At 41.7% G+C, this 72,089-nt stretch overlaps 1 protein-coding gene across 1 annotated transcript; it reads right to left on the bottom strand.

Annotated features, from left to right (window-relative positions):
- Positions 1-22,965: 22,965 nt before the first annotated feature.
- On the bottom strand, positions 22,966-39,163 carry tmem161b (transmembrane protein 161B). Its single transcript, XM_053421135.1, has 12 exons — positions 38,899-39,163; positions 34,448-34,551; positions 33,290-33,370; positions 31,622-31,719; positions 31,353-31,509; positions 29,763-29,914; positions 29,581-29,641; positions 29,328-29,468; positions 28,100-28,213; positions 27,026-27,200; positions 25,890-25,986; positions 22,966-25,794 (listed from the first exon to the last, which is right to left on the bottom strand). The coding sequence occupies exons 1-12, from the start codon at positions 38,899-38,901 to the stop codon at positions 25,499-25,501; spliced, it is 1,479 nt and encodes a 492-aa protein (XP_053277110.1). The 5' UTR covers positions 38,902-39,163; the 3' UTR covers positions 22,966-25,498.
- Positions 39,164-72,089: the final 32,926 nt, after the last annotated feature.

A 72,089-nucleotide genomic window follows, 5' to 3' on the forward strand; every position in this document is an offset into this window, starting at 1 on the left:
TGGGAAACGGGCGTAACCAGGCGGGGCCAAGGCGAGCGGGGGACAGCATGGGGTCATTTTCCGGCTTGCTGCCCCTCTAAAGGGCTTTGGAGCACGGTATTGGCCCCTGGAGGAGTGCTGGTGTGGAAGACGGCACAAAGGCCTTTGTGTGTGAGTGTGTGTGTCAGACAGAGAGAGAGGCAGTGAGAGAGACAGATGAGGAAAGAGAGATGTGTGACTGACTACACACCTCATCAGGTTTGTGGAGGTATCAAAATGATTATTTTGCAGGCTATAAATTCTGATCTCTGATTTTATTGATAAATAATTGTGATAATGGGCAAGAAGTTGCATATCGCCATGGCGATCTTAGTAGTTTAAAGACACTGACAAAGATGTGTGATCACAAAACCAATTAGTCACTCTGCAGTTGAAGACTTGTCAGGAATGTCACATATGTGTTTAGTTCATTTCCAAATAAGGATCAACATAAATCCTATTGGCCCTATTGTATTTCAAAGGATTTCTAAGTACTATGAGTGTATAGTCTTTGATGAATCTTACCTCCTAAAAAACGATTGAATGTTTGCAAAACTTTCTGTATCTCATGCTTCAAATGTGCATTGACTTGATAATAATTCAAAAGCCATGAGGCCATTTTTTATTGTATAATTAAATAAAAAAATTGAGTTAAGTAAAACAAAATGACTGAGGACATATTGACACAAGGAGCTGTTCAGGCTTGGACTCTGATCATGAGATAGACGTTTGGTGGTGATAGGACAATGCACAGTGGAGTTACGACAACATCGTCTTCTTTGGCGAAGGATGAACCTTCGCGGTACCTCAATGTTTACACGGTTTGAGGAAATGTCCCAATTCTTAGAGAGAGAGAGAGATAAAGAGACAGACATCACCTTTGCAAGACTTAAATATTCCTTCGATCTTTGACCACTGACACTGCAGGAGTGGAGTTGTTTGTTTACGGCTCAGCATTGAAGGATTCATGGTCCATGTATATCCGCGATACAGAACATTGTGTTTTAATGGCGTGTAATCAAACTTTTATCTGGTGTATGCCCTGGTACAAGTACCACGCCCATTGAAAATTCCTACTGAATAGGTAAATTTCACCACTTTCTAATTTTCTGCAAATTTTGGTAAGAATTTGAATTTGAGCCCTCAAAAAGCCACTGACCGATGATCACAGTTCTGACCTGAACAGCTCCATATATTAATATTGGTGCAGGGCTCGGCCCGTTAGTGCTACAACGTAGCCCTGGTTCTCATTGTTTCTGACTTTGTGTGATTGTTCAGAAAATAAAGTTTAATAACCAAGTGGATTATCATTCTGTGTGTTAACAGAATTAAACAGCATTAATGTTTATTTCTTGAATAAAACGTTATTCATTAACAGATTTAATTGCTCCATTTGGGGCAATTAGTCGTTTTTTATCTCTCAGAAAACAAAACTGGAACATTTTACCACAAACTCTTAAACCACGTCTTCTATTATTCTGATTAGAATTCATTTACACTCCTGTTTGTTTGTTTGCTGGATTTAGCAAATCTTCCATGTTTATTTATATCTCAGCGTGATCTCGCAATATTGACACACAAATTCCTTCTTCCTCTCACCTTTCCCCACTAAGTAGACGTGCATTTACATTTCGCCTCTTGTAGTCCTCGGATGTCATTTGAAGCTAACACACTGAGCTATTGAATAATGAATAGACATCTGCAAAATGAATAAATAAAACACATCATTCCACCATTATCACCTTTCTCTCTGTCTACATGCCAGAAAAAATAATATATATACATAACCCCCATTCCTACTTATAATAAGGTCATCCTTTTATTTTTTTAATGTAAGGCTGCTTGTATCTTCAGGGTCTCTGACAGATTTGCAGGAGTAGGTTTTTCCAGTAGAATCGGTGTGAAAAATAACGCTTGACGTCGGCTTTGTTGATCTTAGAGGGTTGTGCGCTCGCTGGGTTTGAGAGATGACGGTAGAGAGAGACCCCTCCACCCCTCCACCCCAACACACACACACACACACACACACACACCAGCACCACTACCACTGCTCCTGTGGATTGCGAAGCCAGAAGCAGCCGAGGATCTTTTGGGAGAAACGGTCTCTGGTGTACGGTGCACAGGGAGGATCTGTGCCATTTCTCTCCTCTTGTTGGTGCAGCTTGCATGTGTGGTGATGAATGGCAGCCATTTTGTTTTTATGCATTAAACATTCTCTGTGCCCCCCCCCCCTCCCTTCACATGTCTACATTTTTTTAGGCCGTCCCCATGGAGCACAATAAATAAAGATAAAAATGTACACACATTAAACAGATTTTTCATTTCTTTAAGAAATAATTCCATATTTTCATTGTTAATAATAAAGTCTTATTCAGTGACCATTATCCATATTTTATTATCTGACACAGTGTAATCACAAAGCTCCAGCCTGCTCAAGCTTGAGGGGAATGCAAGGACAAAAAACATTAGCAGGGATGTGAATTTTATACACTGGAGAAAAAACAGAGAGGCACGGTTTGTTTGTCTCCAATAGAGCATGACAGCTCCTGAGTGCCATATATAAAAGTTTCTGTATTCATCCCATTGTAAGTTTACCTGGGCTGAATGTATATTACCAGTAGCATATGCAGCTGCGAGAACTGGCCTGATAGAATCTCTCCACTCTACCAAATCGCAGACAAAACATTGCAATCTAGTGGCTGATTGCAACTCTTTCCTTGCTGCTCTCTTTAGAAGGATTGTTTTCCGGCCCCCGCGAATCGAGTTTATCAGGTGTTGAGCAACGGGATAGGGTTGGTTTATCAGGTGTTAAACAACAGAGTAGGATATTGTGGAAAGAGGTCACATCATTTTCTTTTTCTCCACTTACAAAACTCAAAACCAAACTTTGTTTCAATTTCATTTGCGGGGAGAGGGCACTAAACCTTTAGATCCGAAATGAAGGAAAAAAAAGAAGTCTTGCTTTCTTTGGATGCACTGCAGCATTTCCACAAATCTCTTGTCGCGTGGGAGGGGGGCCATTTTATTTTCAAATGTATTTATTCATGGACCTGACATTTTAAACAACCTCTGCATGCCTGCGGAGTTACAAAGCAAGCTAATTTTCCACCAGACTCCATAGGTTTAAGCCTCCATCACGTTCCATAGGCTGTTGGATCTGAGAACTATTCACCGGCTGTCTTTCTCTCCTCGCCTCCCGCACTCCTCGAGCCTGAACCTGAACTTGGGAGTGCAGGCGTAGATTTATATGCATGCCCCTCCTTTGATGACAGGGTAAATATTCACACAGACAGCCAAGGTGCCCCCGTCATTACCCATGTGCTGCATGTTTGCCCACCAGTTAAATTCTTAGGGGGATTGTTTGGTGAGATGAATGGGGCCAAAGTGCTGAAGGACATACCGGGAGTTCAGCAAACAAAACCTCCCCTGATTGGTTCAACGGCAGCTCGGTCCAGTGAGGCAAAGTTAGCAACGTGAGAGGTGGGAGAATAAAATAGCCCGGTTGTGGGCTTTCGTCTGTCATTTACGGCTGCTATGAATGGCTTTGGAGGTGGGGAGTGCCCGGTTGTGCTTGCCATCTCTCCGGTCCATGTTGGATGTGCGGAGATAGCAGAGGTGGTGTTCACCTCAAATAGGAAAAACCACCGTCAATATTCATCTATTTAATAACCCTGAATGTGCTGCTCGCAGAGCCTTTTGAAGACTGTGGGGTCTGCATTTCCCTTTGATGTCCTTTCATTGTCAGACTCTCGATCTGAAATCTTCCAAGATGACATTTTCTCTTTTTTCATTCATCCAATCCAACCTCAAAGGTTTCCAGCAGTATTTCTCTCGTCCACGATGCTTTGTTGTGTGAAGGAGGAGGGGGTGGGTGGGGGGGGGGGGGGGCATTCAAGTTGGCTGTAGTTCCCCCACTAGGATTTCTATCACTGGGTAATGGAACACCAAGAGATTTAGGCGAAGGATGTTTCTGACAAAATATATATTTTTATATGTGCCTTGCCTGCTAAAGCACGGACCGCCGAGTCAAGACTGCTCCAATTTAGTTCCTTTTTAGAGAGTCAGAAACACGGAGATGCTGTGGAGCACATTTGTAAACATGCACAGCCACCCACACACACACACACACACACACACACACACACACACACACACACACACACACACACACACACACACTGACTGATATCTGATTTGTGTAATTAACTGCATTGTAGTCACTAGCTGTCACTGTAACACTGTAACTCAATGTATATTCCTTCATCACGAGATCTTCACTCCCTATTCACTGCAACAGGTCAATTATTGGTCTAGGACCATAACAAACTGTATCTCAATAAGATAGTTAATGCCAAGAAAACATGACTGTTAATGATTTAGATCCGCACCATCAAACATTTCAGTTTAGTGTGAATCAATCTAAAAGGTATGAAAGGTTCCTAGGACCAAATTTAGTTTGCAATTTGAAAATGTATTTATTTCTTTAGTTATTATTAAGAAGAAAGCACATTGCTTGCAGTCTTCATTCATTCTCTCCATTAAAACAGAAACAATACTTTTGTCTTTGCACTTGATTTAAATAATTCACAACAGGCCTGTGTCAGCCGCAGCCCATAGGTGATGAATACAAACGTCTATAGCGTGCTCTCCATATTTCAATGTCAAACCAGGAGTAATTGGATAAAATGTAAACAATGTAACAAAGACACGATGCTTGGGTCCGACCATGACAACGCCTGAAAAGCATCAAATCCTACCAGACTCTACAACAATAACAAGATATATGAAGTGGCCTGCATTTGTTAAAAGTTCAAGAGAGGTAGAAATCTGGGTCCAGGCATTTGATTCAAAATGAGAACACAATAATGTTGTGAATTACAGAATTTAAAGCTTTAGGATTGTATCTTTCTGGACTTGAATAATTTAACAATATGTGCAGTGGTTTGGAATCCACATGCCAGTCATCATAACATATCAAAACCAGATTATCATTCTTTTACTAGATGTCATCATTATATAACCAACGTATTTTTTATATTTTTTTGGGACGGACAGACGGACGGACCCCAAATGCTGACCTATAATCAAAATCCTGACCTGAACAGCTCCATATATTAATATTAGTTCAGGGTCATAGTGCCACTTACTGATCAGTGTGATAATGAAGTTGTTGTGAGATTGTCCAATTGACACAAAATTGCTAACGATTCTTCAGAGCCCCTACTGGAACGGATATATTAGCCTGTATGTAATAATAGTGATGGCGCCACCTACACCTTCTGGCAACAGGAAGTAAGCTTCGTTTTACAACTATCATTCGATTTACATAAAATTGTCCATAATGAGCAATTAGCAGGCAAGGATCAACATCGCGTCATGGACACAGGAAGTGAAGTGTTTAACCTCGCCGCAGTGTGCAAAATGCATTCAACGCAGAGACATGTGCTTGGTCATTGATCGCTCTCTCCACTAACTGCAACAGGCTTCAAAATGCATGTGCTCGGGCCCGTTAGTGCTACAACGTAGCCCTAGTTAATCATGAAGTCACTCCTGGATACAATAAACACATGTTATAATACTGAAGAAAATACGTGTCACAGTATCATTCAATTTACAGCCAGTATTCTCAAAATTAGAAATGACACTTTAGTTGCAGCGGCTGCAGCTCCTCTGAACAATCACAAATTAAACCCCTTAGTTGTTTGAAAGCCTGACAGGAGTGTTTTTCTTTTGGTGTAACATTTGAAGACTTTGTTTGAATTAGTGGCAAACTGGCTTTTTTCAGTGTGGGAAATTACGGAGCTTACCTAAAGTGACCACAGAGGCAAACCAATTCAAACCTACGTCCCACTCTGCAGCTTTAATGATACTGAATCACTCAGTTTACTTTATTTGAACCATTTATTGTAGGCAGTGAATAAAATGTCACACTAGACCAGACAGATTTGTCAGACTTAAAAATGTAAGCAGCCGGTGAAGTGAGGAATAGATTTAGATAAAAAAGAACAAGGTGAATTTCTAAGAGCGTAGTTACACTTCACCACGACCTGTCTGTTTCAGTATAGGTTTATTAGAACCGCAGCGTAATGTACACCTGTAGGTGGATGTGTTGGATGAATAAAAATAAAGTGTAATGCTTTTGTCATGTACATTCCATAAATCCATCCATTTTCTATATGGCTTACTCTTTGAGGAACATAATGGGTGAGAGGTGGGTACACCCTGGACAGGTTGGTTTAATGATGTTGTTTCAAGTCAAATTTGAATGTCGGGGCTTACGAACACTTGGATGACACCACAGTATGGAGGAAATTTTACTTTTTTACCTCGCAAAATTTGTGAGCACACTGATTGTATACGTCGACTACACATTCACCAGCAACAATATATCCACCTCCTGGAATAGAATGTGGGAACAAGCACACATGAGTGGAACGCCACACCAACTCGGAGGCTGATCTTAATATGAATGCAACTTCGGACATGTGTGAACGGTGCCGGTATACATGTCTCAGTAGACACTGAGTGCAGAAAGAAAGTAGCCTGTGGAGGATGGGTAAAAAAAAAGAAAAACATGACACGATAGATCTGTGTTAAGTTAATCGCAATACGCATTTGGAGAGAAAATTGTAGGACAGATCAACAGACAGAGATTTCCTGATTTGATAGGATATTGATTTGGTCCTTTGGCCTTAAGGAGGTACCCAGTATAACCCAAACCACAACCCTTTCACCAAACGGCCCCACCACTTATATTTTGGGACCAAGTACAACACACTAAGTCCTTTCCATAAATTGAATTTAATGTGGCAACCATGAACACAAAGGTCCCTGCTGCTGTAGGGTACTTTTCCAGGAGACACTCTTTTGAGTCGTATCAGGGTCAGGACAAATGATCGACATGGTTGTTCAGGCTGGAGTACTTGTTACAAAGGAAGGTTAGTCACACCACTCTCTTTAACTGGATGATAACACGCCCTCCTTGACCTTAACTATGACCTTTCTAGATCCAGTAAAGATACAAAGCATGTTTATAAAACATCTAAGACGCCTGAAGAACTTGAAGCGGAGCCCTGAGCCTCGTCAGATATGATATAGAGTCTGTGCTTGTGCAAGCAGTGTCCCTGTGAAATGAATAGCATGGACTTTCCCTAGCTATAAAGTGTCTTTCAAGGTCTGTCTGGAGGAGGACATAACTATAGAGTCCGCACTCCCAGGCGTGCAGCTGTAATGTCTAACAACTTCCTCCATTTTCCCTTCTCATATTCAGCTAATTTGAGTCTTCCCGTCTCTTTGTGGTGCCATGTGCTCTATACATCTTCACCCAGCGTTCCCTCACATTTTCACTCCGTGCACTCTCACTCTAGAGGACCTATACACTGGCAGATAAGAGGAAATGAAGTCTCGTCGGCACAATTTGAAGCGCCGCTTTGAAGCTGAATGTGAAATAGCAGCCGCGCTCCTCTCCGACTGGTAAAATAAGGGCCCTCTCGTTAAAAGCACTTTACCTGTGCTCCCTCTATGGATCATTGCTCTCATTAAACAGATTTGGTGTTGCATTCAAATGACAACGCTAACTATTAATGGGCGCAAGGGTTGAAAGAGTAAGAGAAATGTTTCTGACATTTCTTTTTTATATCCCTTAAAGCGTAAACTAAGCTAAACCTGAATGGGGATTGATTTCAAAGATGTGCAATGTTGAACTGTATAGGAAATCACGGCTAAAAAGTTGAAACCTCGCGGCAGATTTTAATCTTACGGTCCGCTGGGAACAGTCGCTAACATAATGATTATATGTTTAAAATATAGAACTGAATCTTCTCTCCCGACTGAACTGTACTGTGACCTTTTAGTACTTAGTGAGTGAGTTTTTCTGCTCTTGAATATGCAACACACACATTACTGCGTGTGTATAAGCAAGTGTGTGTTTGTCTTGAGGAGTGTTGTGAGTGTGTACCAGAGTGCTGAGAACACCCCCTGGGTCTTCAGTGCACAGTGCCAAGAAGAGTGCAAGCGAGATACTTTTCATCTGCTCACCATGGAGATCCTGCTGGGCCTGTGTGTGTGTCTGTGTGTGTGTGTGTCACCTTGGGCACAGAGCAAAGAAACACACTTGTTTGTGAGCTGAAAACTATTCCTCATTTTGATTATTCAAATTTCACAATACATTACACTTACATTTACTCTCAATTATCAGATGCTTTTATCCAAAGCAACTTACAACTGAGCAACAACTCAACAGCGTCAGTACAGTAGGAGACCTTGAAGAAAGTACAAGGGGCTAAATTTGACAAAGTGTAGAGGATCAGGGGGGAGAAGTGCACCGGATGTGCACAGTAAGTGCTAGTTAGGCAATATTCAAATGACTGTTTGCACATTCTCAGATAAAGACAAACCTCTGTAAAACTCTCAGACTCGCTGCTTCCACTGAGAGTTTCTTTTTGGCTCGTAACCTGCTGACTGCCACAGGGAAAGAGAGCGGGACACTACTGGTCAAAAGTTTTAGAACGCCTCAATTTCTTCAACTAAATTTACATAAATCAGAGCCAAAATTAAACGAAAATTTATAGTCAGTTGCTCCAGAGCTTTTCCTACCAGCGCCCTTTTAAAAATGCTGGATAATGTCCATATGAACTAATGTGAGAGTACAGCAGGACCATGTCCGGAGAATTCACCCAAAGCAAGTGGACAAGCATGTCACAGCATGACGAAGAGGTCTCATTCGTGTAGAGAAAGCTAAAATGTGATCTCTGCAGCGGAATGTATACGTTATGTCCTGGAATCCCTTTCCTTAACGTTCCAAGATCATTCTGCTGTTGTGAGCGCATCTGGCCAAAAAATCGGAGGCTGCTTCCTTCACATGTGAAAGATTAACTCTGGACCCCATTGTCGGACCATCTCCAATAGGTCTGCTGTTGGATGAAGCCCTGATGAACCAGTCTGTCTTCCTTGTTACTAAGATGCCTCACCATTCTGATATATATAATATAATATACAAAACCACTTCCTGCAGCACAGTAATTTTCTATGAATACATCAGAGGCTGTAGTGACACAGTTTGCTCCGTCGTTTCCTTTGTACAGTAAATAATCAACGTAAGTTATATGTTGTCCATCACCTTTTACTTTTTATGACCTAAAACTGTTTTTGCTTGGGCATTTTTACACTTAACTTTGCAAAGTTAAAGGAAGAAAAAAAAACTAACAGGTTAAATTTTAGCAAAGAAAATATTTCTCCATTAATGACCAAAAATTAAATGTGGACACATCCTTAGTATTTCAGACAAATGGAAAATACAGCAAAGCCCCCAATAGTGCATTGTGTGTGTATTCATGAGTATGCGCATGGTTGCAGCTCGCTGCCTCTGTGTTGCACATGTTTGTGTATGCACTTTTACTGTATGTGTGAGGGCCTCTCCTGGTGACTGCCTAGGGCAATAGCACAGGACGTAATCCCATGTATGCCTCCAGTCTCTTAGCTGCCTGCATAGATGTGGAGGAACGTTTTAGCCCCTGCAGTGTGCCGTAGGGCACGAGGGCTCACCCTCCTGTTCCGCTAACAGACAGCAGCTGCCTGCTGCCGTTCCAACAGTTTCCTCCCAGCTCTCACTATTTGTGCGCGACTCCTTCCCCACTCAGTGTGGCACAGTTCAATTTGCAGCAATGAGAGATGTCTTAAGGAGGGAGAAATTGAATTTTGACAGCCATTATATTAAAGTATGCTCACTTTCACAAATTTGTATCAGTGTCTGGAGGAGAAGAGCACTCTCATGCCTGGAAATCACATCATCTACTTACTGTATAGCCTCATCTTGATTGGCACTTGGTTGTACAAAAGCTTAGAAATACTAAGTAAAACATGCTTATAGTGAAGCCAAATGTCATGCATTGATTAAAAAAAGGAGCTAAATTCTGGCTACGACAATCAAATATCATTCGACGTGGAAGCTTTGGCTGACATGTATAGCCATAATCAGTAGATTCATAGTATTAATATTACAAAAAATGGACAACAAGGGGAAATAGCTAGGATTCTTCTGTGGACTAGAACACATTTGAAGTAAAAAAAAACTAAAGCTGCAGTAATTTAATGCAAAAATATGCTGGTTAACTCCACCTAAATCCCAAAGTGTTTCTGCATCAGTGGAATACTTCCATCCTCCCTAACTGAGACTCAGCTGTGTGGTGTAGGTAATTATAAATATTAGGACATGAGCACACAATTCAGTGTCCTTGGGCAAGTTACTGAACCCCAACAATGACCCTTCTCGTAGAGAAAAGTGCCGCACATAGCTGCACTGTACAGATGTGTGTGGACGTAAAAAGTGTTTTGAGTGGTTATCAAGACAAGAAATATTCTATTTAAATACAGACCATTCACCATTTAACAAAAACTCTCTCTATATATAATTTCTGAATCACATGGAATACAGTGAAATTAGGGTGTTTGGGCTGCGGCAGGGGCGGATCCAGGGGCGGGTACAGGGGGCACTGACCCAGGCTGAAATCTGATTGGCCCCTGAGGTGACCCAGACTAGCTCTTAGTCTTTTTGTTAACCTCTTTAAATACATTACTCACATACTAACAATACTACTAACAACAAATATGACACAAATATAATAATAACACATTATTTAATGATATGTGCCTTTGCTCAAAGCAATAGAGATAACAGTGAACAAGGAATGCATTGTGCACCTTTCTGAATCAGGAATTGAGCATGGATGTTGATTTGGCTCCTCTGTTTAAAGTGAGGCCACTTTATGGCCCCTGATTTAAAAAAAAATCCTAGACTGGTTTTGTCTTTGCAGTTTGCTGCATTCTGATCTGTATCCAGAAAAATGTCTAGACTAATCTCTGACTGTGTTAACCATTTTCTTCTTTCACTGGTATTGATTGTATAGCAGAGATGCTTTTCGTTTGAATGATCAGTACTATATATTCACCCATGTATTGTTAAGGTGTACACAAATCTGCTGAATTAATAAGATGAACAAAATAACATTCTATTGTCATAAATGCTTTTATAGTTTGCTGTGAAACCTATCGTAGCCTATTTCCTCCCTGTCTGTGTCCTTCTCCTTTCAACTGGTGTATTATTACCGTGGCCTGACCTCCCGCTGGGTTTATTGAGAGTTCTGATCAGGTTGTCGAGGAAGAGGCCACAGGAGTGACGGTTTGGCTTGATGATAACCATCCGTCCCCCGCCTTCATTCCCACCATGGTGCACGTCTGTCCAGTGATCTCATCTGTGATGCGCACGGCTGCAACAGATCACAGCAGAAAGGTAGATCAATAGGTGTCATAATCAATAGGTCAGAATGAAGAATCACCGAAAGGTCAGCGCAGATCGATTCCCACACTATTTCACTGCAATCTCTCAGCTGTTGCGTGTTGGCCATTAAGTATTAGACGCGGCAGGATGCCGGGACCCCTGCCTTCTTTTAGTAACATCAACTAATCCTAATTATTAGTTCCGCTGCGGCTCGAGGGGCAGACAACGACATTTTCTTCATCTTTGTGTGATGTGCTATGTTCCGATATCTGCCCGGCCCTCACACCTCTGACTTGTCTCTCTGTGAGACGGTTCCTCGTTAGGAGAAAGTCAGGTCGCCCCCTGCTGCAAAGGGCTGCTGCCATACCATCATTAAAGTGTGACAGTGTTGTGTGTGGCTGCCACACCGCACGCTTCCCTGACCGGCATTCTTGAGCACCGGGATAGTATCCAGGAGCCGTGTGGGGTCCAAATCACAAAAAACACCACTCAGCTCAGAGCGATTCGTCCGTAGAGCTTAGCAAGACGGCACCTGAGCTCTCAGCTCTGCAGGGGAGGAGCGCAGGGGCAACTGGTCGAGCCAAATCTGATTTTCACCTCTGCCTAGACTGGTGTGAAGTTATGATGGAGTTTTGACTGGTTTGAGAAATACTGTATCGTGGGGGCGATAGAATGGCCGTCAGCTCAGTGGCATGCTGACACAAAATAAAATATATAAAAATTCAAATCTCGCGTATTTTTTTCCCCTTACACAATATTTAGACCAAAATGTGAGAATCAATAGTGAATTAGTTTGGAAATTAAAATAATCAGCAGTACAAATGGAACAAATTAAAAACCAGCTACTGACATGCATGTTCACTACTGAGCGTAATCAGGCCTGTGCCATGGCCTGGCAGCTACACAGGTTTCCTTTTTACCCCCGTAACCCATTTTGTCCAGCACTTCATTCCTGAAATGGCATTAGCATAAATCTCCAGCCCACAGAGGTAATGATGGCGTGAAATTATAGCAGCCTCAGCAGACCTTATTCCCCTCTCTGCTCTCCCTCCCTCTGGGTCCAAGGCCTCAGCCTTCGACGGAGACCGTCTCCCATGCCTTCTTTCTCTCCATCCTCTCCCTCTCTCTTCTCCTTTGCCTCCCAGTTCCATTCAAAGGGAATGTGTTACTGAATTTGAAATTGAGTGCCCTTCTTTCAAGGACCACGGCTAATGAGACGTTTTGCCTTGAAATCCAGGCCAGATGGGGGGGAGAGACCCTGATGGGCGAGGCCCGGAGATGATAGCCACCCTGTACGTCAGGTGTAAGGCTGTCCAGATTTCTCACTGCTGTGAAGGGGAAAGGTGGTCTCTATAGGAGTGAGAAATAAGTATAAGCCATTGCAGAATGAGCACCCTTCTCTGGGTCACCTGGGGCGGCTATTGTGAATCCAAGAGCCGACCTGAAATTGCAGACCTGTGTGATCTGCATCTATGTGCAAAGAGAGGGCCGACACCAGTCAGGCCTCCCCCTTTTGCATACATGGATTAGCTATATTGGGGGGAAAAAGAGAGAGAATCGCATAAGGGCCTGGTGAGAGATAGGAGGTGACAATTAGATTGAGATGGGAGAAAGTAGAGTGGAGTGGGTCAGGGTGAGCTGAGGAAGGATGGAGAGCGGTGAGATGGAGAGGACAGTCAAAGCGATGGAAAAGGGGGACGGGCCCATAGAAACAGGTACACTTGACAGTTTGCGGTCCGGGGATCATCTGAGAGACGCTGCATGGGTGCAATGATGAAAGGAAACGAGAGCTTTGCGTCCTAGGGGGTTCTCCCATTAATCAGAGGCCCTGAGGAGAGAACCTTGCAGCCCATGGGCCCCTGGCCGCTGCTAGCCACTGTCATGCTAATGAAAGAGGCTCAGGGTGTGAATGGAGAGGCTAGCTTGTTACCAGCGTGCTAATTAATGCATGCGGCAGGGGTGTGTGTGCGTGTGAGCGGGTGAGAGAGGGTTTCTTATGCATTTTAATGAGTTGTCTGTGTACGTGTGAGGGTGTGTGCGAGCGTGTCAGGATAACAGGGATTTGAGGCGTGCAGTGAGACTGATGTGCGACGAGGTTTAAAAATAGGGGCTCAAGAGTGCAGAACACAGCAGCTGCATCCAGGAATTGTGAAGACATCATTCGTCGGGAATTACCTGAAATTGGGACTCTAGCTCAAGAGCAGCTGCATTGGCAGTAAGCCCCCAAAAAACTGATTCTGTGTATTTTATCATGTTTTAAACTAATTAAAACAAATAATCAATTTGAATGTTACTAGTGTCATTTATTAATCGAAATGACGTCCTCGGTTTAAACCTCCGCCCTCACACTGACTGCTGTTTATCAGTGCTCTTGTCTTGTCATGTCCCAGACGATATGACAAAACATTATCCTTGGAGATCTGTGAAGGGTCCCATTCCCCAGACAGCCCGGTACGTCTAAGATCCACGTTCCCACGGACACATAGATCAGGATGGTTTTGGGGGGGGGGGGGCATGTGGATGGACATAACCACAGCATATGGCTCTTGGCTGCAGCATTGTCTAAGCTGTTTGGGTAAGAGGAAAAAAAAGCAGCATTGTTGCACGTGTCCCTCAGACAAGACGTAGGGGCGTGTGTCGCGGCAAAGGGAGAGCCGTCGAAGTCTGTGACCTTTTAATTTGCTCGTGGCCTCTCCCACAGACCTCTGTGTCCGCCGTCCTCGCCCTGTTCTCTTATTTAGAACTCTGTCAATCTTATCGCTATTGACAAGGGACGTGTTTGGTAGATTCAATTTAACTGATGTAACCCAGGAGGAAAATCCATAAGCAGAGGTTTTTTGTAAAACGCATTACCGACACTGACACAGTTTTTTTTTTTCTTTCCACAGAGGGGGCCGAGATAAATTAGGTTAAATGCTTGGAGGTTATGGCCTGCGAGAGAATAACTATTATGCCTGAAATGTGAAATTGTCATCTTTGAAGAATTAAAACGATTTCATGGCGCATCAACATGAATTTCTCAGTGGATGTGACCCAGTACAGATGTGAGACAATAATGAAAATGCTCCACTTTTTCCCATCAATCAGCTCATAGGCTTTTTTAACAGCCTCTTTGAATATGTTATGTACAGTTTAACGTCTCATCCTTTGTACAAAAGTTACACCACGGTAAAAAATGTAGGTTTGATGGAACCGAGCAGTGATATTAACAGTAGATGCAGATAAATCCTTTGTTATAGAATACCTAACGCTTCGATTATTGGTGACAACCTCTGTGTGCTGAACACCAAGACGTACTGTAGGTCACAGGCTCGCTTCAGGAGTGAGATCCACTGGAGGTGCTGCCTCCCATATCCCACCCTACCCCCAACCTTGTCCACCCTGTAAAGTGCTATTATAAAAATGTCAAGGGGTCTCTCCCGCTCATCCTGCCTGTCAAAATCATATGCCATTATGCAAATCACTGTGTGAACACACACTTTCAAAGATTTACATAGGCTATAAGGGCTACAGGCGATGCTGAGTCCAGATGATTACAGAATTAATCTTATAGATACATACTGCGAATGTACATTTATGAAAATGAGAGATTTTATTTTACAGCTATCTGGCCCTAAAGGTTAAAATGTTATCACTGCATTAACATGTATCATTTTCAACTAGATCCTGTTTTTCATTCTTGTTCAAAAGCTGATGATTACAAATTTTACATTTGTGTGTAACGTACAATATTAAGCCAAGGATCGTGGAATTATAAAGAGCTGATTGTTCAGACTTAATTTCTTAAAAAATCCAAAACTTTCAAATGAAAATATAGATAAGAAATATCCAAATCAAGCTTTTAAAGCAGAATTTGAAGTAAATGCACATATGACCAAATACAAATATTTTGGCCTCCTGTCCCACTCGGGTCGGTCAGACACAAGCTGGAATTTTGTTCTGCATTGATCCTTTTTTTTAAATTATTATATTACATAAAGACAAAGCAATATGACCTGGTTATATGAAAATTAATATAATGATAAAATAATATAAATACTAAAGGCTAAGTGTTGGGTTTTGAGAACTGATCATCAAAAATACTTCACAGCCGACATGCACTTCCTCGGATCCTCAGCGACACACCAACCAAGTCGGAGGATGATGAGTTGTTGAGAATGACAGACAGTCAGAAAGCGCTTTCCTCTATCTATAAATATGATGGTGCCATAACAGCACCCCTGTAAACTGGGTTTTAAAGTTATTTTCTCAGGAACTATTAGATAGAAATGCATATGCAATTTAATTCTTTGACATTTCTCAACTCGTTTACTGGTCTTAAATGTCTGTGTTTGAATCGTAATCTCTGGAGTGGTCTGCAGGAATGGACATAGTATGCGTGGGGAAAGAGGGAGAAAGAGGAATGTAAGAGGCAGAAATATATATAATTTTTGGTGGAAAGCATGAAAGTACCTGAGGTCAACCCTATAATGTCTCCATTTGGAGGGAGGATCATTAAAGCCATTTGCCATGACTTTCACTCCACCACTTCTTAAATAATGACAGAGGTCCTCGTATCGCGAGCAGCAGAAAAGAAGCTCTGTGTATCTGTGTGCTTCCCTCTGCACCTGTACTTAACAGAAAACCAAGACAGGGCCAATACCTCCGCTGCTCTATGACACATCAGGGTATCCATTAGCTGCAGAAAGAGCACGAGAGAGGGAGAGAAGCGCGGAGCGGAAGCGAGGGAGAGATCGGGCCCTCTGTTTTGACAGCACTGAACCAGGATGCTGCTGCATTGTTTGTTTCCCGGAGCAGAGAAGTCACGGCTGCGGTTTTGAGTGACAGTGAGTCCGATGTACGCTGACACGCAGAGCTGCTTCACATTTTCTCTAATTGCTCCACATTGCCCGGGCTTGGCACACATGTAGAGCATGGTAAGAGGCGCCTCTTTTTAGGTCGATAACAGAGGGTGCTGTGATTTGGCATACAAAGAGAAAAGGAGGCACGAGGGGGGCGCAAGAAGAGCGGGAGGAGGAGAAGGGCTTGAAGAGGAGGCATTCTATTATTCCGGATAGACTACTCTGACGGATAGAAAGGTGATGGCCTTGTTTGTACAACTCCGTGGCATAATAATGTCCTGCATTAAATCTCTTGGCAGTTAAAGCGCAGATATAGTGCCAGCACGCCAGATATATGACATCAGGTGCGTTCTACCTATCAGGTGTCAATGATGCAAGCTGTACAGGCGGCGTGGAACTTATCAAAGTAGAAACAAAGACAGGGATGTGAGGAGTACAATGCAGCGGCAGACCTGGCGTCAGTTTTGATTCATGGCGTGCTGAAGAGCAGCGAGATTGGAGGAAATCCTTGCGAGGGTGGGAAGAAAGCCTCTATCCTCGCTGATGCTATTTTAATTAAATAGTTGCTAGGATACATCGTGCAGAACGACAGGGGTGGGTGGTGTGGCACAGGCGCCCGGGCGAAGGGAATGGTGTGTTAGTGTGTGTGTGTCTGTGCGTGTGTGTGTGTGTGTGTGTGTGTGTGTGTGTGTGTGTGTGTGTGTGTGTGTGTGTGTGTGTGTGTGAGGGGACATGTCCCTGAACAATGAAAGCACATCCCCCTTTTTTTCAACTCCCGATCTATAATAAGGATTTCAAATGTGAGACATATTGACATGAAATACACTGAGAGCGATTTTACGCCTTTCTAAAACTCTCCCTCACCCTCTCTCTCTCTCTCTCTCTCTCTCTCTCTCTCTCTCTCTCTCCCTCACCCTCTCTCTCTCTCTCTCTCTCTCTCTCTCCATATTCGTCTGTCTTTTTCATTTCTCTCTAACAGATCAGAAGACGGGGGGGGGGGTGCCCCTTTCATCTCCGTGACAGTGCCTTTTCACCTCCGCTGGTGACTTACCGAGGACTAGTGCTCCCATTGCACCCTGGGATGCCAGACGGTGGAGGATGCCACGGGCCCGTGTGCCCTGGCAACCATTCCTGTTTCAGATGCTATAACCCCCCCCCCCCCCCCCCCCCCCCCTCATCAACACTCACTCACACACACATACACACAAACTTCACCCAAGCTCTTTCAGCTCTCCACTCCGTCCACGACTTTGACCACACAGAAACCCAGACAGGGCACTGATGGATGGGGCTGGAGACAGCACAGAGCCCCTTGATGTTGGAAATAAATCTGACAGGCCCCACTGGATAAGGCCAAACATAATCTTTCTCATTGACTCCAGGCTGAAGGGTATGTGCATGGGTTTGTCCCTTTTTCTTTTTTTTTTTATGCACAGCCTTTTCTTTATTTTCAACATCCCTCCCTCATCCCCGCCACAGCCCTTCCTACCTCCTCCGCTCCTTCCCTCTGTGCCAGGCGAGATAATACCATAATTTACAGCTATGCATTGTAGAAGATAAATGATAGTTGCTTTTCTTGCTTAATATGCACACACCCAACCACATAATAGTCCCCTTGTAGGAAGAATAAAAGAAATACCTTCAAAAGGAATGCAGCAGCTTTATGTTATTTTCTCTTCCTAATGTGCTAAAAGTGATATATAATTCTCCGTCTTTCATTAAAAACAAAATTGATAATGATGAAAGTGTTCTAGGTTTTTCTATAGTGGTTCCTTTTTCATACTCTAGAGTGAAATATTGCACATTGGTATTTTTTCACACTTGAGTCTCTCCTCGGTGTATAGAGCCGGCTTTAAAGAAGGAACAAAAACACAGACACACACATGCAGGAGCGCACACACAAATAATTTTGTAAAAAAAAAAAAAAATCCATTCTTGATGCATACACAGCATAAATATGTCTCAGCCATAGACACCTTCAGCGGAGTGAAGAGGAAGAGAAGAGAAGCTGGGGGCCAATCGTCCAGGGGCCGGTTTCCCAGGGGACCACAGGTCACAGTGAGGGGGTCAAAGGTTGCTTGATGCAACAGGGTGTTAACATGCAACCTTCCTGCAGACAAACAGGATCAAACGGTCAAATGAACTCTCTGAACAAGGTCGTGTTTTTAATGATGGTCGAAGGACTGAAAAGATGAGTAGTTCTATGGAAATTAACTCATTCACACTTTTTTGGTTTCAGAATTCTCTTACAAAATTGAGCAATGGTTACTTTTGTATAAATGTGGCACAAAGGCAAAGTAATATTTTTTTTTATATTCACATATTTATTTATTTTACAATCAAGCACTAGGTCACAAGGGAAAAAACGATTAAGGTGAACAAACAAATGCAAAACAGTATGATTCTGGATGATTTTAAAATATTCTCAAACATGTCTGTTATTCATTTCCCTCCAAGGAAATATAACTAAATCCACTGCATGTATATGAATATAATAAGAATTGATCCGTGGGGAATCAAACAGAAAACATTCATCATATTTAAGGCACAAGCTAATTGACGAGCTCAGAATAAATGCCTTCTCTATTCCAGAGTAACGCTCAGAATTTGCCGCCTTCATTGCCGTCGCTTGTACATTTCCTGAAAGCAGCACAGAGCCACATTGTCTTAATTAGGAACATAGGCTGGCTTTACAGCCATGTGGAAGTTGAACTTCCCTGTGAATGCAATGTGCATCATCAGCCTAATAAAACATAACGCTGAGAATTAAGTCTGCACGCAGAACAACAGGATCCCTGAAGCACAATGATGCAGGTTGCGGTTGTGCACGTGTGAGTGTGTGTGGATATGTGTGCGTTTATGTTAAGTGCACGGAATCACAAAGGAAGCAATTATTGGAAAAATGTTTGTTCACTATATTAATTCTGTCTTTGTGAAAAGGCAGGAGAGAAGAAAGTGTGATGTTCGGGCCACGGCTCCTTTGTCCCTGGTTTGAGCACCGCGTTCCCCAAAGTGCATCAAAGTGTCAGCAATTCAAACATGAGGAACAGATGAAGACAGTGTTGCATTTCTCGCAATTTTTCTAATAAAGTGTCAATCAAACGGCTGCATGAATGACACTAATATCATATGATGCAGCATTCCATATCAAAAGACCTCATCGATTCTCGTTCCCCCCCTTTGGCTCAATGCGAGGCCTGTCCTCCCCTCTTATTATCACCATCATCACTCGGACATGAAAGCAGAGAGAAACAAGTGCCGCACCATTTCCAAGGAGAAACCTTGATCTCTGAGTATTTGCATTCGCCACCTAGCTCCGCTGGATGTGTGAATGCGTGTGCCGAGGCGCTCTCTGATTGGATGGCACTGGGGAAAAGCTGGCATTCTGCTAATGCTCAAAGCAAGTCCCCCTCCCCCCCTCTCTGCACTGTCACACCCGGGTGGTGGCACTAGGGGGCAGTCCACTCTGTTGGTTGTTGTTAGGACGACATCTAGAGTATGATTTTCATCAGAAGAAATAGCTGCACTTAAAAACATATCTAATTCATTTATCCATTTGTGTGGATTACTTGCAAAATCAATTAGGTTCCTGTGAGTTTAATGCTCTGCCTCTTCACCATTACAGCATGTGACTGGCATTAAGCTGCGCACAGTTCTACCGCTGTGCTAATGAATTTTAAAGGTGCCATTAATCTGTTGAACAGTCGAGCACAGTTTTTCTACTAATTCATGGATTTCACATACATGTAAGACACAGAATAATCTCTCTAGAAGAAGTCAATATAATTCTGTTGACAAGACATCAGATAATTGATACTGGAGCGTCTGGTGGCTTTGTGGATGTGTGGAATAAAATAAAGGCCTGAACTAAGACTGTAATGAGCAGGCAAGAGTCACTGAACACAGCTTTTGTAGTTGTGTGATGCTTTGGAGAATGATGAGCAACACTCTCAGTAGATTCATTCTATATAAGAAGAAATCAGGAATAATAAACCAAAATATAATAGATGTTAAAATACAAAGAAAGGAAGTGTCACTGTTTACTTTAACTTTAAAAGAGCTATTTTATTTGAGCACTAAATATGTGGCTACGCACACACACACACACACACACACACACACACACACACACACACACACTCTGGTGGAGTTACAGCACTGTGTCTGTGGTGTGGCGTGTTATCACCAGGCTGCTAATTAAAGGCCTACAACATTGAAGCAAGGAAACCCCAATGGAACAATGTTCATCTGGAGATGAATTAATGTAAGAGCAGCAGTGATTACCACGAGGGCAGTCAGCCATTTCATATTTCCAGCACGAGGCAGTGGACCTCAAATTTTGACCATGACGAGATTTAAATGTACTTTTTCTCTGCGAGAGGCTAATCTCGGTTTCTTCTTTTCTTCCTTCCCTATATTTCCGTGCTTTTCCCTGGTAATTGGTTCACATTCAGCTGAGGTATAGGCCTGTATAGTCCACAGTCGGCTTTATCAATGGACAATATTTACCAAATGTGGACTTATGAATGATAAATGGATCATAATTACTGTATAAAAAAAACATCCAGAAAAGTAAAAAATAAAATAATAATGCATGAAGGATGTTGATTGGTACAAAAATACACAGATTCTTATAAAACTGGATAAAACAATTGACCCTGTGTGAGGGTCTAAATCCATAAAACTCATGTTGTTATAATTTCCCCTCATTTCTCTTCCATGTATTTTTAACCTTAACCGTCTCACATTTGTATCTCACTTCCTTTTTAATGTCTACTGATTTCTGTGTTTTCCTCAAAGGAACCTTGAATCCATTGTGGATTGGATGTGGATGGAAACTGCATTATTTAACTCAGGTGTTGGTCCAATAACGCTTTGTGCTACATGTGTCTCTTTTGAACATTAAATGCTGCTTTGTCGGAATTCATAAACATTATTTATGTGCTACATTTATGACTTTATCTTCTTTTTATGAAATGTCAAATTTTTCAAAAGCCGTCTCGCTCGCAGGGTCCAAACGTGCGTTAATGTTTCGTAATACCCTTTCGCCGGTTGTCATAGCGACGAAAAGGTGATAATTGCATGTATTGCATTTTGAGTTAATTGCGACACACTGATCTCGGTCAACTGATGCGTAATTGACACTCAATTCAGTAGGGGGGGGGGGCTCTTTTCCTTTCTTTCCAAATTTTTCATCACAATTGGAGATGTCTGTGGAGAAAGTGAAAGAAAAAATGTAATAACAGGTCAGAAGTGTTCAAGTGGTATAAAGGGTTCTCTCTAAGGCCATTCACGAGGCAAGGTCAGGTCAATCTACAGTTGCTGCTTCTCACAAATCGACACGAGGTTCACCATTCAGAAAGCTCACTATTATAACGTCACCCCTCCAGAAGCTTCTCAGTTCCTCTGGCCACATTGGGGATGGAATGTGTGTGTGTGTGTGCGCGTATGAGTGTGTGTGTGTGTGTGTGAGGCTGTGGGCGTCTCTGCTCCCCGTCCTGAAGTGGAGCTCCACGCTCTCTATGGAGAAGGGACCTCAGTGAATAGGTCCCCACTCAGGAGGAATAAAGGAACCCCTCCACTGGTTTGTTTTGGAAGCTGTCTTATTGATCTGTCTACCTATGAATGAATGCATTGGCCCAGTTTTTCCTGCTTGTGTAGACAATGCCACTCAAGGCCTGTGTTCACGTTGTTCCGAGAGAATGGCGTGCATTAAGAGGAGTTTGGGAGCATTTGTAATTTCATCCCTCCATCTACTCCACTAACCTTTCCCCACAAAGAATGGAGGTGGCAAATGAAGAAACAGCAAATCGATGACCATTGACCGCCTGAATCCATTTCAGTTTGCACGAGGGCATTTTCCGTAAGTAGGGTGATGCGTAGACCCAATCACCGGGTTATTGAGCTGTGTCATACAAACACTATTTAATCTGATAAATTGACGTGATTTTACATTGTGCCTGGGACCTTGACGACCCAGAGAGGAGCCAGTGTAAACACAGAGAAAGAGGAGCTCATGTGTCTGTATTCTCCGAGTGCAGATTAAAGCAGCGTGGCTTCCGAGGTGGACATCTTTGTGGAACTATTTTGAACAGGGTCCATTATGTGTATTTAGTGGGGCATATGATCATTACATAAAGTATGAATTCAATGGCGAGGCAATACCGCTAAAGAAAACAGGAACTCTGCAGTAATGTAAGTAAATATGGTCAAATTACCCCTTCAAAGATCCATAGATATGCATATATTTCTGTTCATTGTTTAAAAAATAATACAATAACATATTAAACATTGTGGGACCAAAAGTGTTTGCCGTCTTATTTCTTAATTCTAGTGTATATATGTATATAAACATTTTTATGTGATATACTTTTGTAATTGTATTTTAAAAAAATATAAAAAAATGAATATATAAAGTTAGATAAAATACATAAACATGTTTAATATTATCAAACAAACATCAGACCTACAATACAGTATTAAGCATTGTTTTAAATAAAAAATTCATAACCTTTTTGTTTTGAGGGTGTAGCTTGGATGGGAATTTCAATAGGAGGGGCTGGGGTGTATCGATTGCATATTTTCAAAGTTTAGCTTGCTCTTGCGAGTTTTTCCAGGATTACCAACCCCAGCTTTAAGCTGACTAAACCGTGAGCTCTTCTGTCAACTGTAAACCAAAAGCGTAGGGATCCTGAGTTTAGGAGTTTTCCTAAAGAAAACAAAAAACAAGTGCCGGTCGAATGCAAGGATTCATGAATGGAACCTTCTCCCTGTTGATCTAATGCTAAGGCTTTCTGCATAGAGCATAGGGATAAAATAAAAAGGACGTAGTAAAGAACATAATTTATTTAAGACAAAATCTAAAGCAGAAATAAATACACGGATGAACAACAACATGTGTGATGTACTCTAAGAACCCAAGAGTGAATAACAAACACTTTCAGTGGTAACAAACTGAAGAAACGCCTCATCAGGCCAACGAATTCTGAGAGTTTCTCCAGGTTCTTCTTACCCGACCAGACATTAAAAAAAATCTGTAACCGATTTGTCAACCACATTTTCAAAACTGATTTTTAATCCATCATGCACTCTATTAACAAAATAAAGTGAATATTGTTAAAATTAGAAATGTTTACAGGCCTCGACATGTGAAATAAATAAAAAAAGAAAAGAAAAATCAATCAATAAAAAGTCATTAGGATAAATTAGATTTAGTTTAACAGGTAGAATTATGAAAGGGTACGGTGGAGAGGGAAGGAAGTGCAGGTAAGGGGGTGGGCTGTTAAATCAACTCAACATACAAATCAGTTTTCATCAAAACAATCTAGAAATTAGGCAAGATTGATACATTCATTATGTGCATATTCCCTATGGTATCAAACAGATAAACTGAGGCTAAGACTTTCGGCATCAGGAGCTTAAAAGTGTGATATGGTGCTGCTCTGCTTCATAAACCGTGTTCCGTACACAATGCATAGAGCTGGAATGTGTGAACTGCAGCTCTATGATGACTGTATCGATGAAATTAAATTTGCCAGATGCCACGCATTTGTTATTAGTCTGAGAACACGTACCATACATTCCTGAATAGACCGGACAATCACAACAGCCCAGTGCAGCGTCTGCATAGTGACTGCATGAGCTCACACCTGTACCCTCTATCTACAGCATGTAAAGACACTGGGTTTTCATTTAACCAGAACTAGTGATTCTCTCTTTATCAAGTTGGTTCTCTAGACACCAGCACACACCAGCAGAAACCACATTGGGAAAGGGGGGGACCAACATACTTGGCACCATTTTAGAATCAAAACTTATACAAATCCACATTTTGATCAGTTAGAAATAGAATAACAACTAAAAAATGATTGTTCTCAAAAGATTATAAAAGCAATGGATGGGTTTAAGTAAAAATAAAACAGGAAATGAGAACAAAGGCGGTAGCTTATCAACAGGAGTTGACATCCTTTCTTCTCGATCGCAATGCCCTTTGAGATTACAGCTGAGGCAGAGATCCGACAAATGCAGACAGATGTAGACGCTACATGTTGTCTGTCAGAAGAACAACCTCAGATTCTCTCACAGCTTCAAAACGGCTCAGTTAAAACCAGGGTGGTCACACTGCAAAATTAAAAACATCACAAATCTATCATTAAAAAAAACAAAAACAACCTAAGTTTGTCCTTGATGGCAACTTCAATTAGACACATTTCAAAACACATTAGATTCAAGTCAATGAGATGTGTACCATGGAGTTCAACATCTTGTGTTACTCTTCTTCAGTTGTCCACACTCAAAGACCCTGGTCCGGTGACGGCTCGTCCCATCCAACCCCCTCCCTCCTCTGACTACAAACACAAACGCACCGGCAAAACTCTTAAGACTCTTTCAGATTGCTTTGTGGTCCGTGGCAATGGAATTTTGACATCTGAATTTCAACACAAATATTTTTTTTAGGTTTTTCTCAAAAGACAGACATGAGGCCACAGAATGGTAGTTATCAGTTTCCCCTAAAAAAACGTAAGGAAAACATATAACTGAGGATGATTTTAGGCGAATAAGAACAGACCAGCCTCCATAAACCTTTCCAGATTCTATGATATTCCGTGAGCCACACGTCGTCACAATGTTTTCACTGAGGGAAGCTAGCACTCTGATGGGCTGTGATACAGACTGGTTTATAGGTGGTTCTATGACTCTTAATGTCAAGGTGATGCGCATAACCGCCAGCCAATAAAACTTAAACCTTACAGCATTTATCCAGTCAAGCAGAGTAACTCCAGCTTTTCCTGGATATGTCTGTGATATAAGTCATTGCCGGTGAAAATTTACAAGGGGACAACAGGCTGAAATCGAACTGTTACTGTCATGCACGAAACTGTAAGAGTGGGGTTTTCTAAAGTAAAAGACAAAGTGTCGATGGATCAGTAATGGATTGTAATAGGCATCTGAGATAAAAGTATAATACCTCATATCATTCAAATTTGATACACAAAATGGATCAGTATCTCTTGACAGTACTAATACCACTGACACAGAATAATATTCGTTCAACTCGTACCTTTAGTCCGTCTGTTATTAAAATTTATAAATCTTGCCCTTCAAATGAAACACTGTAATTGTAGTATTAAAAACAACGCTGAGTTCATAGAGTCATCTGTGAAGGAAGCACTGGAAGTTGAACCAGGAGCTCTGATGATATGGTCATTGAGAGGTGGTCAGAGGGAGGGAGGGAGGGAGGAAGGAGGAAGTTGACGAGCAGAGTCATCAATCGGCCTCTGCTGCCCCCAATCAGTCCTTTCTGATCAGGCTGAACGTACAGCAGCACTGCGGGGGTCCGGCTGCCACTGCTGGGTTCCTGGTGCTATGCCGCCATAAGATACTGATGGTAGAAGAGACCGAAGAGGGAGGTGGAGAAGAGGCAGGCGGCAATCCACCAAGTAAAGAAGGAGAAGAGGCCCCGGAAAAGCGAGGGGCTGAAAACAGTCCGCAGGCCTCCCAGAGCCACCGACAGCTGGGCTACTGACGCCCGGGCTCCTGTTTCTACCACTGAAGCTGGTGTCGGGGCGGCTACTGATGCCTCCCCCATCACCGAGTCAGAGTTCATGTCGTAGGTGCAAGGCAGGTCTTCTTCAAAAGAGACCCACCAGGAGTGTCCACCTGCCGGAGAGCGAGCAAAGGAAGAAAGATCAAACGTCTGGGAAGAAAAATAAAAAAAAGAATCTTTAAAAATCATTGTGCGCTGCATGACTCACCTAAGGTTTTTAGCAGCAAAGTGGTATGCAGCAGTATCACCAGTGGTGCCACATATTGTAGTGCGATTACACACAAGTAGTAAAAAATACGCGCAACCTGAGTGGAAAAAGTGAAAGTGGTGAAAAAGAATAATAACGTTAGTTCAGGCTTTACACAAACTGTTTAAAAGAACAGTTTAAAAACTCTTGAAGCTGATGCAAATATAAAATATAAAATATCATTGATAGAACTCCAAAACATGACTACATCTGATATTAAATATGATCACAGATGATACTTCACCTGAAGTCTGTAATATACATCAAAACACTACCAACAATGAGTTTTCACATAGGAGAGGCTGGTCTGCCCTACACTGAGCTTGTTTACAAGTTTACACTAAAATCAGGGATTCTGTGGGTTTGAATAAGTCAGACTATTTCAGACCACAACAAATTCAATTTAAGACCCATGTCAAGTATGAGAGAAATAAAGTGAAATTGGAGCCCAAGATTTATTTACACTTTCCCATAATTGAAGATAAAGTGAAGTAGCCAAATGGAGGATAAACCTCAAAATTCCCCATTATCTCACAACCACAGATACAGACAATAGGTATCCATGACCTTTCCCACAGAAAAGTGTATTTAACTGGAGTGTTGTAGACAGTTATCAGTTCCATGTTGGTCTTGTTTATAGTTTTATTACACGGTGTCAATATCTGTATTGTTGACAGAGAACTACAATAAACAGACATTCCAATTTATACACGCCGCACTAAGTCTTATTAAATGAACCTCAAAGTATTGTACAACTGTACGTTGTAATTTAACGTATTTAATTCAATCTCAGACTTTTGGGACCACGTTGAGACACTGAATGTTGGGGGAGCTTTGAAAAGACAATTACTGCACCAATGTCCAACTGCACAAAAGTACAGTAAAGTTTTGTGCCCTGTTCCTGACAATATATATGCTATTAATAAAGGGAAAACACTTCTGCAAAGCAAACTACATGGCTCCAATTAAAAGGAATATAGATCACCCCAGTATATGTTCTAAAAGGGATTATTTATATATGTTTTATCATTTTATCATAGAATTACACTGGGGTATAACCATGATTAATATTGATTAAAATGAATTATCTGACTCACCATCTTCTGCAGGTCAACGGTACTTATGCGACCCGCCTCCTTCTTCATCTGGTCCACACTCTTCTGGGCCAGGTTGAGGTAGGCCTGCAAATGATGTCTCATCATGGCGAGCCGGAGCAGACACATCAGTAGGATGGCCCATAACCGCAGCGTATCATATGTCTGCTCAGTCATCCTGGTAGTAATAAGAAAGACAACAGAGAGCGAGAGAGAAGATTAAGGGATGACGGCTTTGCTGGCCCGCTAACTCAACCCATCATGTATCTGCTTTATCACTTGGATGGTAGACAGAGACAATGAGACAGAAAGGAAAGATAATAGGAGTAAAAAAAGAGTCAAAAACAAGTCAAGACGAAGAAGTAAGAGAGGGTGAAGTTGAGATAAAAAGGTGAAAAGGGGGGTTAGGTAACATGAAAGACGACTTGGTCAAGTTTGACCTTGAAGCCACAGTCGCTGTCAGCAGCAGGAGAAAGTTTGACATGTGTCGGGATTCAAACTTATGCAACAAATGAAAAATATGTGTATCTTAGTATGAATAACAAGCTGACAAATGACAGCAGTTAGAGATGGAACAAAGAGCTTTCCCGCGGGTATGACTTAATATGTGTACAGTCTCATTTAAACCTGAGTAGACAACGTTCCCATTGCGGTGATTTTATCTACGAACTGTAAACACATTCCTTATCTCATTCAACCTTCATAAATTCAATTTTGATAACTGCTGTTGCATTGTTTACAGCAACAATTACTTTTATTTTCACAGCTTGGCAACGTTGTCCCGTCGCTCCTGTTAGAGTGGCAGGTCATTAGCTTGCCAGGCAGCAACAGAGTCCGACTGACTGACAACCAAATACAGATCAATCTGCTGGAGGTACGAGGATATGGATCTTTAACAGATTATTGTTTTTCGTGAAATGTTTACGCAATATAATACATGTGCTGCAAAGCAGTTAACCTCTGTACGATCTCAATTAGGATAACTATTTAAGATGGTTAAATTAAATTATTATTATATTGGTAGTGTACTGTACATCTGGGTCAAACAAGAATTGTGTGAAACAGATAATTACTTACAAAGGCACATTCTCCTTTCCCAGATTGGGGTTCATTAGGTAGTCCTTCGTTATGGGCTTCACCCACAGCAGGACCATGATGAGAGGGGACAGGAAGTTGATATGAAGCAGAGTCCTGCAGAAAAGGAGACGTTACAAATAATACATCAATTATAATGTTAGGTGATCAAATAATCCAACAACTTTGACTCTTTTTTCACTCACACAATCATCGATAAACCATTGAATTAGAAAGTGGGTAACTCTCTGTAATCTTTCCTTTTTAATCTCAATTTGAAGTTAATATGGAGAGAAAAATGGTCCATATTATCAATACGACTGTCCCTGAGAGGGGTGAGAAGATAACCAAGGCCCACAGATTTTGTAGGTGTGGGAGATAATCCCTGCTGGTGAAAGGGTCTGAGGATGTAAGCTTGTGACAGCTAAGATGGGGAATGGAGGAGGAAGAGGAGGCCAGAAGAGAAGAGAGTCTGCTATGCCAAAGTGGATTACCTGGATGCAATGTGCTCCCTGCTCTGCACCCCCTATCATGGTTGGAGACATGCCACCCAGTGAGTTCGGAAGCAGAAATCTGCCCCAACTGAGGAAGTCTTCATCTGACTCACTAGGTGCTCTCTGGTATCTGACACACTCTGAATAGTAGGAGACAAGTACAGCGGTGCTATACTTGCATTCGTGGTACTCTAAAATAGGGTAGACTGATATTTGAGTTCTGGGTTTGTGGCCAATTTGAGCACATCACAACCATAGAACTGGAGAGACCACACTAGATAATATTCTTTCTCCTAGTTCTGATGTTACCGCCTATTCTGTTCATCTTATAATGTTTTATTATATCTTGATTTTACTCTTTTACTCTAATCTTTTTCCATTTCTGTATCTGTGCTTCATTACAGTGTGGTCTTCAAGTTGATTTTAAATGTTTTCTCATTGTAATGTTTAACTACTGTTTGTCTTCAATGCCTTTTTAATCTTTAACTCGTTAAGGACTTTGTATCTGTGTTTTGAAAGGTGCTTTAAAAAGTTCATCATTAATAATACAATATTTTCAATATCAGCTGAAACATGAATTAAGAGTTCTCTACATCATATGTGATAAAACTAAAAGTTAAACACTGAAGATAATGCTGTCAACAAAGTGTGGGATGTGAAACATTTGCAACTGGAAACTAATCTTCAAGGTCATTTCCACCAAAGACTGTTGTGACGTATTTGTGTGGTGTACTCACTGTGTAAGTTTGGCTGTGGTGAGATTGAGTGCATCGAGGTGCATCTGGGCCAATCGTAGACCAGGGAAAGTTAGAAATGCTCCAATCAAGGAGCAGAGCAGAGCTAGGATCAGCTTGAAGGTGAGTTTAGATATAGGACCCCTGTGTAAAAAAAACACATGGTGATACTACTATAGTTTCACAAGTCATAAAGAATTCATGAAGGTGGAGAAAAACAAAAAGGATACTGCGAGAATACTGATATTGTACTTACTGGGACTCTAAACCCTGGTTCTCCAGAAACTGTAGAGCGCTGTCAGAGAAGTTTGCAAAACCTGGAAATGAAAAAAGTAAAATATATTCAGCAGTGACTCACACACCGGTGCTAAAATTTTTTTAAAAAATGGTTGTTAGCAACAGGGTCATTTTTTAAGACAAGCCTGGCGGAGCACTCACCGGTCTCAAGACCAAACTCTAGGTAGTTTTCAGTGACGATGAGAATGGCCATGGCTTTGACAAAAAAGAAAAAACCAAAAGTAATACAGAGAGAGCGCTCGCCACCTTCCTCGAGCTTGAAGTAGTGGGCCGTTAGAGAGAAAAGGGTCTTACTGAGGGGAAGAGTCAAGGGAAATCAGCACCAAAAGCACACTGGCATTTAAAGCTTATCCAAAGCGCTTTGCAGATACATTTCTAAATTCTATTCACAGGTTCAAGGGAAACAGAAATAAGTCTTTGCATTAAACCAATACAACAAACTTTATAGCACAGTAACAGACAGATATTCACCATACAAAACCATACTCATCTTTTCGCAAGTTCGGGCACACTTAACTGTGTGAACCCTCAACCCTGTCGTGCCATACAGACCCTGCAACACACACAGCATGTGTGGGTCTGTGGCACCAGTGCGTGCCATCAAGCTCGCAATAGTGTTTTTCTCGGCCCCAGTTGACACTGATCGGAAGGCTAAGGACAGAGCGTGTTTCTTAAGTCTAAAGATGAAACTCTCAGTTCACGGAACATTTCAGGTGACAGCATGCCAATTTTTCACTCCCTTTCAGTTCATTTCAAGAAAGGTATTCAATCCAGTACGGTCTTCTGTCTGTCTCTAACCCGTATTCAGTGCTGTGAAGACAGCTGCATAAACACTCGGCGGACGAGTTAGAGCCAGCGTGAGGTTGAAACTAGAAATACAGCCTCGTTTGAGCTGTCATGTAGCGGCCTACAATTATTATACAGTCGAGCTGACCTGTAAACATAGGCCAAGCGTGAGATATCCAGTCTTTTTATCATATTCCACTAAACAAGAGGGAGTCTCCACCGGTTTTATCAGTGGACAGGCTAACAGAGCAGTTGAGCTGATATCCAGGCCAAGAGACTTAAACATGTCATCAGAGCCGAAATGGGAAAACTGAAATCAAGTGTTCCATTAACACATATATTGCGCCAACATATTCCCTCATCGTCATACTCCAGTGTCATCTGTTCCCAAGTCTGCCCCCCCAAGCATATCAGCCTGTTGGGCTGTGAAAATTGGGCCTCCAATCTCGAGTGAGGGCAGGAAATGACACACCATCTGACCGTAGTGAGCTGGGCCCGAGCACTGGGAAGATTGATCCCTGTGGTTGGTGGCAAGGATAATGCATATTATTTAACCATCATTCAGCGTAGCAGAATAGCAGGTAGCTGTGGAGCATAAAGGTGCTGGCAGCCAAAGCTTTAGCAGTCATTTTACAGCCTCTCACCACCACTGCTGCTGCTGCAACCACACAATCACGCTGGAATGATGCAGACTCTCTTATAGACAATGAGATGTTAACCTATGGCATATATAGGGGCTGTTAGGAAGACTGTAACCTGGAAATAATTGAAAGCCTGAAGGAGAGTCCATAAAACATAGGTTTGCGGAGCTGAAACATTGCATGTTACCAACCAACCCACCCACCCACACACTTGATGCACAGCAGAAATATGTTCTTCGATTGGTGTGATATGAAAAAAACAAATAACAAACCAAGATCTAAAGAGTAACTGATGTAAGGATACATGACGAAGGCAAGTACGAGCAGGCACCAGACCACACTGATGTTCATCTCTCCTGAGGGCTGAGCCACGCTGTAGTAGAGTTCTGTTATCAGATAGACCACAGTTGCCGCTACTGTGAAATCCACCAGCCACTGGAACTCTGGGAAGTAGTGCAATGCTGGGGGCACACACAGAGTATAATTAGATCCATACAGCCCAGTATACATGAACATTAAACATGGGAGAATGAAAACTTGGGATTATAGATGTTTGTCCAGTTAGATTTATACCTAATGTGTCGACTTCTGTGATGCATTTCGTCTCCAGCTGTAAGTCTATGTCCTTTGGAACTGTTAGTGGCTTATTGTCAATGTGACCATTGTACTTCCTAAGGAAAAGAGAGGTGCAAAACAACAAGTGGGGTCAGGAAAACAATGATAGCGACTCCAGAATACAGCAAATGCGATGTTTGACCATTGAAAAACAGCTTAATGTTGTAATCTTGCAGACATTTGTTTAGGTTTGTTTGGCAACATGCCTTTCATGCAGATCAAAATAAAAACAGGGTCAATGAACACATTTACAGTTAATTTTTTTAGCATTTGTAAAAGTTCACCTCACAGGTTCACTTTGAGAACTTTATAAATTACCTGTTTAACCTTACTACTGACAATTTACACAAGAAACCATATGTTTTACAGCTGATTTCCCATCTCCAATATAGTTAATCCATCACAGAAAATATGATCAAATATCCAATTTAATTTATTGCAAAGTTGTGAGCATTCACGGCCCCCTCTATATTTAATACTTAGCATAGTTCTATTTATATTTTTTCCCACTAATACTTCTGGACTTCCATGACCGAGCGCATAGGCGGTGCTAAACCGCTGACAGCAGGTGAATGGATTGCTGTTCTTTAGGTCTGAAGAACTGTCTGGTGGGCCTCCTCAGTTCTGGGCTTTGTTTGTTCAGCCTGGTGTGTGTCTGTGTGTGTGCTCGATTCAAGGGACAATACCACTGAAAGACTTTCGGGCCAAACATGCCCCGGACAGATTTCATCTCTGAGGCACCTGACGGGGGGAGAAAGGGGGCTCAGCAGCTCAGGCACCCCTCACTGAGGGAGTCAGATGGTTGACAAAGGGAACGGAGCTGCATGGCACGAGCTGGCAAAAGGACAGTGGTCCATCTTTTCCTTCAAGGGATTACGGAGCATGTGGTGCTGAAGAGCATTGACCTGCCTCATACAGGGTCGGAGAAAGGACTCTGCTACAAAACCGCCTTGAGTAAGGAGCTGGACACCATGTGGAACAGTAAGGATTAGCATTCAGTTGTGAGTTCAATTTGAATTCACATTAAGAGGGCGAGCACAAAGGAAACAGAGCCAAATTCACATTGTCAACATATGGTATAACTTCCACCTGCAGCCATAATGACTGAATAGCAGTTTTTTCTCCCTTTAATTGCAAAGTGGTCTTAAAGGAAATTCATCCTCCAGAATCAAAGCTTGACATCTGACCACTTTGAAGACATAATGCAGATACAATCCTTTTAAACTGTCATCCCTTAAAATAGCCTTGATAGTAATGACTCCAAAAAACAGGACCAGATTTCCTCACATCCACTAGACAGGGGCCACTTCTAAGCCAAGTTGCTCTGAGCCCAGATGAAGAGTCCGTAAAGGAACAAAACAACAAAAATAGACTTCTGTCTCCTCACTTCAAACATGCAGTAAATGAGCCACACAAACACACATCAGCGTCATCTCCCTGCCGACATGCCTGTGGTCTCCATCCATCTCCAACGTCTGCGTCTCATCTTTGCTTTCCTCTCTGATGAAAGGGGTACCTTTCGTTCCTGATCTGTGCCACTGCATTTCCCCAGCCCCCAAACAATAGCCCTTCTTCATTTCATTTCTGCAACCCCCCCCTCCCATCCTTAAGCGCCTCACAACCTACCTGTCTTTCCTCTTCTGTCCTTTTTGTTTCCCCGCTAAGCTCCTCAGCTCATCTTCCGTGGGGTGCTGATACCACCGCAGACTGTGAACAAAGAAAATGAAAGAGATCAGGCTCAGACTTGTACAGAAAAGGAAAGAAAAGATTTAATATAATTAAAATTTTAGTTTTAGGGTTAGGAAAAACAAAACACTTATTTAATTATTGACACATACTGAATAAGAAGATTAATAATATTGATTTTTGACGATGAAAGAGAAGGAAGTGGAGTCAAGGTTAGATACTGTAAAGTCTCCCTCTCTTCACTTCCATTTCTTGTAGGAATAAGGGAATAACACTTACTGCTAAAAGCTTATATTGCCTTTTCATTATACCTTGAAGAAATATCAAAAACCTCGTTGAAAATGCTCTTGAAGCAGTGACATTAAGTCTTGATTCTACGAAACTTGACTCAAAGCCTCATTTTGTAACAGCACTGAGATTAATGCTTAACTCCTGAATAACAAACACAAAACAGACACTTGTGAGACACTTTGCGACATCAGTCCTTAAGGATCAAGCTTGAAACAGGATGTAATTTAGGAGCTTTCTTTACAAAACAAACATCCTCAACCTTTTTTTCCAGAAACTGTCCTGTCAGAGCATCCTGAGAAGCAAGTTGTGTGGTGGAGGAGGATAGAAAGAGCACAGCTTGTTTTTCCCCCTGTATATTTATTTATTGTGGAAAATTAAATACAAAGTATTCTGGAGGGACACTTCAGGCCTACTGCTTAGGGCGAAAAAGTTTTCAAAAAATGTTTCACCAGTGCCCTGAAAAGAAATATTTATGAATTATTAAACGTGTTCCAAAAATCTGTTTACTGAAATACATATGTGACACTAATTATGGGAAATGAGGCGGGCACTATATTTGCATGTACTTTTCTCTCGGGTTATCCCGATATTTCAGTGCCCTTTGTTCTTTGCAGTGTGATTTAATGATTCTCTTACTTATTCAATCCAGACTATTTGGAATACTCTCCCATCTGAGTTAACATTTTGATGCCATTGTTCTGGACTCGTTTTGAAATAAACTTCTCAGAAGGCAAAGGACATTGGAGAAATGAAACAACAGCACTTGGAAGAACTATTTAAAACAGCATGTATGGGATTTTACATTACCTGCCACTGCAGAGAAGCCATCTTGCGAAGGAATAATGAGGTATTATTTTTTGAATTACACTGGCCATTACCATGGTAACCACCAGCTGCACACCGATCACACCCTGTGGAATTGAGATGGGGGGTTTAAAATCACATTTAAAGAGTAATTATACATGCCACAAAGCACTTACACACATGAAGTATGGGTTTATATGGACTAATACCTACTGGAGCATGTCTTCTCAGATTAAAAAGATTTTAAAATGCAATTTAAAGTCTTTTATCAATCTCATATCAAAAGTCTTGGCATTACACCTTAACTGCAAAATGCTCACTTAATGGAGTTCTTTATCTTGCTGATAGCAGGGCCACAGATGTTCTTCCAACAAACATGTTTGCAGCATAGAAAGATTAATGATTACTATAAGACTTTGTTTAAGCAAGTTAACACTGCCTCTATTGTTGCTCAGGACAATTGAATTCCATGGCAATGTAATGAAAGGTGAGATCATAGATTTGGTTATAATGGTGCTTCTTTGCCCTGCTAGCAGTGAAGCATACGATGATGTCCGTCCAAAGTTTTCATATTTAAATATTCATGGTCTCCAGAGGCTTCACCTTCAGGTCAAAGATTCCATTTCTATCTAGTTGCACACTGCAACTCAATTGGTTAGTGGTTCCAAGAGGATTTACTTTATAAATAATACTGTAAGAGCTGTTGAAAGATTAGGCTCCTCAAACTTTATCAAGAACTCAAACACAGAATGACCTTCATTTGTCCATGAATCCAGGTGAGTACAACACAGGGGTTAATCACTTCAGTGTTAGCCGATCAAACAAAATGAAAAATGTAGATGTGCCACATTACTCAAAACCACTGATTTAAAGCTGCTATGTGTGTAATATGACAACTTTTGAAGTAGAACCAAAAAGAAAACGTAAATACTATAGCATCAGCAGTCTTCCAGGTCACCTCCATTACCATTCTGACATCCATTTCCAAGTTCCTTAAAATAACTCACACTTTTATTCATGTTGCTATGATGACTGTCAATCATATGAGCCTGATAGCCGGAACCAGATGACCCCAACCACTCTCATGTGGCATCACAGTAGACAATATGGTGCCTGGGATTCCCCACTACTCTGTAGATTATAAGACAAGTCAATTTGCAGCAAGCATTAGACCTAATGTTGGCTGACCTGTCGATCTAAACCTTGAGGTGACTGAGCTTTGGCAACCAGGGGAAATTGTTCTATAAATCGGACAACCAAACAGCAACACCAATAATATATCTAGTTATATTGAAAATTATTCAACAGATCAGCCACAAAATGTCCTTCATATTTGACTATTTTCTTTATGTAAGGTAAATGTAAAATATCATGATCTGGTAGATTGAAGGAATTTCAAATCAATAATAGAGTGATGGACGATTAGTAACATTCACCAACAACTAAGACCCAAAATCAAATTATCACTTTTACCTTAGTACCAGACATGTAATGGTAGCTATTTTTAAACACATCAGCTTTTCCACACCAAACTTTAAGGGATTTGGTTAATAAATCCCCAATTACTCTAACCTGAGTACATTGATTTGGGTTAATAGAATGATCACTGAACTACGCTCGGCCAGGAGACTGTCACAATGTCAGCCGCCACGTGCCCAGGAGAATGAACAACTAGCACCTGCCACAGGAGGTAGATCGCCAAAGACTTAGTAACACAAGGGGCTCAACATCAACCCAGCACATTTGGATCAATATTCACTTAGGCTTATGAGGCCAAAATCGTTACCTTCATGCTGCGCTTTTATCCACTCACTGTAAGGTAAGGTCTGGGGGCTGGCCCATCTCTTTGGCCATCAGTAGGAATTATTGATATCTGTGACTTCCCCCACTTGAGCCAATAGAACCAATTACCTAACTAATCTCCCCTAAAAAAAAAAAAATGTTCTCTTTGCCAACAACAGTCCCATGTCTGGGCTTGCACCTATAGGCATGCACCAGTGGATTTACACTTGAAGCTCATCATAAAGTCATGTGGCCTTCTCTGTTGTGTAAACATGATGTTTACACAACAATGAGGTTCAGTGGGCTTATCTTCACCCATTTGAAAGTTATTTTGGATACATTGAGTGATGGTAATGTGACAGTGCCATATGATAATATGTTAAGATTAAATTTCTTCAACTTAGAAAAAAACTATAATAATTGACGTTGATGCATGATGGATAAGAATGGATCGTCATCCTTCATTTCACAGAAGACTATATCTATTCACATCAGCTAATGTGAAACTTGGTGTCAAATTTGAGACTCATTAGTCCTTTTATACATAGAATGGAAACTTAAATCAGGACTTGATCTCTTGAAAAAAGTAAGATACTGACTCTGCTGATATGTGTCAATTGGGCCAGTCTCTTATTCACCAGGTGCTCGGCCTATTCTGGCTTTAATGAACCATAACCTACATGTCCTTTAGTTACTTTAGTTTTATTACTGATGATGTTGATAAAACTACTTAATATGGCCGGCTCTTTCACTGACACGATATTTTACAATAAGTGATACTTTTGGCAATCCTATGGCTAGTTGAATGTGCTGGTGTAACCTTGAATATGTCCTTTTTCTACTTTAATGCTGGACAATAAGCAAACATTCATCATACAGAACTCTGTCCCTGATACTGTTAGACTGTACCAGGTGTAGAAGGAGGAAGGGAATGACGTCTAGACAATAGAAGTGATGAGGCCAGACTTGTACAGTAGACATAGATTATAGATTGGTGGTGGAGATCTCCAGTCTCACCAGGCATGAGATAAGCTCCAAAAGCTTTAGTCAATACCTCCTCTGGAGTCACAGGGGGGGGGGCTATAATTTTAACAATTATATTTTGACAATTATAGTGACCAGACACAACCTCTCCGACTCAAGATATTTCTCCATGTGAGTTATGGTCATGCTATATAGGTCAAAAGAAGAAAGCCTTAGCTTGGTGGATGCTGACCATTCGCTGTGGGGGAGCTGCAAGGATCTCAGGCCTGGGGGAAATTGAGCCAGCATGGGACTCCCTTATCTTGCCCATGCCGCTTCACCCCCTCCACACAACAACCAAATGAAATCTGTAGGGGGTTGAAAGTGGGAGCTGCAGCGATAACCACCATATCAATATAAGCTCAAATACCTAACAACTATTTGCTAGGAAAACTAACTCTCTGGCAGTGAAACCCCTTATTGACCAAAACTTCCTCATTTTTATTCATCTGGAATACTCTTGGGTCACTTTAATCCTGCTTTGGAAGTAAACTCTTAAAATATTGACTGTTGGAAGTCCAAGACCACATTTTGTAAATATTACTAAGGCTGTAGTTAAAAATGAGTCCCACTAAACTTTAAAAAAAAGGCCTAATAACTAAAATAAATAGTGTGATAAGCAATTAGTTGGTATCCAGGATGTTTGTCACTGTACTCTGTGGCTGAAGTTTTCTTCTCTCCCCCCTGGATATTACAGTATGGTCGCCACTACAATGAACTAGAGATACCCTTATCTATTCTGATTGTTCTACCTTCTTAATTTGAAGAATGAATAACCACCTGTCTAGCAATCATTTACACATTCGTGAAATCCTCACTGTCCTTTCCTACAGTAGCTGCTGCAACAGATGATGACATTCAGCAGTGGAGAATAATACATATCAACTCATCTAATGTTTATAATGTAAACAGAACACAGACACCATCCCATCTAAAAGTTGATACTGATGAGTCTGCTCTTGTAAATTTAGATTCTAAACATCAACTGTATTTAGGAGGGACATATAGAGATTATTGACTGTCGTGGATGCAATTACAGCAGCAAGGATCAGTCTATGATATAGTTACACACCTGCAGTACACATCTATTATTTTCTCTGGATGCATTTAAGTCTTTAACAATCATTGTGAAACCATGAAAACACTGTTAATACACTGAATACGCTTTACAGTTCCGCTGAGGGCATCTTAAGGTCAAACTGAGAAAGGTGAGGTGCGTAGACACTGCTTGTCTTCTCCCATAGGTGCCCTGCTCCCAGGTGATTGGCATGCTAACGGCTAATGCTGGTACAGTTCATGCAAACATAGCACGTATCCTTCCACTTCTACCCTGCAAGGTTAGCCACTGTTAGGACTTCACAACAACATATGCGACCGAACACCATGGAAAACATTACATTTTTATGCTTGTTAGCATCATTAGGCTGCAGTCGGTGTGTGGCTAACGCTAGCTACAATGCTACACTGGCTAGCCGGCTACAGGCACCTGTTATGGCTAGCCAGCTAAATCATCGTTAACACAATGACACGTTCACAGGAAAGACATGAAGCCGTCAGAAACATCGCATGGGGACATGCACATCGGAGATGATGCAGCATCCAGGCATGAAGAGAAAGCGTTGCGTTAAGGTGCTCTGTGACACACTCACCATGTTGATGCAGTGAAACGGACTCTACCCCGACAACACTGAGCAGCCCGACTCGGAAATGAGGCGGCGAGGAGCTCATAAGACCTTCGTGAGATGTTTGGGCACCAAATGAAGCGGGTGTCTCATTCAAACTGTCTTCGTATCATCACAGACACGGGTTACATCGTCAATTTACCCCCAAAAGATCAACGGACACAGCCTCCGATCCTCAGTATTTTCAACTGCAATAGAGGTCACGCTGAAACTCTGGATAAGAAGGGGTCCTCGGATTTGCCTGTCCCGCAAGAGAGAGAAATTACTATAAAAGAATTGAGAACATTTTCTAATCGAGATTTAAACATTACCATACACTATTAAGAATGCACATGTAGTCTATTTTGTTTTAATATAACTTCAAATAGAATACCGGAGTTGGTATTTTTAGACAGGATTAGTATATAATACCGAAAATACGAAATAGGACCCCCTTAACCGGAAGAGCGCAGAGTCACTTCTACACATGATGACAGGAGGGAGACATTGGAGAGGTGATGCTGACAACACAGGGTCACAGCTTCGTCTGCATTGATCCGTCTGTTGCTGTGTGATTACTGACAACATGTTTATGTGTGACTGTAGTAGTTTGCAAGCCAAACAACCTAACACTGTCTCTGAGCTCCATTAAGCTGATTGTTGACTGATGCTTTCCCCCCTCACAGACTTTACCATTGTGGCATCATCAAGAAATACAGAGTAATTAACCACATGTATTAAATCTAATTGCATAATTTATCTTATGATATCGATGTATATAGTTGTTATATTATATTATCACAAGGTAAGTCAATGGAAAATGCTACAGCGATGTAACCCAAGCAAACTCATCTAAAAGGTTTCAGAGAGATTCAAATGTATTTTAAGTCCTTTAAACCTGTGGTCACAGATGTTCCCTAAGTTGTTCCATGGTCCTTTATGCCTAATGGATTTTATTTTATTTTATTTTCATTTTATTAACATTTAACATGAAACTTCATTCTATGCACATACAACCCACTGATCAATAGTGATGTTTATTGGAATTTGCATCTAGATGGCATCTAGTGAGTTTAGCCTGATTACCTTTACACCTGGTATAAAGTGTCTAGTGTTGAAAGCTACAGCATTTATAAATATGTTCAATGTGGTCACAATGTGCCCCTGTGTACCCACCCATCGGTCCTCTAGGCATCTTCGGTTAATTTACAGCTACTATTTTATGTGGTCAAGCTCTATCAAGTTGTAATCAAATCAACATTATGCATTTTAATGCCATAATGGGTTGCTTGTTTTTCATTTTTGTACTTTATTTTTGCCCTTTTTCTTAAAAATAGCAGGCCTGGGAATATCTAAAGAGCCGACCATCGCTCTATCCATAATTATGTGGTCATGGAAGTTCTCTTTGGTATTCCTATTTCATCATACTTTGTATAAAACATTAAAACACTTAAACAATGTATTATTATTATATCATTTCTGTAATAAATCAATAAACACTTAAAAAGGAAAAAATTGATATTTTGATGTATATAATTTATCAAATTACATTGTTAGCTCATACTTTTATATGTTTAACACAACTTTAGAAGCAGGACTATACTTCCGATAAGTAAACACTGAGTGGTTGTTTCATCACTTCAAATTAAATTTGTTCTGTTTCTAACTGTTCCAATGGTTAAAATGTGTGAATGAAATAACCCTGAAGAATCAAGTGTAACATTCCCGGTAAATCACATCACCTTGATTGTGTACAGCAACTATCTCAATGAAGTTAAGAAGCTCTTTGATTCTTTAATTCTTTATATATTTGATTGAGGATAAAATGAGACAGTGTGGTACGTACATCAACATGTTGACTACGTTATAACATTTGCCCATGCGCATTGAATGTTTAAGGCCTCCTCTCTTAATGCAGGGATACCTACCCCACCCCCTTGATGCATCGTACCAGTCCCTCATGGCACACACACTGCAGGACTGTGCTTCAACACAGTCTCAATTAAGTCTCTTGCACATTTCCCCTTGTTTAAAGAATTACCATTCTGCCTCCAGGCCTGGGACGCGTCTCAATAACGATCTGCTGTCTACTAATGATGATGTCATCAGTAAATTCAATTAAGCTAAAGGGGCTGCAGGAATTCACGCGAGCAAGAGAAAAACTACATCAGGACAAATTTAAAACAGGATATCGTTTCGCAAAAGTGACTCTGGAGACAGACAATGATTTATTTCAGTATCTGGGTTATTCCATATATTTCACACTGATTTCCTTTTCATTTATAATTGAATGGAGTCTCATACTGTACATTCTCCTTGTTGTGTTCCATATAACACTCAGCACTGTCTCTGCTGCTTGTTTGAACTCTATTCTCTCTGGAGCTTGTGTTTTTTCCCCCTCCTTTTCTTATTCAGCGTTGTCTGTTCTTTTTAGTCAAGCTTGATATTTTTAGATGAAACATAATAGGCAGGATCTTCAGTGCACTGTGAGAGTTTCACACTCCTTCCTAGTGTTTAATCCATATGACATCTCCTCCGTGCCGACTGCTTCTTTTGAGTTTCGACTACAAGCCTTACAATATAAATAAAGATGATGAGAATATTACAGTAAAAAATCTCAGCCTCGTCAATCAAAAAGACTCATTGTTGGATGTCACAATTCATTTTTAATAGCAGGGCTTTTTGTGTGTGAGCGCTGGTGAGCTTTATAGCTTGTTTCCTTCTTTTATTAATCAAACAACGGTTTGAAATGTGTGTCACTGATCTCAGCAGTATACCTCGAAGCCGCGGAGGAAAATAGAACAAAAAATCCATGTCAACTTCTCACCAGTAGGACAGAAAATGGTTCAGAATGTAATTCTCTTTGGTGCAGCACCTCCCTCTCCATTCTCTGTAATCTACAAGAATGCAAATTACAATGCAAATGCAAATACTGCTGAATAATTTATGTGTTGCACAGAGTTCCTTTGCAGAAACCTGGAGCTTTATGCTTAAATAATGTGGCGTTCGCAGCACACTTTTGGTTAACCACAGAAATACGCCATAAAATACAGTATGTAAAATTCTCTTTAGCAATTAAATAAAGGTTTTGCAGGTGTCAGGAGTGAATATTTCAAATGCATCGTATCTATTTCTGAATGAGATCATCACAAATACAGTACTCGTTTTTACCGTCTGTTCATATTGCTGTAGGCTGGACAAATCTGGACCTATCAATCACTTTTTCTCTTTTTGCCTAAATACTAAATTTAACATTACATCCACGATCACTGATTGGTGTTGATGTGTAAATTGGCTCATACAGCCCTGATGAAATGGTGGTCTCAAATCACATTTTACTTGCTGTTGCAGTTGCTGAATAATCTTTTTTTCCAACCTTCATTTGTTCCCATGTTCACTGGAGCTGATATTTAAATACCTCCTACATACTGTATGTAAATGTCAATCCAAACCACTGTTGACATTAGATCCCATTCTCAGATACTGCAGTGCCTTAGCATCTAACACCGTAACAAGGCCTTTCAAGGTCCCTGTTCAATATATCAAACGTAATTTCTGGAAATTAAATTGAAGCACAAGCCAAATGCCTTCATCTTTAGTGTTGATGCAGGGGGAAAAATCCTCTATTACAAATAATAACATTCATATACACTTGAACACATATAGTTTGTCCTTTCTATGGAAATAAACATGTCTGTTACTACCCTAATACATGGCCGTCTTCAGGCTTCTCCCTCAGCGTTTTTTTTTTTTTTTCATCAGGAATTGTAATTAAGCAGAAGCATTCATGAGTGGGCATGCTCATTTAGCCTGCGTCTGGGTTTAGACAGCTTAAGAGGGATGGAAGAACAAATCCTGGTGGAACAAGGCAATGTATGCTATCGCCAAACTGAAAACATCGCAGACAGAATAACAACTACTCCAAAAGTTTGTATGCATATCTTTTTTTTTTTTTTAAACATGTAGCTTGCAGCAAATTCTTCCTCCTCTGATTATTTTTGTACAGGAAAATACATATCTCTTCTGTAAATTATGTGTTTCACATTGCAAAGATTCTTTAACATGCTTACAAGGGTTACTGTTGTGTTTTTGTGCCAGATTATATTTTATTATTTTTTACTAGAAATGAATTATACACCTATTCTGAATATTGTTTTATGATTTTTATGTTTGTATAAGCACATACACACCACCATCCTCTTTTACATGTGAAATTATTTTTGAATACGTAAAGGCTGTTGTAAAATTTTTGAAGTGAAGAAGTAGATTTGGTCAAAATATTAGCAATAATAATGATAATTAAATATTATGTCACTGTACAAACTTACTGTAATGATGTTGCTCTATGCTCATGTGAATACAAAGGAAATAATATGGAAATGCAATTAATTTGACACTGTGAAGGTGATGCTGACTCATAAGAAAATCTTAATTTGAATTTTAATTAAAACCATGAGGTCAAATCTGTTCAAGGACAAACATGAGTAACAACTTGAATATCTCTATCGATATTGATTTAGGATATTACTATTGCATGCTGAAAGTAGCTTAACGTAACAGGCCTTGTTATGACTTCATCGACCCGTGCACACACACGTATACACGTACAAAATCTTTAAATTGTCTGCATTTTGATTCGTCTTATTTTATTTTGTAGTTTTATTGTTGATACAATTTTCAGCTCAAAATCTCTGTTGTGTAGTAAAGTCACAGGGAAATACTAGGTTTCACCAAACTGGTTTCACTGCTCGGTGAAATTTCAGCAGCCAGAGATATTAATGCAGATTGTTTTTCCCTAATCAATTGAAGACTGATTTATATCAGAATCAGGCATTTGTGTGTGTGTGTGTGTGTGTGTGTGTGTGTGTGTGTGTGTGTGTGTGTGTGTGTGTGTGTGTCTGTGTGTGTGTGTGTGTACGGGTTACAGACACTGAGAAATGAGGGCAGAGCAGGAGGAGAGAGAGGGAGAGAGAGAGAGAGAGAGAGAGAGAGAGGGGTGGGGGGGGGGGGAAGCTCATTATAATCAGGCAATTATGCTGGCAGAATTAGAAGCATCCTTATTTTCTCTTGTGGCAGCCTCAGTGTGGAGACGGCTTTTTAAACTGACTGCAGCCTAATCCATGGATATGACTGACTATCCTATATTAATGTGGAGCATCTGTAGTGGTGATTGACAACAAGATTTGGAAGTGAAAGCCTGTAATTTTGGCTTTTTTTTCCTTTCTTTCTGGAGAACCGGTGAGTCAAGCAAGGCTCCCCAGGTTTTGGGCTCTGATTTGCATTGATGAAATCGAAGATTTTTTTTCTTCGCCTCTTGGTTGAGGTTTTGGCTCAGCGGTAGTGAGAGAGTGAGCGAGAGAAAGAGAGGGAGAGAGAGAGAGAGAGAGAGAGAGAGAGAGACGAGGGCAGTTACACACGCCTACAACTCAGGACAATGGCTGCACATAATCAGAGTCTTCTAACCTGTACTATATGATTATGTTGCATGTGTTTTCAGACATTTTATTCAATTTCATGTGGTGTAGTACGTGCATTCATTGCTGCTGTCGTTGTTGATATTGTTATGTCAGTCATAAAGTGTGTGAATGTGTTTGTGCATATGATTTACCCTAAAATCGTTAAATAGCACCTTTAAAACATTAAAACAACTGGGTTATCTATTGTATATGTAAAAATGGGCTAAAATCAAAAAATTGTATACGCTAAAAAAAATACTGTGGCAATTACATGATATATTATTCCTATATAATAAGACGTGTAAAGAAAATTATGTCAAACTTTACATTTGTTTGTAAGAATTCTTATTCAATAAATTCACTTTTGTCAATATTAAGTTCAGATGAGACACATATGTAACTGTCCCTTCACGCTAAAGACTTTGATCTGTAGGTCAAGGGTGTTTGACCAGCATTTGACTCTTGACCTTTTACATAAGTCTTATCAACTCATCCTATCAACTGAGTATTGATCCCCGCTCACTCTATACAGAAAGGTCCAAACATATTATTTCCAGACTATTCTGTAATATGAGAGCTCCTAGTGTTTGTCAGCTTAGACGGGCACCTCTAAAGGTAAGGAAAAGATTCTTCAATTCAATTTTCTATATAAATTAAAAAATCTTGATCTTACAAAAAGTTGTTTGGCGCGAGTATTTTCTGCATGCTAAGACAAACATTAGAATAGAAAGGGCACCTCTTAATGTCCGTTTTCAGGACACACACACACACACACACACCACATCTCCCACCCCTATTCCCACTTGCTAAATAATGTTGGATTGTGCCGGGAATTGGGCAAGAGGGATTGTCTACGTGTGTGTCGGGGTGGGGTGGGTTGGGGGAGGTGTTGGGGCTTTAAGATGAACAGTGGAATGACAACTCGCTGAAAGTTCTCAGGGAAGTGCTTGTGTCTGGCCACGGAGCAGGCAGCTGATTTGGGATAGGGCGTTAGCATAACAAAGGGCCTGAGCCTGTGAACTTGGGGCACCTTTCGACCCTGGCGCTCTGGGGATGAATAGTCTCGGGGCCTCCCCATAGAGCACCCCTATCGCTATCCTGATCGTGGCTAAATTGTTAATCAGGGTAATTTAATATAGTTTTCAATATGCCTCATCTCTCATCGGGAAAGCATTCACTGCCCCTTCTAGCCTTCCCGCTTAAAACAAAAATCCCACCCTATTCAAGCAGGCGAGACAGACAGCTGCAGGTCTTATAGGCTTCTCAATTTAAATGTCCAACATCAACATCTTGGAGGCCTCAGCCCTGTGTTTGTGTGTTGCATACGTGTGCATGTCCGAGGGTGTGAACCAAAGAATCCTGTCTTTCCTGCCCATGAACACACAGCAGGTTGTCCAGGCCTGTGTCAATATGGACGTGCAAACTCAAATACACCAAGTTGATTAACTGCATATGTATGTGGATAAAAGAGGGGACAATGACAGAGCTGTAATGTGCAATTTTAACACCTCGGCTCCTTGCTCCTAACAAAAATACTACGGCCTCACCATCTTAGTTTTCACAAAGTGCGATGCCACATATTTACTCTGACCTGGGCTCAGAAGACGAGAAAATGAGGCAGTGTCTTCAAGCGCCGACAAGACAGACAATCTCGGGTTCTTTTCCTCTCTGACCCGGATCAGAGTGAGGTCAGTGGGAGCAGTAACTCTCGTTCTCGGGACAGGTGACGTCAGGTCTTCCGGTGGCAGTGTCCAGTAAAGCTAAGGTGAGTCATCAGACTCTGGGCCCTGGTTTTAGTTGGTGTGAGTTGGAAAAACCAATCCACACACACACACACAAACACACAAACACACACACTCAAGGCCTGGGTCCTGACTCTGCTGTCTATAAATACAAACTGTAATCGAGGCTGACTCAGACACTTCATGGCTCTCTGAAGATGGAGAGGGGAGGACGGGGAAACTGTCGGAACAACGAGAGAAAACTAGCGAGACCATGTGTTGCTTATGTTAGTGTGTAGGATACATTTTAGCTCTGAGCTCTGAGCTGGCACACTGGCAGAAAATGGAGGACAAAGGACATGATTTTCCCACGTGCTGTTTTTAAATGGATGACAGTTGTATGGAACTTATCGATTAAGAATGTACTATGTCCGAGTGATATTATGAGCACATTACTTGTGAATGTGAATAAATATATGAATATAATAAAAGGAAAGAAAGAAAATAAATGTAAAAATCTATCGGATAGGATGCACATGATCCGTCATTTACGTGTTTATCATAGCTGATTATATACGCGGCTTGATTATGTGCTTCATTGAATGTTAATTGGACTCATTCATTTTGCATGGCGATAGACTGTTCCAAAAGTGGGACAAAATTAAAAGGGATCTGGCTAGATGATATTGCGGTATCGTTTTTTTTAATAATTTGGAATAATTATCTGTGAGGGTTAGGTTGTTAGTGTTTTTTTCTTCTACTGATAATATTTTGATTCATAATTCATAAATTATTTTTAACCCACTTCTCGTCAGATAATTGGTGTTGGCATGTAGACATTATAACAATGCGCATGTCATACGTGTGCAAACACTATCTAATTAACATAGCACCTAGCCATGAGCAGGTCCTGTGCTGAAACAGACACTGAGGAGTCTCAGGCCAGCAGACCGTGTTCCCTTGTGGGCCGTTGTATAGAAGTGGTCTACTCCTGTGTATGCTGTCGAAGGCTGTATGTTCATTTTTTTTTTACACCGTGTGACTAGATTATAATTCATGACTAAATCACCAGACTGCTCCTCCCTGAAACCCCAAATCCAGACGTGTGTCTATGGGAACCAAGGATCTTAAGTCAACACAGACATATTCACATCACACACCGGGACAAATCTACTCCGTTACACACAGTAAAACAATCTGAATAACAATTAGATTTGTTCTTAAAAATCAACGCTTATTCCTGCACAAAATGATCTGTACTTACTTATTAGGTTGATTGTGTTGATAAATGTGTTTGAACACATTTAACAAATATTCTCTGGCTTCTCTTTGACCTCATACCTGTGGTCCAAGTTTCTAACTTTGAATGTCTGTGTTTGTTGTGTTGCTAGTATGACAGGAAATAGAATTTATCAACATGGAAACAAAGATATTATAGGCCCCTGGGGGGACAGGGTCTAACAGGGGTCAGGACTGAAGGGCCTTGTCTAGACGGTGCTGCTTTTGTGACTGCAGGGTTTCAGCCTCCATCTCACCCTCTCAAAAGGAAGAACTTGACCCGTGTCTAGCTGCCGTGGGAGTCAGAGACATGGGGACTGACGAGACAGCGGGACAGCGAAGGAAGTGGTACGATTATGGCAAATTATGTAGAGGAGATAGACTTTTCAAGTATTTGAGGGTGGCGAAACTTAATTGAAACACTAAGTAAAACATAGATTTTGAAATTGCATTTGTCGTGTTTTTTTTACTCATTTCTGATTAATACTGTAGGGGTTGGTATTTTTAGTTTTTTAATCATTTTTTAGATAATTAAAACAAAAAGATTTTAACGTTGATGTTCACCTCAAAATAGAGCTGGCTGACTTCAGATCTTCTTTCAAGGCTCAGTTTGTAAATATTTTTCGGTGTGTGGGTGCGTTACTCCAACATATACAGAATACATGCACTATCTAGTCGTAAGGATTTCAAAGCAACCAATGACAACAGCATATGTAAAACACCAATACACCTATTAAATGCCAAATTCAAATCCATCCCTCCTTCTTTCTCCGCTCCCATCTCAGCGTATGTGGAGGGTGCAGGGTGCTGCTGCGGGGCATGGAATAATTGAAAGGCTGAAAGAGAATACTGCTTGTTTAAACCAACCAGCAGGCAGCGAGGGCATGATGGGAAAACAAAGCCGAAGCCCCAGGAGTGGGTGACGCGACATCACTAATGGTGGAGCAGAGGGGAACACTGCCTCTGTTTTGTTAGCCTTAGTCCTCGCGACAACCTGCAGGTTGAAGATACTACACGGCACAATTCAAGAATTTAAATCTGAAGTTTGCACAGCTGAAGCGAGTTGGTTCTCCAGGATCTAACAGGACTCTCCTGGGTGCTGGTGCCAGAGTTAGTTTCTTTATTATACATATATACTGTATATTGTGGAAACGTATTGCCAAGTATCTGTGTAATTTGAATCTCAGTATAAAGGAACATTTGGTTCAAAAGGTGATTCATTTGTAGTTTGTTGCGGAGATGGTTTCGTAAGTGTTGGTGCAAATTAAATTCAATATTTTCATAGCTAATATGGTTTTCAGGCTGCCACAAATATATGATTCAAGGGCAGAAGGAGCACATATGGATTCATTTGCTGCTGCACATGTAACAGAACCTCTTTATTTTCTCACTTCCTTTCCTACAGTACCTATATACTGTAAATACATATAGCCCTGGCCAGTAAGTGGGTGGGAGCACAGATTGTAGAGAGTGCAAATAAGCTATTCTATTTAAGCAATATTGAAAATCTGTGATGTTTCCTGAGACCTTTCCATTTCACATCTCTGCTGTGTTTTTCCTCCTATGGGTGGTTCGACACCTGCATATATCTCAGAGGTATAGGCTTCAGTTGTGAATTCCCTCAAAGTAAATCACCAGGCATGTCTGTCTCTTATTGACCTACATAAGCAATTCCCACCCACCAACTTCAAGGCGGTGGCTCATTTTAGCCAGCAATAAATATCATGTTATATATCAATAAACCCATCAGAGAGGAGGGTACAGTAGGAATAGCATGGAGGAAGAGGGGTTCGATTGAAAAAGGGGGAATGATGTGGAGAAAAGGAAGGCACCGCTCGTCTGTTTCGGCCCCGTGGTCTTGTGCCTCCTGGGACTAGCCCAATACTCTGTCAAGATCCCACACTTCAAAATCAATCACTTTGGACTGGGCATGCAGGGAAAGACACACACATGTGTGTGCTCGCTCACGCAACCGAACGCCCTTTCAACATCTTCTGCCCGCGTATACGGCTTCTACAAGGCAACCTCAGCTTGTCACTGCAGTGTGTGATAGTGCACCACTGTGATGTGATGTGATGATTGTAGAGGGAGGAGAGAAGGCATCAGATTTCCCAAAGTTAGGCGGACAGACTTTTATAGTGTTCGGCTATGTCAACCGTTCTAGGGTGAGTTGCTAGTGTGTACGTGGAGAGATTGTGAAAAGTCATTTAACAAAACTAAACAAACACAAAACAAAACAACAGAAATTCTAATAACATTAAAGAATGGATTAAACAACATAAAAATTACTCAACCAATGGTGGCAAAGCTGACCGTAGCCAACTAGGCCACGATTACTTGCTTTAAACTATGCATACACATAATGGCTGTCTCGCGAATCCTGCATTGAGTTGTTGCATCGGCGCATATGCACAGAAACAGTAGGGGCAATGGATAAGCAGATACTCGCCATTGTCACGCTGCTGATTTAAGGGTCTCATCTTATACAATGGCGCCGTGTTCCGTGATCTCAGAAGTAACCATGGGCTCACCTCCTCTGGTGTCGCCATGGTAGTTATTAACAGAATGCAAATCTGGAAGTTCTCAGCGGTCACAGGTCTGTGGCGTGCCCTCTTGTGGAATACTCCAATGGGTGGTATATAGCGAATATGTGAATAATTACGCTCACAATGTATCTGGTTGTCTCTGCCAACGCGTGGCTAAAAAGCAAGTATTTCTCTGGTCTTAATTGTTGAAACTTCCATCTAAGGTCCTCATTAACTGCTCTACTGTAAAGCTTCAATTGCTATGGAACACCACAGAGTAAGGTCAACAATAACAAATAAGGGAACCTCCAAAATAACCTTCAGGACATGTTTGCCAAGGACCTCATCGGGACAGTTTGTTGTTCACTGGGAGACTTCTGACAAATGAAACAGTTGTTGTACAAACGCAAACAGGACCACAGTGACAGTTCATTTATTTATGATAAATAACATCCAGTTGGCTTTCAAATCATTCAAAAGCCCGTGGAAGTACCTCAGTCACAAAATGGTGGGATTCTCTGATCAGCAGAGTGAGTTATGTTGGTTCACGTCGTATGTGATAAAAACTGAAAAGCCTTGAATAATCTAATCAAACTCCAGTTTCAAGCACCTCATTCAGATTTTGCTGCTGCTTTTTTAAAAATCAACACACATCCCTGTGTGTTGTACAGTACTGTTTAGTTCTCCAACATAATGCAGCCAATATGCCACAGTGTTAAACACGTACCACAGGTACTTCCGGTAAGACCTCATTTTTCTCGCTGTGAAGTTTCCAGACTTGGAGTTCTGTATCTCGCCGTCTTTTGGGATCATGGGGCGAATAGTTCTTGTGAATCTTCTCCCAAACAAAATAAGATAACACAAAGTCCTGCTATCTGCAGATAAAAGTGAAATACTGTGCCGTCTAGTGGAAAAAAAGAGGAGGGAGACAAAAGGAGGAGCAAAAAAAGTTCTATCACATAATGGAGTTTAGAAGTTTTATTCTTTACATTTCCTCGCCAGCAGCTACCAAGGTCATGTTCATGGGCCAGAAAAACACTTTGATGTAAAAAGAGATTTTCTCTTTCAAAGATTTAAGTCAATAGTAGAGTTCTTGCATTTTTTTTATTTTTTTTACTGCCTTCAAGAGATCAATCTTATGTAAGTGCCACGTAAAAAGTCATCTGAGATCTATGTGGTTCCCAAATGCTTTTGGCTCAGTTCAGTCGTACTGAAAGATGCAGACAGCTGCATTATTATCCCAGGAAGACCTATTCAACCATGTCTTCACGTGTTTCAGTCTGTCTCTGTTGGATTTCAAAACACATTCATCCACCAGCCCAGTGTCATACAATATGATCTGTGGGGAGGATTGTCTTTCATTGATAGTGCCAGATAAATGATGAGGTTTTTGTCACGATACAAAATCATGTTCTATGTCTGTGCATTATGAGTAAGTCTGCAGAGATGATTCTGCATGTTTTCAGCCCAGGATCTGAATGAGAAATGAACCTCAATTTTAGAACCAATGCTTATTATTCTTTTCATGTTGGGAAAAAACACAAAAAGGTTTGCAACTTGTTTTGGGCTCTGATTAACAATTAAACAAACTACAATCGTAAAAATCTAGCTCGTCTAAGAAATCCAAAGTAGTTAGAGTTAGAGTTGTTATTTCAGAAATACAATTATGTAAGCTCGAGCTCAATTGTGCAAACTTGTATCTCAACTTATAGTGTCCAGAGAAAACAGGGCTGTGACCCATTCTTTGTCTTGATTCAACTGTCCTTGTGTTACCCAACACATTAAAACAATGGCTTTGCAATGGTGTGGTGTGCTTACTGCTTTCATGAAAAAATATGTCGCTGAACAGAATTCCCATGTGTGCACGATAAAAGAAGAGTTCGAGCACTTGTGAGAGGAATAGTTTATTCAAAGAAAATCACTGGCCTACTTGTCATGGTGTGGATAGAAATAACACACAGAGCAATGCATTCGGTTTTCAATGTGAAAAATAAAATCCTTACCAAAAATTTGTAGATTGTTAATACACTGGTAATTAAAGATATACTATCTAACACAAGTTCATCAAAATGTCTAAAAATAAAGAGATATTTGTTTTATATTTGTGTTCCCAACAATGTTTACACAAATTTATCTTATTTTATTCATGTTAATTGAACATTTCAATCGTTTTAATTTTGATGTATCCACTTTACCTGTGGCTTTGTCCATCTCTGCGTTGACCTCCGGGGCAAACAACGTATGATGAAGGAAAGCACGCTGTTTGCCAGTTTCCCAGTCTGTTTTTTTTTTTTTTCAGTGTGTATTGGTCGCTCTTAATGGATCACAATTATTTTTCAACTTTGTAATGCTAGTAAGATGAATAATTATATTTCATTATTATGCATCACCTCGGGTACATTTTCAATGATTGTGAAGACAACAACTCCCATAATCCAACACTACAAACTACAAACCAATTTTTTGTAGTTGTTTGGATCGAGAGATCCCTGGTAGTTGAAGTTGCATATTCTACATTTAATGAGATTTCAATGTGGGTCGGAACAACCGAATTCTCTGAGCCCCAAACTAAGGAAAAAACAACATTTTAATAGAATTGACTTGATCGTTTTGGGAGGTTACCAGTCTGGGATTTTTACCTGTTAATGAGCAGTTATATGAATCTGAAGCTTTTAATTTTTTTTTTTATCTTTTAGGCCAAAAGGCCCCATAATGATGCATAAATATTTTATATCTCAAACACAAACAACTTGTGTTAAGGCGTCACAAGTCAAATGGGTAGGAATCCACTGAACTGCTGCAGAATAATATACAATATAAAGGCCTCTTTAGTTGTGTGATGACCTTCATCTTCTATTGAATCATTGCTGGAGCAAAAATGCATTGGTTTTCTTAGGCCACACCTACAATACACTGCAACAGGAACTGGATTGTATTAACAGTTTCTACAAGTGCTTTCATATTTATTTCAATATTCAAGTATTCAAGTATACTTAAAATACTTTCACTTTTTTAGGCATTTCATGACTCAAAAGTTACTAGATCATTAAGATTTATTAATGTAAGTTATTGACCAACATTTTGAGTTGGTGGGAATTTGAGACCTCTTGCGATTTTTAGATTGTGCAGTTGTGAAGCAGTTATAAACGACCTCTTGTGTTTGAGGTTCAGTTTGTTTTTTGAAGGCATGACCTTATCTGTGGTCACTGCTGTGGTTTGGATGGAAATGTCCTTTAAATAATACTAATTTCATCATGTCTCTAACTGTTACAGTATATTTTAAGTCTGCAGGCAGCAGGACTGACTGGATGCAGTGCACAGGATCTCATGTTACATCCTTCAAGTTGATGCCAAGACAAGTTGGTGCTATTTTAGCCTCCCGGAGAAACTTTATTGTTGACGGTTCCTTTATTTACCTGTAGATGTGACACTGCTGGCTCCAGGGCATCCTTTGTCTAATCACAAAAGCCACTAGCAGTTGATACAAACATCTCTGGACACTCTCGGAATACCACACCGTCTCACCTGTCACACTGTAACAATCACATCGACAACTCGGCGCAAACATGAGGTGTAAAAATGTGCACAGACACAGCCATCAGCTTGGATTCCTGTCCCATACGACCGCTGATGTGTTTGTGTGAGCGTGGCCGCATGTACGCTATGTGTGTGTGTGTGTGTGTGTGTCTGTTTGTTTGAGTCTGTACTGTACGCGAGTGTCTGTCTGTCTGGGAGGGGATAGGTGGAGGCGATCTTTCATCTCTGGCTGTGATCAGGTATTCTACATGATATGATATGATGATACAGGCCCAATTAAGGGATGGGGCTGTGTGAAAAATGTGATGACAGGGCAAGCGGAAGACTAGACTATGATCTGACATCTGAGAAGGAGAGAAAGACAAGGGAGGGAGGGAGAGAGAGAGAGCAAGAGAGCTAGCGAAAGAATGGGCAAGGGTGGGGGAGGACAAGTAGGGGGGCAGATGGGACTGAAAGACGTAGGAAAGAAGGGAAGAGTGATGCGAGTAAAGGAAATGAAGATGGGGTAAGCAGGAGATATATAGTGAGAATGAATGTTAAGTAGGGAAGGACAGAGAATTAATACGATTAGGAAGTAGAAGGGAGAATGGAAAGTCACATAAAAATGAATGAGGGGTAATGACTGATAGAAAAAAGGGGGAAAAAATAGGCTTCTTCCCCACAAGAAACACTTTAGCAGAAGTTGTGGATCCTACTTTTTATCCTTATAGTGTGAATACAACTATAGGGAATTTTTAGTACAGGAAACAAAAGTCAGATTGTCCTATTTTTCTTACAGAAGCACAAGCCTGAAGTGCATGGGAAGACAAAGACAGCAAAACATTCTAGTTGTTAAGCAGAGAATCGCTAAAGTTTTTAATTGTTGCTTTGTATTTTGCACAAGCTTGAATCTAAAGATCTCACCAAACACGTTGGAATGGAACTGATTTCAACAGGGGAGCCTTCTTGCCTCCGCGTTTCCTAAGTCTGCCTGGATAACTGGGATTTTGATCAGTGCACTCTGCTGCTTTGATCACCCTGCCGGCTTTTTATCGGCACGCCTGCTCTTTTTCGTTAAACTAAATGGGACCCAATTATGTCAAGTACTATTGTTCTTTACCTGGGGTGCACAGAAACAGCAGTGCACAGAACCAGGAGTAAAATAACTCACACTTAAAAGACATCACTTAAAGTAAGAAAAAAGCTTTTATTTAGCTGTCAAAAGATATTCTTGTTAGACTCAATCAATTACATGAAATAAATGGGAAGTTTATTAAAAAGATAAACATTCAAACAACAAGTGCCGATTTGGAGAATATTTCCAGCGTATATTAATATAATACATATGCATATATTTCTCCAAGGCTGCTGTGATTGCATCATTATAGGTCACCGTGAAGGGTATTTAACCAGAGAGAGAAATACAGAAGGCAGCTTTTAGTGTTGTAGAGAATATGATGAAGCTCCTGGCTCTTGTCAGACACGTCAGTCAAGTCAGATTCTTCTCTGGTTGATCAGGTGGACACTTTACCTAAAAAATGAGAGAAATATAAAAAGTTAATTAAACCTCAAAACATTAAACAACATTCCAGAAATCTCAGTTGATCATTTCCCCTGTTTTACATTCTATTGCATCAAAGCTTCATGGAAAACCTCAGAAAAATGTGCCCTTTATCCAAAAGAGGCACATGACCTCTGTGTGTGGTGTTAAAGTATGTGTAACAGCACTGGTTGTAGAGTTTCGTCTCACCCCAATGTCAAATCCTTGAATGAAAAGAGTTCAGTGAGCCCTGAGTAGCCAGTGTGTACTTGAAGGTGACAAAGGCCTCGACAATTATCCACTGACATTAGTCCCCCCCCTCATATCACACTGCACTTTCCTCCCATTGTTCCCCCTGCACTTCTCACATGTATTGTCTTACATGATATCCTTAGAACCCGATAAGACGCCCGGGTGAAGGTTTTTGTGGCTGAGGACACAGGCCTGGGAGTGTCTCAGGGTTACAGCTGCTTATTATCCTCCCATAGAAGAGACCGGGAGACTGCAGGGTCCAGGGAACGCCTTATCGGATCCCCTTTACACCAAGCCTAACCTGGGTCATACCTGCATCTCCAGCCCTTCCTCCATTACTCCCTCCATAGCTGACACTCCCTTCATCCAGACACACATTAAGGTATTATATTTCTGCCAAACTATAGAGCTCGCTGACAAGCACTGGAGGTATTCTGGGGCCCGATATGAATGTATAGGGCTGTGCACAACAACTGGGGTCATTTGAGAAAGTAACTAACTCAGGTATACCATGACTGTATGGGGTCATTGTCTGCATTGGTCAACAAGGACAGAGATACATGTCATATGAATTCCCCTCAAGGTGTTTCCAAAAGGTTTGCTGTAAATATATTTGCAGATTTATCTTGTGAAAATGTCTTAAAAGGGAATCAGTCTTGAAAGCTGCAATAAGTCATCAACTCCTCTTCCTGTTGTTTTTTTCCTTTACAGGGAATTCACATTGCACAAAACTAGTGTTTAGGCCAGGTCTGTGTTCTACAAAACATTTCTCTGATGTTTGGCTGACAGTAAAGAACAGTGTGGGGTGGGCCCGAGGTCCCTGGGTCATCAACAGCCAAACTCTGCCCAGCTCCAAAGAGATGAAGAGAAGGGGATTCAGACAATTCAAGCAAACCAGTCAGTCCACTCAGAGCACCTCAAGGGCACACTCTGGCTGCCTGGCCGGCCTGTCTATCTGTGGCAGCTGATCTTAGCTACATGTGCCTGTCATCTTTTCTGCTGACACTACACTTTAAAACCTATATACTATAAAAGGATGATGTCCGCAGTGTATGTAGGTGTTGCTGTGTGTGTGTTTGTATACACATGGGTCTCTAGACAGATTTTTCTCAATATGTCAGATATTTTGGTTGCATCAGACAAAGCATGGAAAATGTGACGGACAGATTATATGAAATAACTGCAACAATGTTCTTTGGAGGTTGATTCAATTTTAGGCTAGTGGTATTTTTGGCTGAGTGATGTCGAAGCAGACATTCTGCCATGGAAAGAAGGGACATTACATCAGTTACGGACGATTACGCTTTATTAACATGAGAAGCAAGGAAAATCCCTGAAAACACATGCATGTACATGTGACACAGTTGTTAAAGTGATACATGAAATGTTTCAAGGAGATGTTGGCATGCTGGCAAGACAATAGGTGTGAAGTTGATTTTATCTATCTATCTAATTTTCATCTTATTGGAAAGAAAAACAATCTTTTGACTTCATAATTCGGGGTAGTGTTCACTGACCAGATCTGTTATGCTCTCAACCACAATGCACATTTATCCGGAAAAATACAGGAAGTTTTGGGAGTGGTCTCCCATCATCCACAAAAAAGGATTTCATGTCAAAGTGTCCCTCAGGAACTTGACAAAAGCTAAAAGTGGTGCCTGGTGTTGCCCCAAGTCTGATAACAGGAAGGAGGAGTTGTATGACTTGTTCTCCATCTGCTAACTCCTCCCAATGGACCGCAGTCACATGCCTACACTCGCCATGAGGAGGCAACTGATGCTGCTGCTGATCTACAGAGACTGTTACCTGACTGAAGCCTTTCAGGTCTGAAAGAGGCTCTATATACTGTTTATACAGGCTTGGTGCAGGAGAAACGTGACACATACACATGCATGCACATGTGTACAAGCAAACATGTGTGTAAGATGAGTTCAATTGCATTTTGTAATTTAGAACACTTCCTTTAATAGCATCAACTAACTAATTAAAACCAAACTTACCAAGAAAAATTAACACTTGATCATACATCAGAATGATTAGGACTACCTTAAATGATAGACACCATCTTTGAGAAAAATGTGTCTGATGCATTTGACTTTTTAATTTTGGCTCATATCCCATTTTCTGGAACCATACTGCAGCCAGCCAACAAGGGCCCATCAAAACGTTCTGGCTTCACTTTTGGGGAGCTGTCTAGTCATTCATATTTAAATACAGTTTATAAGCAAAAAGGTTCTTGGTTCAAAGCCAGGTTGTGTGTACTCATTGACCTTTGGAACCGTTTAACAACTAGGAGACTATGTAATGTATATTATTTATGATGCTTTATTTGTGACGGTTTATAAATTGTTGTATCGTCAAAATAGCTCTTTAGTTAACTCTGGTAAGATCATTGTGTTGTACATGGGCCCAGTTAAATCCACTAATAAACTAAACTAAATTAATATCCGTATGTCTGAATAAGCTAGCCTGTGATAGGCTGCCGACCTGTCCAGAGTGTCCTACCTCACATCCAGTGTAAACCAAGAGTGGCTCCACCCTTCGATAAAAAGTAAAAATTTAGCCGATGGATGTTTGGGAACATAACACTGTACATATACAGTTTCTAACAAACAGACTGGGTTAAAAATAAACACACAGGCTCACGAATGCACAGACATGCACAGAGATATGACTGACACGCACAGAAACGCATCTCCCTGCCATCCCATCCGCTCCCTCTCCTCCCTTCTCCATCTATCTCTGTCCATGCTTCTGAACCTTGGGGAGACATATTCTTTTTCATCTGTCAGTATGGATGGAAACAGACATGTTCAAAACACACAACAATGGCCGCACCAGCACCAAGGAGGCGCTATGTTTTGTATGCTTGAAGCACTGCATTATTTCCTAAGTGTCTTGCAACCCCAGTATAGTAAATAATGGATGCTCCCCTTTCCTTCTGGAAAAAAACCCTTTTCACTTCAGGGACCAGTCATGGTTTACCTGTATAAATGCCCTTTCTGTGTCTTTGGAAAAATGGATAGCACTAAAGGATGTGGGTCAGACGATTTCATTAGCACAGCATTTCTCTCTGTCGTCTCCGATCAGTCGTTTGACAGCGGCAATGTCAATCAAACTGTCTCACTGACACTTTTATATGGAATTCAGAAGGTTCAGAGTGAATGCAGAGGCCGCTGATCTATGGCAAGGAATTTGTGAAATATGGCCCATATAACAAGAGGGCAGAAACAGTAATGCTTGAAAGGGGAGCGCGTAGTCACCTCTGATAGTGGAATATCCTTGACGTCTTCAGCCTGGAGGCTCCAGTCATTATGCCATTTGTTTCTGGGTCTCAATCTCCGAGGTTTCCATGCAACCTAAAAAGACAGGATAGGCATTTTGTTTAGTGCTGAATGCTCATATACACTCAAACATGCATAGCCAGGTAGACAAATATACAGGTTTAAATGTAGCTGTACACAATTTAAAGATATTTCATGAAATCAGATTTCATCAGACGATGAGAATCATGTCATGTCTTTCTTATCGGGTTTTTGACCTACTTCCTTTGCTATACTTTGTAGAGTTAAGGAAAAAAACTGCAAAAATGGTGTGCTACTGCACAACTAAATATCTGGCCTCCCTCCCCCATTCATTCAGAGGTAACATCGAAAGAGTTTCAGCTATTGTGAATTATTTACTTGATTCACTGTTCAGCCCTTTAACCCCTCAGCAAATGCACATGCAGCCAAGGTTAAGAATGCACTCCCACTGGATCTGAGTTTGACTCTACATAGTTGTGTGTGTGTGTGTGTGTGTGTGTGTGTGTGTGTGTGTGTGTGTGTGTGTGTGTCTGTCTGTCTGTCTGTGTCTGTGTTTTTGTGTATGGATGTAGGTTTAAAATATAATACAGTATATAACCCATGACACATATGGCACCTTCCATACTCTTTCCTATTCTTTTACACACACACTCACACACACACACACACACACACACACACACACACACAAGGAAATCATCAGAGCATCATTGTGTGGGTACTTTCTCAGTGAGAATACCGGCTGTCCCAGATGGGATTATTATAACACAGCTTGATCTGTGCAAGAGCTGTGAGTGTGATGGCGCGAGGTTGTGTGTGTGTGGGTGTGCGTGTGTGAGTGTGTGAGTGTGTGTGTGTATTGGTGTGTGTGCATGTTTGTGAGCATTAGGCAAGTCTTGACCCCTGCTTCATGACCTGAGTCAATGTGAGGGTGCACTTCCCTGTATCTGTGAGAGTCTGAAATATATAGTACAAGCTTTTAAACTGTGCCATGCCAAACCCTTAGCGAGACGGTGTTTTCCCTGACAACACTGCAAAAACTTTGGCTTACATGGGGGAATGCCTACAGTGGACATATTTACGTTGGGCCTCTGAGTCAAAGGCTGCAGTAAAGGTGCCTAGGATACACGTGGGTCAAACAGTGAACTGATTGAGGCTGCAGCTGCTGCCATCTGAGTGACTGAATATTAATGTCACTGAGATATGTGGGCCTTAAACACACAAACACTCACAGTTGGCCATGTTGCCGTGGTATGTCCCTGGCATGCAGCAGTGTTGTCATGGATACCCCGAGACACATCCGCCATCCCATATGTGGGGGGATGCTGAGCGCTTCAGAGGGGCTGGCGCCAACCCCCCACCCCAAACCCCTACTCTTTATCCCCCTCCCCCCTAAAGGAAATCCTTGTCCCCTTATCACCCCCTAAACAAACCCTGCTCAGCCTCATCAACTGAGTATAACCTGGAAGCACATGTTAGCTACGGTATCTCCTCCAGTGTTGGTGTCCTCCTCCCTCTTAACTGGGATGGCTTGTAATGTAACTGGAATGTGGATGGAACAATTAAGAGTGAAATATAGGTGGAGAGTCCTTCGCCAGTACCAGTTTAACTCTTGTCTCAAGATGAGAAAAGGTAAAATAGATGTTGCTCAGGGAAAATGAATGACTTTTGGGTGAGTTTATGTGAGTGTGTGTGTGTGTGTGTGTGTGTGTGTGTGTGTAGCCCTCAGGGCTATGGTTAAGCCTGTAGTTCATCCTGAACTGATCCTTTTCATTAGCCATTATCAATAATTCAACATTGCACTTGCTTTAATGGTTTAATGTGGGCAAACCGCACACATCCACACTGACACTCACACACTCTACTTAATAGCACTCAGTCTCTTGGCCTGCACCCAATGCCACTGAGGTGAATATAGATGTGTAAACGTGCATATAACACAGTCAGTGCACCTGAAGGTAAAATAGCTATCAGTCAGAAACAGCATTTTTGCCCTATATACCAGGCAGCCACAGGATCCCTTGATTTAGAGAAGAAATCATATATTATTTCCCTACAAAAGTCTGTTTTACTGTCATCCAGTTATATTTGCCATAAAAAGCCACATCAAATCCTCGGCTCTGAACTGAGGAAATGAAAGGGTTAATCTTTTATGACGTGTCCCCTCCTGTCTCTGCTCCCCCTGCCCTCCCTTTCATATTCTCCGGTATGGCTGTGCGCGCTGCCTGCACATATGCTGAAGAAAAAAATAATAATCCTCTTTGATTGGAAGGCTAATTTGAAGTGTCAATTATTCTTATGCAAATTACGGTACAGATTCTCACGTCTGAAATGGGTTCGGGGCACAGATGGGTTCATGTGTGTGTGTGTGTGTGTGTGTGTGTGTGTGTGTGTGTGTGTGTTTGTGTGTGTGTGTGTGCCAATGTCCCTCCAAAAATCATACAGCGCCATTCCATCCCCCTCCAACTCTTCATCTATACCTCTTAGCGAGGAAAGCTGACATACAAAGACAGGCGGCATAATGGGACGAGGATATTTGCATGCACATTGTCCACACTGAACGCCAAACAGATCATAAATTGGAGAGCACAATGCCAAAATAGTGACAAAGGTGTAGAATTGCAAGTCAGCGTCCCAAAACATTCGACAATGCCCAGGCATGGTCCTATGTTGTAACGTAAATAATGAAATGATGTTGGGTAAACAGGAGCTGAAATGCAGCCCGGCTGTATCATGGGAAGCATTGTGGGCCAACAAAACAATTTACTAGAGCTTTTGTCGTCTAAACACTTGCCACTAAATCTCCCTTTTGCGATTGTCGAACCAGAGGTGCAGGCGAGAAATGTAATCCTTGTGTCTGCCGGGGAGAGAAACAAGAAGATCATGTTTAGAGAAAAAAAAAGGGAGAAATCAAGAGCAACATCATGTGACTGAAAGAGTTTAGCTTCCGTCCAAGTACAGTATGTGAATGAGTGCACATTCCTCTTTCTGGTAATTAAAGCTTTGGACACGGATCTGGAGTCTGGATGAGAGATTTAGTTCGACAAAGTGAGGGTGAAAAAGGAGAAAGGAAAAAAAGGAGTAGACAGACAGAGAACTCTACAAATAGAGTCTGTTGTCTGACCCTCTCAGCTGACGTGGTGATTCAAGTAAAAAAAAAAAAAAAAAGAAGGCTTTTCAGGCCCAATACAGGATCAAACAACCTGCTGTAGAGTCCGGTTACACCGGAACAATGGCTTACATTCACTCCCAGCCTCAACACACAAGCTTTTACCTCAAAGGGTGCAGAGCGAGAGAGAGCGAGTCTAGTTTGGAGGGTGCTGGGTGAAAATGCGGGTATATGAAGTGGAAGTGTATAGCGATATCTTAGACGATAATGGCGTCCAACTGATTAGATGGTATCGGCCTACAATGTTTGTTTTCAACTGTCGGCGGCTGCGGCTTCCACTGAGATCTATGGTCGACCCCGCAGGCACTCTCAATCTCAAGGAAACCTTCAGATATTGCCGGAGTAAGTGAAGCGCTCTGATAGATAGCATTCAAAACTCCCAGATAAAGGCAAATGGTGAAGACGGAGCAGCTGAGGACAGATCATTGTCTACCGAGTGAAACACGCCGACATCTTTAAAACCAGCGAACCTGCCATTCTCAAAATCATTTATTGTCCGACTGATCGCATTTGAACATGTGATGGACTTTTAATTGACTGGTGAACGTGTGTTTTTTTTTTTTTTTACTCTTCCATTCATTATCTCAGGATTTTAAACTCAGACATTTTGAAGGATTCCTAAAGGTACCTCATGGCCAGACCACAACAGCGGCCCCCTGTAAGCTCCTCTGTCCACAGCAGACAATCTGTTTAATCACACACCCACAACAATAGCTACTATATGCTAACCTTCCATGGACCATGCTTCTCCAGCGAGGAACGGCAGCCCCGGCAACTCGTATTTGTTTTGCATTGGTTCAGTAGTTCTGGGGGAAATTAGTATGCAGTCAGGGACGGGCGAGCTTGTCAGGATCAGGGGGAAATCTCTACCCACCCACTGGGTGGATCTACATTCATGAACAAGGTTGACAAGAAAGCTGACTAGTGTAAAGACAAGGAGCAAATAAAATGGTGGAGAACACCCTGAATATTCTTTTTCATATGAGTGCACGGAGAACACCTTCGTAGACAGCACTGTGCTTTATCTGGCTGTCGTGCACGTCTGTTCATCTGTCAGGACACTCACTCTTGCTGTCTTTTCCTATTTGTTTTCCCATTCTCAAGCCCCTCGTCTCTTTCCCACAACTCTGTGTCATGCACGTCAAAACGCTAAGGCCAGTCCTTTCTGAGGGTGTTCTGGTGGACCATGGAGCGAATAAACATCCATGTCAGGAGAAAGCGATCTGGTGCCCTTCTCTCGCTGAGCCTGAGCTCTCCTGGGAAACACACAGCTCATACAATGGATAGAGGAGGCCTTTTGTTGAGTCGCTGGGAGCTGCAGGGCTAGCTCTCGATCAAACTGGGGCATGTGCGTATGTGTGTGTGTGTGTGTGTGTGTGTGTGTACATTTTGGTGTTTCACACATGCGCACAAACACATACACAAGTGAACCGCACTGACACGCGAGAGTGCACCTTCGCCCACACACACTTGAATCACCGACTTTCCTCGTCTCCCTAAACTCAGTGTGACTAAGTAAACTTCTTCACCCTTTTTGCAGTAGTTACCAGAGGGCAGGAAGATGAATTTAAAATAGCCAGCAGGAGAGGAGACAAAGAGGAGAGTGGTGACGAAAGTCAGTGTTGGGCTGATTTAAACTGGTTTAGTGTCCGTCTAAAGAGGCTTTCTGTACCATACACAGTTCAAAGCCGGTGGCTGGGCTCCCTCCTGGGGTGCAAGGCAGGGAAATCCGGCAAGGCAAGTGTCTCATGCTTGTGGGTAGCTTGTGTGTGCTGTGAAGTTGTTTATTATGAAGTCGAGAGAGAGATATCTCAAATATATGAGCTCACATTGGAATGGGATTAAGTGTGAGGGGGCTACCATTGTCGACAGAACACTTTAGGGGCAGGAGGTGGACGAACACACACTGCACAGATCTTTTAATTTAGCACAATCAACTGTTATTTTACGATTGTCTGTGTATTGAGGCTGGATCATAGGAGTAAACATGGAGAGATAACATATACAAAAAACTTCTTCTCCTTATCCCAGAATCCATTTGAATCGATTCCATTCAAGCCACCGCCTTTCTCCTGGCTGTACGTCACGCGTGTTGGATTTATGGGAAGTCTGCTCACCGAGATGAACTCACACCGTAGGACCCTGGGACTCCCTTTTCCAGTCCCCCAGTTTCCCACAGCCCCCCCACCTCTCCTGTTCCACTCTCCCTTTTGCAACCCTTCCCATCTTCCTCCCTACCTTCCCACTGCCCCCCCCCCTTCTGCACTCCCCTCCCATCCTGAGTCTCTGCCGTGCTTTCAACTCCAATTTTGGGCACAATGAAGTTGTTCTGGCTGACAGTTTGGCCAGTAGAATAAGTGTTGTTTGAGCCCGCTGTGTGGCCCTGTAGTGGTCCCATTCTCCCCCTCGCTGGCTCAGTTACAGAGGGCCTCGTTGTTGGGACACGGAAGACATCCGTCCCCACGCTGCTGCCCCTCGCCCAAATGATTAGCCTGGAACCACACTCCAGCTCGCCTCCTCTTTATACACACTCAAACATATGCAAACACAGCCAAAAAAATGGTGGCTATCATCCAAAAGTTCGCTTTTGAGTGGGGTAGAGTTTCGAGATTGCTAAATGTCCTCAAACCTTTATGCTCCTGGTTGTTTTGACTTCATATGGTTCTGTTCCTTGTTGCTTCTGTTGGAGCGGCCGCAGCCTCACCACAGCCAGGTTGGCCTGATTTACTCAGTTACTCCACGTCTTGTAGGACGTGTCAGAAAGGACTCTGTATTGGGGTCAGCTGGAAAGACAAAGCCTGCAGCCCTCTCTCCTCTGTCGCTTTCGCTAAGCATCAACCAGCCTCCCCTCCGCACCCCCCACCTCACCCCTCACTCCCTCTGTTTCTTCTCTATGTTGTCTATTCCTCTCTGTTCCAATGAGTTATCAAACAAATATACAAATCCGGGCTATAAATATTCCTCTTGTTTATATCCCTGCTGACATGCACGCACACACACACACACACACACACACACACACACACACACACACACACACACACACACACACACACACACACACAGACACACACACGCACACAGAAGCCATGACATGAGAAAGTGACTGGGAGAGGCCCTGATGGGGGGACCATATGTCCAGGCGTTGTATATCAGTGGGCTCACCCCCAGCACTCTGCTAGACCACCATAACTTAGTTTGTCTTCAGCACAAAGTTTGGTCCAGGCTTGGCTGGGTTCATTAGGAAGCTATTCTCTGGAGCCAATGAAGCTCAACAGACCTCCAACAAAGGGGCTAATCACACCCACTGCTGCTCTCTCTCCCTCTTTTCCTCACCTTCACTCTGTCTCCAAAATACTTCATCGCTACCATTTTCACAAGGTCTCACTGCGCAACTAAATATAAACCAACTGTGTGCAATCGGACGGCACCAAACAATAGAAACTGTCAAGCAAATTTTACACAATACAGGACAATCTGTAGCTGAAGAGCATTAGGAATGAATTATCATGTTAAAGGAGCTGCAGAACAGCTAAGTAATGGCACAAAATCTGCATTTGTCCAATATTCAGGTCTTTCATTCTTTTGTGTCTAGACAGTCACTGCTTCATAAACATGAACTACTGCGTTTCCATCGAAGATTCCCATCTGCGACTGTTTGTGTTTGGGAGTGGACCTTCCAAAGTGTCACGTTCTCACCCGACAGACACTTTGCCGTCTCCGATGTTGCCAGTGTTGGTAAGATGCCGTGTGTTGCGTGTGCATATCAGTGCATGTGAGAGCAAAAGGATGCGATGCACCAACAATGGTGAGCCCCGGGCTGCTGAATACTTGAAATGACCTTGAACCTCAGCATTCTCCATTCCCATGGCTGCAGGGACGGTGAGCATGTCTGTATGTTTGTATGTGTGTATGTTTGAGAAGAAGAACAATGAGGCTTTGCACTTTGTCTGTGCACATAATAGCTCTTCAGAAATGTGTTACACAGACAGCCAGGGATAAGATATTTCCAAATAATCTACAGCAAATAATCTAGGCGAGATTTTATGGCCATGAAATATAGAAAGTAGATTTTATGAAATTTGTATATACTCTGGAAGAGATCAGGAGATCCGTCATGTGTTGGTTATATCTTGTCAAATCAGACAGAGCTCTCAACTGTCACATGTGTACCACACTGCCTCCCAGCCTGCAGTGACTGGATTTGCTCCCCCTGCATCCAGCAGAGAAAGAGGCTTGTTCCATACCATGTCCCCTACTGTGCACACTGGGCTACAGGCAAGCATGGACGTGGCTGATCTGGACACGACTTAAACACACAGACACTGGACACACAGGAAGGTCCCAAAGCATGCAAACACACACAAACAGACACATATCTGTGTGCACGCTGATGAAGAGGACTTGGTGGGTTAAGAAAGACCGTAGGGGGTAGGGATGGTGAAGGGAGACCCAGCGAGGGGTGGTAAAGGCCATGTCAATGGGCCCTGCTTGGACACAAATGTCATCAGCATGACTGCCTGTACATGGAGAGCCAGCGATTTGAGACCACAGAAGAGGATCAAGATGAAATGAGGAAAGAGAGGAACAGATGTCGCGCCCTAAAACAAATGGAGCTGCAGTTTACCTTAGAAAGCTTATCAACATAAGGAACATATTTTGAGATTCTAAAACAATTTAGGATTCAAACACAGTGCAAAAAACAAGCTGTGTCTTTTTATCTTTCATATTTTGTGTGATTTCTAAATTGCCAGTTGTCAAAATGTGACAAAAAACAACCTCTTTGCATTTAAAAACAGGTTTTCATTGTTAACTTATTTGAACACCAGTGGAATATTAATGGATCTGACTTTACTAAAGCAAAGCTCCATGCCACACACAGTGGTTTTTTTTTATTCTCCCCAGAACTCTCACCCCACAGCCAGATGTATTACACAAACAGGTGCAATAGTGTGTGCAGCCCTCCCTCTCATGCCCCATGTTCCCATCGCTGCTGCCCATCCATTAGATGTTGAGCATTTCAACTTTTAAAGTGGAGCGACAACACAATGCCCTCTGCAGCTTAAAAAATACTGAATACATTACAAGCATTTTGAGACTCGCACTTTCTATTCTGCCAAATACAAATATATATAAGCACACATACAGTATACACTTAGATTCTGAGGAGAAATACATACATTTTCTACTCTCTTTGAAAGGTCAAAACACAATCCTGCACCAGTTCAAGGCCCTCTGAACAGCAACAAAACACTTCAACACATACACTCAAAGTGAGAGGAGATTAAAAAAATCCACTTTGTAGCTTCTCAGGCAACAACAGACAGAATATACAATGTGGCATGTTTTCTTTTCATCCATGCATTAGTGAAGAGGCTCTTAGAATGTGTGTGTAAAACCAGTAGCCTTGGATTTCCTGTTCCAGGGATCAAAATCTGTGTTTGTCTTTTGTTTTGTTTTGTTATAGGTGCAAACACCACACGTGTGGCAAGACGCACAAAAACAGTCAGTCACAAGACTAAATAAAGACCGAATGACATCAGGAATTCAAGTTTGGATTCTGATGGATGAATATTAGTAAATAAAATGATCTATTTTAATTGAAGAATGACATTTGAGCTTAGCTGTAAAGATTGGTTTCATCGTTACATAGTAAAATATGATGAACGTCATTATGCTCCATTGAAGGTATCACATGCAATGTACTGCAAACAAATAAAATGACTGGTATTTATAGAAATTCCATTATCTGTCTGTATTACAGATTCTGCAATTGTTGTCACATTGTTGTCTAAACACAATGCATATTCCAGATACACACAAACCAAAATGGTATTCAAAGTATTAGCCTGGTTGTCAGTGTAAATACAGGTGGAGAAATGTATTTCTGTTATTTTTCTGTTGACCTAAAATTGCACCCAAAATATCCTTTATAGCATTTTTTTTTCATGTAGCGTATGATCATGAATCCAAAGCCAATATAGAAATACACAGTGTGTTAAATATGATTTACAAGTTTAACTGAAATTACTCATGAGGATAATCTGTGTAAGTAGCAACACAAAATCTGAAAATTATTGATATTTTATTGACGCAGTGATGCGGCTTTTCTTATTAGCTCACTAACATGTGACAGAAAAATAACATTTGCGATGCCTCGTAGAAAATAAATAGAGACCATTAGAGAACAAATGCCATTTCTAGTTTTTTAGGTTTGTACCTTTTTGTCTTAGGAGTCTGATTTAAATGTGTACACGGATTATATCAAACATTTTTTCAATATTAGTATAGTATGAAGTTAAAGAAAAAGAAAATGTGTCTGAGATACACAAACACACACACACACACACACACACACACACACACACACACACACACACACACACACACACACACACAGCCTTACACAGTGAAGTGTGAATGCCATTGCAAACCCAGCAACAACGGATTCCCTGAACCCAAACCCGATGACGTCTTCCTGCAGGATGCGACTTTACAAAAAGAAACAAACAAACACAAACACAGAAAAACAACATCCTGACTGGTAATACAAATGTTCTTTTCTCCCTTTTTTCCCCCCTTCATTTCCTTTTGTTTCCTCCATTTCCAGCCTCGGCCCGGAATCACATCACAAGTTCCTTATAGCGAAGGCAGTGTGCTCTACTCATCACCGGCGCTTTCTGCAAATCCTCAGCCAGACAGTGGTGATTTGTGCCTGTGTTAAGGCAGAACTACTCTTTGCCTCTTTCACAATATAGATTGCTGCCATTATCTGGAGCTATTCCTCTGGAGCTGACACAAAAGAAGAAGAAGAAAAACATGGACGTGGGGTGGTGCTGGTTATGCTGGTGGTGGTTGGGGTGGGATGAAGGAATTTCCCCCCAACCGTTGAATGAATTGCTGATGAGACCTGAGTGACAATTAGATATGCAACTGCCAGGGTTGTAGTCACATATCGGGTCGTGTGGTATTCTCCTCTTGCGGGCCCAAGCTTTGGTTTCCAGGGTCTTAGACTGTAACGTAACCTGACTAATATTCCTGCTAACGTGCAATGAATGTGGCCGGGAATGCAAATTTAGCAATGCCCCCTTTCACACCGAGGAATGAAATCAAGTCTTTTGTGGCCGCTGGGCATTGAGGGTGGGAAAAAAAAAGCATGGTGAGGAGAGTGTGTGTGTGTGTGTGTGTGGGGGGGGGGGGGGGGGGTTCCTCAGGTCACCCGTTTGGGCCGTGAATGAGCCGGTGCCCAAGCACAGAAGATGGTGTGCCACTGGTGCGCTCGCTGCTAATTGATTGCCTCTACTAACAAGAGCATAATGTATTCTATTGTGATCATCCCTCGCCCGTGTTCATTAAGCCAGGAAGCGGCGTGATCTTCTCTTTTTGTCTCGCTCCTGCCCCCTTTCTCTCTCCCCTGCTCCTCTCGTTCCCCCTCCCAGTCCTCTGTTTCTCCACTCCCCTCTTCCTCTCTCTCTCTCTCTCTCTCTCTGCGCTGCATGGGAAAGGTGATGCAAAGACGGTATGACAGGCAAAGCATCCCTCACCATCCCAAATGCAAAAACGAAGAGGAACAAAGGACAGATGGAGGGAATAGAGTAGGTAGCTGGTAAGATGATGAAGGAAGGATGTATAGATGAAAGGATGAGAGGAAAAAGACAGGGAGGAGAGGTGATGGCTGGGGAGATAGAAGGATATGGAAACAAGATGGTGGAAAGAGAAGACATAATGAAAGTGTGGGGGAAAAAAATAAAAAGATGAGGATCAGAAAAGCACCTCTCGCCCATCTGCCTCCATCCCTATCTTTTTCCTCCACCTCCCCCTCCCCACCCCGTCCTCTGCTCCTGTCAGGTTCCCACCCGCTCCCGCTCTCCCCCGCACCTCTTCTCTTTTTTTTACCCCCCTGTTCTCCCCTCTTGCCCCTTTTTCACCCACCTCCCTTCTCTGCCTCTGCTACTCACTCCATCTCTGGCTCGCCTCTTAATGAGAGCTGGCGGGACAATAGTGCCATTGTTGCTCGTGTTTGGGAACCCCGGACTGAAACAATCGCTGTTTACCCAAGCAGTGGCGCAGCCAGGACCCTCTGCTTCATTACGACCGGGCCAAGTCTGATTAAGTCCGTTCCACAAGTGCCACAATGAGCCACTGAGCTGGTCGCTACAAAAGCCCGGTTGCCTCTTTCTCCACCACTTCCTGTCCGTCCTCTGTGGTCTTAATTTCAATGTGATTCTCTCGCTCTGTATATTCTCGCCCTTGCTTCCGCTGGCTAGCCTCTGATTTACATGTTCTTTCTCCTCAATGACCAGGATCACATTCACTACAGGAGGAGCACAAGAGAGAGGAAGAAATGCAAGAAGTAGCAGAGATGGAGTGTAAATGACAAAGTAAGCACCTCAAAAATCATTAGTCGAATCTGGTCTATTTTCAAAATGACCTTCATAATCTAGGACACCGCTAATTTCTTTATTAAAAATTCCCACAAGGGTTGAACATGCTGCAGGCAGCGGCAACATGACTGACTGCGAGAAATAAGAGAAAACTCTCCATAAGGGTCTCAGATCATAAAATAAATTGGCATGGAGGTAGTGTTATCAAGCTGATGCTTGTGGGGAGACGCACTGAATCAGTGGATTGAAAGCCTTTTCACTCACCCATATCCCTCAGCTCCGCGGCTCGTAACAGAAGTATGCTACCAGCACTATGCAAAACAGCATCATGAATATGCGTAATTAGGTGGGACTGGTGTAATTTTTCTGGGTTATGGGATGTGACATTTGTGGGGCAGCAGCATACATCAATGTAAGCACGACTGACAAATGCATAATCCCTTTCTCTGCCATGAGGAATTTTACACTTCGCGATACAAAATATGCAGTTTTCCTTCCCTGCACTTAAACAGCCCGAACAGATGCATGCACAAATGCACAAAATCATCCAGATAAACGTACACACACGGGCACGCATCAGCAGGGTCGCACACATGCGAAGACATGCACAGTTGGACACATATGCAATAAAGACGCTGGGGAGAGAAAAGCAATTTGCATATATGGCACTAAAAGAAATCTGTGTATTTGAACAGAAATGCTGCGTAAACTCTGAATCGCACTCCGATTGTTTTACAAAGCTACAAATAAAAACACGAATAGAGAGAGAGCTAGTAGGAGTGTATTTGGATTAAAGCTTGTGTTGTGATTAAAGGGAACGTGAATATCAGAGGGACACAATTACTCAGTGATAATGATGCAAACCAGATAAATAAAGAATAAAATAAAACATGGCGCAGCCTTGGAAGGCGGAAGGACACAAAGACTGCTATTGCCAAGCAACAAGGTTAAAAAAGGACTGCTCCACATGCATGTTTAACATAATACGAGACCTGATATGAGTTGGCAATGAGCTTTAGACGTAGTAGTTAGTGACCAGGAAATGCAGCAGAGGGGCTGAGGGACGAAGAGCAAATTTACCTCCACACTCAAATACAGTGCTGAGAAATACCTGGAAGTCTAGAAGGATTTTATGCTTTTGTCACAACACTGAATTACTAAGCATCTATTATAATATATACTATGTCTTTTTTTTCTTTCGTTCTTTTTTGTGCATTAGTATTCAATTTAGATGAAGCTTCAAAAGAACCGAACATGTGAATGCTCAAATAAGGACGGACGCATAATTGGATCATATTCTTACACAAGCGGACACAAACACACACGCCCGCGCGCACACACGCGATCAACACACCTCTTCCGAGAGAGCCAATTTATAGCCACTGTAGTGAACCCCCCCTCACCACCTCTCGTCTCTCCCTTTGCCTTGCCATGCCCCCTTTCTCATTCCCCATTCACCCAAACACACACACACACACGCACACGTACACAACGCCACTCACAGCACCCTTCTACAATCCACCACCCTGCCACACATACCGAAGGGGACGACACATCCCTCATAGCACCCAGGAAATTAACTTGACATTTGATGCAGACAGAAAAAATATATATTTCGGTGGGGGGGAGGGACAAAAAAAAAAAAAAAAAGTGTACCAAAGCAGAGATAGCATAAACCCATCGCCTGCACACCCTCCTCCACCCCACCCCCCTTAAGCCCAGGGACGCATTCGAAGGGGATTTCAGCGATCTGCAATGCAGACGCCACTGGGTGCCCACAGAAAAAAATGAGCTTCATCTTTCGCCTGTCCTTCCCTGTGTACGCTGTGTGTCACTCTTTGTTTCCGTCTTTCATGCACTCCATTTTCCTACGCACTTCCCCACCCCTTGTTTGTCTATTTCTATTTGGGAGGAAGTTGGAACAGAAATATGGTAGCATTGGAGGATCACTGGATGGTACATGTGTACAAAATTAAGACACACCCTCTGAAAGCCAATGGTATTGAATATAACACTTCATTTTCTGAGGACGG

The sequence above is a fragment of the Pleuronectes platessa genome, chromosome 4 (assembly GCF_947347685.1).
Source record: "Pleuronectes platessa chromosome 4, fPlePla1.1, whole genome shotgun sequence".
Taxonomy (NCBI): domain Eukaryota; kingdom Metazoa; phylum Chordata; class Actinopteri; order Pleuronectiformes; family Pleuronectidae; genus Pleuronectes; species Pleuronectes platessa.

Bases quoted from the DNA above. Each gene is read 5' to 3' on its own strand.
- tmem161b (XM_053421135.1), bottom strand. The intron at 33,371-34,447 runs GTAATGTAAAAT...CTTTGTTCACAG, and splicing joins TGGCTTCTCTGCAGTGGCAG to TCTGCGGTGGTATCAGCACC. The intron at 28,214-29,327 runs GTGAGTACACCA...CCTTTTCTGCAG, and splicing joins ACCACAGCCAAACTTACACA to GACTCTGCTTCATATCAACT.